Here is a 62,516-nt window from a genome sequence, read left to right as displayed (position 1 = left end):
TGCGTCACTTTGTGGGTGGGGTTATACGTTTGGTTTAATTTGTTTCCTTTTGTTATATAAATTTATACAGAGATTAAGGTTATCAAATAAGAACATAAATAATCTCTGGGCTCATGTTCGATTGAAAGAAATGAACGAAGAGGAGAGGAAAGGAATGGAAAGATGGAAGGAAAAAAAAGAAAAAAAAGTAACAAATGATCTTGATTTTATTGTTTGGCTTAAGACGTGATTCCTTTATTTATTTATTTCTTCCGAAGGGCTGAACTTGGAGTAAATATCTACGTGGGCTAAATTGTCAGTATCTTTTCTTTTAAAATATTGATTAGTTTTTAACGGTTTCCGCATCTTTGTAGACCGTAGTGGTGCAATCGTTTCAAGCAATTTGCGGTTTTTTTTTTTATTTGCTTGCAAATTTAGGGATCTTGTTACAGTGCTCGGCTGCTTTTTTTTTTTTTTTCCTTATCCTTTATTATTTTGATGAGTTATTAAAATTAAATTATATTTTTTGTCAATTTTATAAAATTTTAAATTAAGTATGCAGGGGCAAATATAGTCTTTTCGTACTAAATCTTTATATTTTATATAAAAACGTCAAAATTTTTTTTCAAATCTTGCATGTATCTACACGTTCCTTTGCCCTCTTTCCGCACCTCTCATTTCCTTTTCTTCAAATCAATCAGACCTTGTTTTAACCACTGTAGATCTGAATAGATTTTTAACACCCTATTTCATCTCTGGTATTTAAACAGTAAACTGTTGAAAAGGTAAAATGTACTTTTTTACAAATATATTAACTAATTTTAACTTGTAAATATCTAGTATAATTAATTTATATGTAATTGCATTTATATATCCTTCAACAACATATATATATATATATATATTTATAGGACTAACGTGATATAAAACAAGTAATAAGAGAGACTAGTTAATGTAAATATATAATATGTGTCTATTGACATTCTCTTGTGCAACATCTACATATTTTAAAATGTAAACTTATGGTTATGGATAACCGTAGGCATTTAGTTATACCTGAGTAAATTTTGAATTACTCCCTCATAAAATGACAATTTTCAAAATATCTTTTATCTATTTGTCAAAATATAAAGAAAAGATGAGGTGAATTGATGAAATTGTTTTTATTTTCTCTACAAAAATAGGGAATAAGTTGAGGTTTATAATAATTTAGAGATATTTTAACTATTATCATTTCATGAAAAAGGGTAATCCACAACTAACACTATAATTTATAGTTAAACCACAATGGTGGACTATTGTTTAGTATTATGCCATAGCTAGCGATCGTCGTTTAGCTCAAATATGAAGTTTAAATTGTGTATAAGCACTTGAAATTTTTTTTTCATATACATGAATCATAGTAAGTGATGAAACTTAATTTTTTTTGTTTGATGCACCAGTCGTTTTAATGGAAAATCCACTAAAAATCTTGTGTCTTATTTGTTTATTTCATGCTTTCTATTAACTTATTAATTTTTCTTTATATACTTAAGTATTCATGTTTTTTTAAGATAATAAAGTGGATAAAATCTGAATTAAATTTTAACTCTTCTTTTAAAATTTAAACTTGTTACTGGTGGTAAGCTAAAGTTACTTAAAAAGCACTCGATCATCCCTTTTGATAAAAAATAAAATAAAAATAAAATTCATTTATTCAAACTGCTTCCTTCAAACAGTAGGTACAACATATAATTACCAGTTATATCTCTGGTGCCAGGTGCTAGAATTATCACAGTTAAAACAAAAATTATAATCTTTTTACCTTTTAAACACCAAAAATGAGTAAACCCAACCAAGGTCACTCGAAAATGAAATTCTAAAGTGTGTGCTCTCCGAGATCATCATCGTTTGATTTGCAGTGAATGACCAGAGGATTATCGTTTGTACTGAATCCGTTGGTTGTAAATTGCTACGACAAGAGATAAAAGAAAGTGAACCCAAGAACTCATCAAGTCTCACAAAATTTGAGATCGAGATGAATCGAGTTATAGATATAGTCATGATATAAGTATATACAATAGCTTAATATGAATTGATTATTTCATGCATTAACCAGATTTTGGGAGTAATTAATGAGCATTTATGGTAACCAGGTCTGGAAATAATGAGCATTATGGTGATGGATATTAGAACGATTATAGGCATGAAAGATTGTGCTTGCATTAGTCATTAGAGTGGTTATCTTCTAAATATGGCAACAGTTTAATGATTTTATTTATTTATTTTTTAAAACTATGGATATGTTTACAACTGAGGTGTTGTATTATTATTAAGTGAAAATAAATCGACTAATGGCAAGGTTGATAAAAGCATAATGGAAATGCATGCCCCATGCCATCTTTGATATGATGGTGCTACAAAGTCATTAGGTTGACATCATGCGTTTGCATTCTATTATTGTTTGGTTGATAAAATAAATCTTTCCATTATTAGTGTCAACAAAAATATCCGAATTTTAAATAGGATTTGAGATCTCGTATCGAATGGTAGAAGATTCAATGCATATTTTTAAAAATCATTAAGAATTTAAGACTAAATTTTATCCTAACTAAAAAGTTAGGACCTATCAACTATCAAGCCTCCTGTCAGGGTCTTGTTTGTATTGAATTGTCTTCAGAAAATTTCTTTTTTTATTTAAAAAAAAAATTCCATAAAAAATGGCAATGATTTGACCCCAAAATATTCCGAAATTTTCACTTTGGCCCCAATAGGAACAAAGAAATATAATAGGATATTTTCTCAAAAAACAAAGCTAATCATTCAGCACTTTACGCGTTCTCGTGTTAATTAAGGAGATGTGTAAATTGCTATGACAATAGAAAGAACAAAGCTAATTACCCAAGAACAACTCGTGTTTCAAAATGGTACGATGGAATTCTCTTGAAAATAAAAAAAAAATTCCATAAAAAATGGCAATGATTTGACCCCAGGAAATTAATCTTGATTATTTGTTTCCAAATATGAAAGAATTATCAGTTGTTTTTTGTTCACCCTGGCAAAGGAAAGTGATTAATTAATTACATATTAGTCAGCAAGAAATTTATTTGGTATAAGTTTTCTGTATGTAACTAAAGGAAGATTGTTAATTTTTCCCCCACTATAATTAATATATATCATTTAACCCATGTTTTTATAATAGTCAATAACTACTTGACAGTATAAGTTTACAACATTACCTTTATTTTTAACTACTCTTTTATTTATATTTATTATAAATTAAATAAATCGCATGAATAGAAATTAAATTAAAAAAATAAGCATTAAAGTCAAGAAATATATATTTTGATATGAGAAAAAAATTAATAATAAATTTTTTTTCTCATACTTTTTAATTCTGTGAGTATTTTCTTATAATAAACATTTTATAATATTTTAAAATTAAATGTAAAAAGTACAAGCAAAATATTTTATTGAGGGATTGCCAATTTCCCCTCTACAGTAATCAACATATACAATTTCTCCCCCTGTTGTTTTTATAATGGTCAAAAATCCACTAACAGTATAAGTTTATAATATTACCTTTATTTTCAACTACTCTTTTGTTTATATTTATTATAAAATTAAATAAACTACATGAATAGAAACTAAATAAAAAAATTAAGTATTAAAAACAAGAAATATATGTTTTGATATGAGCAAAAAAACTAATAATAAATTTTTTTTCTTGTAATTATTTATTTTGTGAACATTTTCTTATAATTAACATTTTTGTATTATTTTAAAATTAAATGTAAAAAGTATAGGCAAAATATTTTATTATTTATATTATAATAAATTTTTATTTGTCATTCAAGTTTTCTTATAATAATTTTTTTATCATTTAAAAATAATTTTCTTATATATTTATTATAAAAAAATTTCAAAAAATAAATAAGTACAAGAAAAAAAATTTATTATTAATTTTTTTACTCATATCAAAACATATATTTCTTGTTTTTAATGCTTAATTTTTTTTTATTTAGTTTCTATTCATGTAATTTATTTAATTTATAATAAATATAAATAAGAGTAGTTGAAAATAAGAGTAATATTGTAAACTTATACTGTCAGAGGATTTTTAGCTATTATAAAGACAGCAGGGGGAAAATAGTATATGTTGATTACTGTAGAGGGAAAATTGACAATCTCCCATATCTTATTATTTATCTTATAATAATTTTTTATTTATCATTCAAGTTTTCTTAAAATAATTTTTTATCATTTTATAATAATTTTCTTATATATTTATTATAAGAAAATGTTTATAAAATTAAAAAAAGTACAAAAATATTTTTTTTTAAATTTTTTTCACATCAAAACATATACTTCTTATTTTTAATACATAAATTTTTTTATTTTAATTTCCATTCATATGATTTATTTAATCTATGACAAATATGAATAAAACTGTATTTAAAAATAAAGATAATATTGTAAACTTATACTGTTAGGAGGATTATTGATTATTATAAAAACAGTAAGGATAAATGGTATATATTAATTACAATAGGAGAGAAATTGGCAATTTTCCTATAACTAAAACCTTTTTAGTTTTTAGTATTGAGATTAGGTAGATGTAACTTTTAACTATAACACTAGACTCTGTTTGGTAATGAGATGCTCTAACTTTTAAATTGTAACTACTAAATAAAAATTAATAATATGTGGTAATTATAATTTTTAATCAATAATTTTGACAAAAATAGTAAAAATATTTATCATAAGTGTGTGGATAAAATTAATTTAACTATAACATTAGGTTTTGTTTGATAATGAGATGCTTTAGCTTTTAACCTGTAACTATTAAATAAAAGTTAACGATGTCTGATAAATATGATTTTTAATCAATAATTTTGACAAAATAACAAAAAAAGTAGAAATTTGTATCGTACATGTAGGATAAAATCAACTTAACTTCTAAGCCACAGTAACAAATATTTACCAAATACTCTAATACAGTAACTTTTAAAATATAACCACCAATCAAAATATCAAATAAGATTTAAAGTATTTGGTAAACACTTACTGCTATAAATTAAAAATTAAATTGATTGTTTCCCACACTTATACGATAAAAAAACTTAAAAATAACAAAAAAAGTAGAAATTTGTATCGTACATGTAGGATAAAATCAACTTAACTCCTAAGCCACAGTAACAAATATTTACCAAATACTCTAATACAGTAACTTTTAAAATATAACCACCAATCAAAATATCAAATAAGATTTAAAGTATTTGGTAAACACTTACTGCTGTAAATTAAAAATTAAATTGATTTTTTTCCACACTTATACGATAAAAAACTTAAAAATATTATTTAAAAGTTATATTTACTACCGATTATCAATTTTTATTTCATAATTACAATATTTTTTAATCTAAAGAGATGACAGATGTTAGACATCCTATGTAATTTCACTAGCAATTCAATCTAAAGTAATGTGATAGTACGGTCACATATAAATTTGTTAAGTTTATTAGTGAGGCAGCAACGAGTCTACTTATATCTACGTGCACAAGTAATTATTATATTCCTCAAAACAACAAAGCATCTAGTTAACACTCACGGTCATTTACAACAATGCATTTATAAACTTATGAACACTATATTATGAAGGATTTAGAAGTAATATCTAGCATCTAGCAAACTCAACATGACTTGTACTAACCCATTGGAAGAAGGGGCCCTGTGCCACCGCCTCTATGGGCATCAGGAACACTGGAGTAGCAGCAGAGGACGTTGGACATTTCCCAGCTCCAGTCCTGTTTCCTGGAGACAAGCATATGGGGCCAGCGGTTTATTCTAACATAGTGCTCCCTAATCTTTCCTTCACCAACAACACTAGTAATAATAGAGTAACAACATTCATGCCCGCCCCATACCTTGTCACCAGGATCTGCAGTTTGACTCCCATCTGTATGAAAGTACCGGTGCATGAGAGGGCTAGTACCCTTCCAGTAAGGGTCAAGATTACGCCAATACTCTGGTACCACCTGAAAGCAATACGACATTCTTCAGATGGATTGAGAAAAATATATCTTGGGAATTTTAGAATTAGTAGAAACTGATAAAGGTAATAGCATTCAACAAAATTATGAAATAGTAATCAGTCCAGGGAATAAATACATGAGCGAATGCATGAATTATGAGCAGCACATGACAAATAGGCAGATTATAATTCACAGAGTTTCCATTCCACAGAGTTATCAAAGATTTTATCACCTAGGCTACAAGTCGTCAGCCAAAATATTTAACCTATCCAATCGTTAACTTTTTCTATCTGCATATTTCAAGCTCATGCAAGTTCCAGTAATTTTGGCACCATGTCAATGGCCATTCTGAAATTAATAGGTTAGTCACCCGACCCTCTTCTTAAAATTGTATAAGAAGCACTGTATACATACCTTATTAAAATGAAACTCCCAAGCATGATCACAAAGGTCTTCTTTCGTGATACGAGTCTAAGAAAGTTATTTTAAAAAAAAAGTTAAAGAAAGAAAGCTTGGTGCACAGATGCATAACAAATGTGTTTGTTTGTGTGTTTTGGAGAGCAAGTGAATCAAATGAGAGACAGGAGTAACAAAAGGACATTGCTCAACACTCACACGTTTTCCATCCATGATAGACAACGAATATGCGGCCAGCTTTGGTAATCCCTGGACTAGAGCCAAACAAGGTATGTGTGCTTTCCCGAGCCACAGTTCCTCGCACTAAAATGGACAGGAAACTCAAGTAAATTATCCTTACTCTTAAATGTAGAAGTTGAAAAATTCAGAAACAGGTCTATACTGTCTTCCGGTTAATTTCAAATGATGCAGGGAAAATAATTGAAGCTGAACTATAACATACTTCAGAAGTCATGCTGTCAGAACAAAGAAAGCAACATTGGTTATAAGGCAATAGAAGCCCGCAAAGGCATTGCACCTCAGTTCTTAAATTCATAGAGCAAACTCACCGAATAATGCTCTTGGAGCAATATGGATCTCAAAAACAAGACACATAAAACACAGTTTGCTGGATAACTTGGGAACAAAGGCCAGAACAAGTTTTCAAAGTCATATCAATAATGAAATAAAAAGCTTAAATACACAAAACAAAATTCACTGAAAAGGAAAAGACCAGTAGTCATGTTCAAACCACAAAAAGGGCCAGGTCGCCAGCTAATAGAGTAACGTGGAACTAAAGCCAATAAGATATTCTCCGCTTCAATGTTCTCTCTTCTTTCGGGCCTTTTATTGGCGAGTTAGTTGGTAAGGGAAGCTGCAAACAATATTCTAAGTAATTTATTGCCTTATTCTCTCAAATCAAACACAAGAATGCACATCTTATGTAACTGCAACTCACCCAGTGATTCATAATATCCCCTCATTGGCCTCTCCTCTAAAAAGCATGGATTTCAACCAACAAATAAATACAATGTGGAAAAAAGAAAAAAAAAAACCCTAGCACATCATATATTTATTTATTTAGTTGTTATTGGGTGGGGGTCCAACCACAGGCAGAGCCAAAACTGGGAATACGAGGGGCCAAATTCACAGAGACTTCTAGGTGCTTAAGAAAAATGTTAATTCAGAGGTAAAATGTCAAACAGTTAAAATTACAAAGGACCAAACCACAAAATGTTATTTTGTGAGGTTAAATGCATTACATATACAAACATGATGCATTTTTTTTTCTTTTTTCTTTGTTTTAATATGTGAGCGGGATTCAAACCCAAAACTCTTTTACATCCTTAGAGTCCCACCGTGTCCCAACAAGACATATCCACTTAGATGGGAACCATAACATGCCTCTTTTTAAGTTTCCATCATTTGATACAATTGAATAGAACAAAATAATAATCATAGACTAAATAATACTAAATTTGGAAGCAGAAAAATCAAGAGGATTATTTGTATAAAATCTGAAGATTGCACAGACACTTTCCCATACATTCAACAATCCCATATGTTCTACAAAATTTGTAGCTATTTCCTTTCTCACTCACAATGTAATACAACCAATTTTGAATTACAATCAAAACCAAATGCATGGTCATTCAACAGACAGTAATTTGCAGAACGCAGTATGTTGGTTAAATAAATGTTGGTATGCTAAATTCGTGGTAATGATACCCATATGGTCATTCAAGAGAAGACAATTTAGTAGGAACCTAATTGAAACTTAAACGACAAAACTGATTGGATTACTATTAAGATTATTTCACACAGCAAACAAATACTTAACAAGCTTAATCAAGACTTTCTCAAAACACATGCCAAATTAGACAAACATTTACATTATATAACCATTGCAATTTTCCCACAACAAAAACCCATTTGTGAAATTAGAGCAACCCAATGATAAAAATTCTCCAAGGAAAGCACTAAATCAATACAAAATAAACTAATCCCAAGTTCAAATACAAATTACAAGCCAAAGGGTTAAAAAAAAAAGAAGAAATTTAACCTTGGCTGACCAAATCGAATCGCTGGAAGCGACACCGTGCCAAGCACGGGACACGAGGAGAGATAGTGCCACGCTGCGTGCGTCGAGGTTCTTAAGTATCATCAAAATTATGTCTCTACCGAAAACCTCAAGTGGGTCCTGCGATAAGTCTTCTTCTTCTTCGATTTTTTCTTTTCTCTTCTCTCGATTTCTCTTCTTCTTTCTCCTTTTCCTCTTATTCTTCTTCTTCACCTCAAGTAAAACGTCCCTGTTTTGCAGTTTTTCTTCCATTTCTTGCAGCTCCATTCAGTGATACTGAGACAGAGACAGCGAGAGAGTGACTGGAAGATGATGGGGAACAGAGCTCGTCCTTCTTCAGGTGTGCTCAGCAGCGGTGATGAATGTAGGCAACTCGACACGTCGTCTTGTAATTTTCCTTTTTCGGGATATTAACCATTGTTCTCCTTAGTTTTGGTAAAGTACAAATAAGAAAAACAATTTGTACCATTTTCATTTAAATCCCTGCCCTTGTGTCTTGTGAGTTGTGACAGAAATGCAATGAGAAAAACTTATATGGCGGACGCACCATCTCGGAAGATCTACCATTTGATAATATTATGAGTCATACTATGAAATTAATTAAACTATTAAATGATAAAATTTTGATTATTTTACATATTGATATTCTTGTGAAAAACTTGTGTTGAGTTGTCTCATCAGCTACTGAGTTTATAAGATATTTAAATGATAATTTGTTATACTGTAGAGTAATAAATTCTATAATAAAATTCAGTTATACTTTTAAATGTAATATATCTTACTTAATTTTTTTAACATTGCTGTGAATCCCACTATAAGACTTATATATTTTTTTTAAAAGAGATTTTTATTAATTTAAAGAAGAGAACAGATACATAACTTGTAGAGGGTAGGAACCCTTCCATACAACAGTTTCACATTTCTCTAAAACTAACTTAGCTAAAGAATATGCAATGGCATTACAAGATCTATGCGTATACACAAAACCAACATGATCGAAGTTTTCCTTTAACTTTTGAATTTCCGATACCACCCAAAAGATATCGAATATGTTGCCCTCCTTGTTATTTACTAAGTTGACTACTTCTTGCAAATCTGACTCCACAATTAAATCTTTCACAAGAGCTTCTTTCGCCACCTGCTGCTCCATTCCATAACTTCTGCCTTAGCATAAGAGACATCTCCATGGAATTTAGAAATTTTGATTGCAGTTGCTGTAACTTGCCCTGTTTCATCTCTAATGATAGCCCCCAGCCCAACAAGATTCTTGTCTAAGCTGGTAACTGCATTAGTGTTGACCTTAACAAATCATTCTTGAGGGGGATTCCACCCTTGTTGAGACATTCTCTGCTGATTTCTATGGCTTACAACAGTTGAAGGTTACACCCTCTTGTAGGCCTCCATCACAGCTTCAGCTTTAGCCACAATAATCTGGGGACTCTCCCGTTTACCTTTGAACAACAATTGGTTCCTTGCATTCCACTACACCCAGAGAATCGAGACAAAGAATTCTAAGTCAACTTTGCTTCTCATTCTTTTCATGCCATGCAAGAAGCTCAAAATATCCTACCCAGGGGCTCAATGAATATCATTATCAGAATGGAATAGCCTTCAAACTTTCTTGGCAACTTTTCATTCAACTAAAGCATGAACAACATTCTCTATCTCCATTTTACATACCTGGCAGGTAGACTCATGGAGTATCTTCCTATTCCACAAATTCTCAGCTGAAGAAAGTAAGTTTTTGGCTGCCCTCCAAAAAAAAATTCTCACTATAAGACTTATTACTCTCACCGCCTAATAGAACATTGTCTCATCATCTTAACATACAAAGGGCTAAGGTGGTGTAACAATCTCTCACAAGTCCTCAACATTCTCATAAGGACTTGTATGGAAATGCTTGCAGATTATGTCCTTACTCTTAATTTCATCAAAATATCATGATTATACGTAAGGATGGCAAATTGATGGAGCCGGATTTGACTTTTCCAGCCCATCCGCAAATCCATGTAAAGGAAAATATAAAGGCCGAGTTGAGCTTCCACAGATTTTTTAATTATTTTTTTAAATTATTATAAATTTGTAATAAATTAATAATAACATTCAATTAAAGACATTAACCATTTAAAATAAAATAATAAATAAAAAAGAAGTAAATAAAAATTTACAGATTTAATTTTTTAATATTGAGTTCTCTAATTTAAGAATCCTCTTAATTAATTAAAACTTAAGACATAATTTAACATTATATTTTATTTTTTAATCATCATTAATTTATGAATTAGGGTTTTAAATTTTCTTTTCATTTTTATTATTTTTATATTTTAATTTATAAGTTATATTAAAAAAAATAAAGGATCAAATCTCTTATAAATTTTTTTTTCTTAAACCCTTATAAAAAATCCTTGGACAGGCTCTCATGAAAAATGTTAGGCTGCCGAACCTAATTATACGCGCAACATTAATTTATAATGTAAAAATATATTACTAGGGCTAGAGGTGCTTGATCTAATATACATCAACTGTTTTTATTTTATTGACCACTTGAATCCTGAAATAATAAAAGCTAAATATTAATTTAAATTTTAACCACAACTTAACCTTTTTAGAAAATTAAAAAAATTATAATTTGGGTTCCAGAAAAATAAGAGTTAAAAAATATTAATTTAAACTTTGTCTGTACCCCAATTTTTTTTTAAAAAAAATAATAATAAAAATTACTCTGTAAATATGTTTCTGTTGAGGGAAGCAACCACATGGAGCATGCACGAGAGCTAAAAACTTATAAGTCCATTGCATATCCAAAAACACTTTCTAACTATTTTATTCCGCGAAATAACGAAGTACCAATTACCACTTATGACCTTTTACAACAAAGGACTTCCAATGAGAAGCCTTATTTTATTAAAAGGGAAAAAAAAAAGTCAATTGATAAAAGGCAGTAAACACTACATTGGAGTATGAGTCTCCTCCTGTCATTTACTTTAGTCAAGCTTTCTCATTGGAAAGTTATTCTATATCTATTTGGCGAACCCGGCAGCACTTCATTCTAGACACAGAAGCAGGGGTCCTGTACCACCAACCCTGTGGCCATCAGGGACACTGGAGTAGCAGTAGAGGATATTCGACATTTCCCAGCTCCAGTCCTTCTTCCTAGAGACAAGCATATGCAGCCAGCAGCGGTTTATTCTAACATAGTGCTCCCTAATCTTTCCTTCACCAACAACACTGGTAACTATAGAGTAACAGCATTCATGCCCGCCCCATACCTCGTCACCAGGATCTGCAGTTTGACTCCCATCTTCATGAAAGTAACGGTGCATTAGAGGGCTAGTACCCTTCCAGTAGGGGTCGAGATTAAGCCAATACTCTGGTACCACCTGAAGGCAAAATGGCATTCAAAGGCATTCATCCAATCAATTGATCATTTCAGTTTCCAACAAAATAGTTGAAAGCTGCAGAGTAAAGGAAAGGACACACAACAAATGCCTTGGATGCTTGGATGCATGCTAAGAAATGTTTGAATATAGGATTACCAGGATTATCATTTACTTGTGACTAGTCCAGGGAATAGTTACATGAGTGAGTGCCTAAATTATGAGCAATGCCTTACAAATAGGCAGATTATAATTGAATTTAAAAGAAAAAAGAAACAAACCTAAATTCAGGTACGAGGCAAAAAGATTGGGAAAAAAAAGGAATAGGAAAGGAAATGAACCCTGGGAGTCCAAAGGGTGTCGCTTGAAGCGACGCCGTTCCAAGCACGGGATACAAGGAGAGTCAGTGCTACGCTGCGTGCCTTTAGGTTTTGAAGTATCTTCAACATTATGTCTCCACCAAAAGCCTCCAGTGGGCCTGCAATAATTCTTCAGTTTCTTCTTCTTTGAGTTTTTCTTTTCTTTCCTCTCGCTTTCTCTCCTTTCTCAGTTTCATCTTCGTCTTCTTCTTCTTCGGTAAAACGACATCGTTTTTTTGTTCTTCTATTTCTCGCAGTTCCATTCTGTGTGTGTGTGGTAGTAGGCTAGTAGCTATTACTACAGAGCAAGCGAATGAAAGGAATAACCGGAAGCCGCGAAAAACGAGGCAATTGCAATAAATTCGCTCCAAATAACATCAAAATATAAAAATATGTTAATGCCAAAATGCCCAATTTAATTTTTTTTAAAATTATTTTCAGTATGTAAAAAATATACGATCGACAAATTTACTATTTTTTAAATATAATAAATTTTATGTGGCTCAAATTCATTCTCTCGTAGATATTATTGAACCACTGGCTTACAAGTTAAAAAGCTAATACTTTTTGACTTATTATTTTACTCGATTTTTTATATCACTTGATTTATTATTCAACTTTGTTATGAAGATTGATAATAAAGTTGAGAATATATATATATATTTTATTTAGGATATTTTTGCCCTTTTAGAGTATGATTATGTAAAATGAGACAGTCGGGGGTGTTATCGGTATTTTAAAAGAAATAAATATATATTTTAAAAAAAAAGCGGTGGGAGGTCACGTGGTTCAGGTACTGCTCTGTAATGATATAAGTAATAATGGTCCGATAATGCATTCTTGCCACGCCCAGCTCCAAAACAAAATCATCCTTCAATTGAAGGACGACAATCGGGGTTTTGACCTCTGACTCAAATACGTGGCAAGATACTGAGTGATTGCTTGGCAAAACAGCAAGTCGATGACTTGGTTATTTATTGTGATAATTTAGAGGTGGCAAAACCGATGACAAAGTGGTTTTCGTTGCCATGCGAAATTTAAAATATCATCAGAGTAATTTAGATATTCATTTAATAATTGTATTAAATATTAAAATTTTAAGTTTGATATGTAAAATAAACAATTGACACAACGTAACTCATTAATTAATAATTGTGTCATGACTTAATAATCTATTTAATTAATACTCATTTAACATGATTTATATCAATCATTTTTGCCCCTATTTGATAAAAATTTTACAATTTTTATATATCTAAATAATATTATATATCGGTATCATAAAAATATATATATCAATTGAAATATTACATATTTACACCATTTAAGTTTTAAATTCATCTAGAATAGCACATAAATGTTTATCCTTCGTAATAACCATTTCATTAATTGAGTAGATGGGCTAAGAATATAAACCTAACTCGAGAAGTCAAAAAATTGTGTTGAAATTTAAAAAGGGTACAACTTATTTAATAATTGTGTCAAATTTAATAATCTAAACATATTTTTTCGTGTTGTGTTCATGTTTGCTAAATCGATTGTATAAAATTTTGTTAGTTGTGTTTATAATATATTATAAATTTAAAGGAGATTTGCTTCCAATTTAATAATCTAAACCTATTTTTTCGTGTTGTGTTCATGTTTGCTAAATGGATTGTATAAAATTTTGTTAGCTGTGTTTATAATATATTATAAATTTAAAGGAGATTTGCTTCCAATACAAGAATTATAGAGTTCAGGTGTCTATTACATATGTGTCATGTAAGGCATTGTTGTGTCACATATGTGTCATGTAAGGCATCGTCCGAGGCAACGTAGCTAGACTCGTCATGTAAATATATTATTCTTTCTAGCAGATCTCTCTCGCCCCCCTCTTACTTGTATAAAAAACATTAATGTCATTAATACCAACGGGTGAATACAAATGTGCTAGAATTTTTTTCTTTTTTTTTCACAGGGATATAATTTCATTCCAACAACAACATAATGGTACAACAACTAGTCCATAACAAACTTGGAGATCAATCTATAGATAATCTGATAAGGAGATCACAATGCATCCGGGACTCTATTAAAGAGCATCTCCATTATCATGCATCCAACATGCTCAAGCTCTACTGGGAACATCTCTAATACCATGTCTATATCAAGTTTTCTAATGTTGATAAGTTACATTGCTGGTTGATATTTTTCCTAATAGGAGACCATGAATCATTTTCTAATGTTGATCAGTTACATTGTTGGTTGTATTTTGTAGGGGTGGGCACTAACCCGACCAACCCGTGAACCCGACCCAACCCGTATGAATTTTTGCGGGTTGGGTTGGGTTGATAAAATTTACGGGTCAGGTTTAGTTGTTAAATTTTCAACCTGCACTGTTTGCGGGTTGGGTCGGGTTGTAAATTTTTAACCCAACCCGACCCGTCAACCCGTATATATAAAAACATATTTAGCAACTTCTCTGAACCCTAAACTCAAATTCTCTTGTTTAAAGAACAACTGCTCATCTGCTCACGCATAGAACACAACAACATCACAACTCACAACGTTTCTTCAAAAGCTGCCCAAACTACACATCGTCACATGCTGAGGTTCTTTCTTCTTTCTATTTTACTAATTTATTATTGTTTTGAAACAAGTTGATCAATTTTTTATTGTTAAAATGTCTAGCTCATTTGATTTCATGATTTAGTGCTTTATAATATTTTTTTATTGATAAAAGTTGGTCAATTTTTGGTTGTTATGATGGTGTCAAGCTTAATCAACAATTGGATTAACATAAATAAAATAATTGTTATTATTATAATCTTAGGGAAAAGGCTTTTCGACAAACATCTCCTGGGCATTGTTCTGCAGAAATATTTTCAGTATTAACTAGTCATGCTCTCAAATTCACATATGTATTCTATCTCTGATAGATTTTTTTCATAAAATTATTTTAATCATATTTATTTATCATAGTATCCAAACATGGCTAAAGGTATTAAGAAAAGAGCTTTAAGCTTGCTGTGACCACTATTTGTTATTTTTTTTATTATTTGTTAATTATTAATAGGATAATGACAATATTCATGGCCTGGAATTTTTTCCTTGTAGATGGAAGCAAATTCATCCAGTAATCCAGGAGTTAATATCTCTACACCTTCAACAACTCAAAGTACAACTGATAGTGTTATTAATACACATGCAAGCAATGGAAAATGTGGAAAAGCGTCAAAAGTATGGGAACATTACACAAAAATTTGAGAATGATACAAAATGTAAGTGTAACTACTGTTCTAAAGTGTATGCGTATCATTCTAGATTTATTGGGACCCGTACTTTATGGAATCATTTGGCAGCATGCACAGCCTATGCTGATAGGAAAGTTGATTTAAAACAAAAAACCTTGGTGTTTGAGGATAACACAACTGGTGGTGGCAGTAATCTTGTGGCAATATCTTGTAGCAAAGAGGACCGTAGAATTGAGATGATAATTATTGATGAATTGCCCTTTAGTTTTGTTGAAAAAGAAGGGTTTCGGAAATTTATGAGCAAAGCTTGTCCAAAACTTGATCGGTTTTCTAGGAGAACTGTTGCTAGAGATGTGTATCAGTTGTACTTAAATGAGAAGAATAATTTGAAAAAAATGTTTGCTCGTAATAAGTATAGGGTTTGTATAACAACTGATTGTTGGACTTCGATACAAATTTTGAATTACATGGTTATTATAGCCCATTTTATTGATGATGAGTGGCAACTTCATAAAAGGATATTAAACTTTTGCCAGATTGATGATCATAAAGGAGATACAATTGGAAAATTGATTGAGTCTTGCTTACTTGAATGAGGTATTGATAAAGTGTTTACAATTACTGTTGATAATGCAAGTTCGAATGACTTGGTCATTTTTTATTTAAAAAAGAAGCTGAATAATTGGGGTGGGCTTATGTTGAATGGTGATTATCTTCATGTTAGATGTTGTGCACATATTATAAATTTGATTGTGACTGAGGGGTTGAAAGAGATGAATAATTATGTTTCTAGCATTCGCAATGCTGTGAAATATGTAAGATCATCACCGGCTAGATTAGTAAGGTTTAGAAAATGTGTTGAGCATGAAAAACTTGATTCTAAATGTATTGTTGTGATGGATGTTTCTACTAGGTGGAATTCCACCTATTTGATGTTAGAGAGTGCTCTTATATATCAAAAAGCTTTTGAACGATTGGAGGATGATGATGGATTTTATAGATCCTATTTTGAAGAGAAATAGGGTGGAAAAAAAGGATTGGGCCATCGGAACTTATAGATTGGGTGAATGCAAGTGTGTTGAATAATTTTTTGGAGAATTTCTATGAAATTACAAAAAAATTTAGTGCTTCTTTGTCTGTTACATCACATTTGTATTTTCATGAGATGCATTCTATAGAGTCAAATTTAAAAGGATTGGTACTAAGTGATGATTCTTATTTGAGTGCAATGGCCAAGAAGATGAAAGAGAAGTATGACAAATATTGGGGTTCCCTTAACACTCTAAATAAGTCGTTAATTGTTGCTGTTGTGCTTGATCTGCGTTATAAATTGAGTTTTGTGAAATTTTGTTTTGAGGAGTTGTATGATGAAAATGTTGTGTGTGAGCTCATAAAAGTGATTAAGGGCTTATTGTCTTCTTTGTATGACTTTTACACAAATAATAACCCTAGATGTGATAATGGTAGCCAAAACCAATCTGTTAATGCTGTCATTTTTCCATCCGAGTCAGAGAAAAAAAGTGATATTATTGATTATAGACTAGCCAATGTAGCAAAACTTTCAAAATGGAAAAAGAAACAGCTGGAAGAGAATGGTGTAGAGTTGAAAAATGAAGTGAACAAATATTTATTAGATAATTGTGAAAATTGCTTTGACGATTCATTTGATTTGTTGAACTGGTGGAAGGTAAATGGTGGGAAGTATAAAGTTTTGTCTAATGTAGCCAAAGACATTCTTGCAATCCCAATATCTACAGTTGCTTATGAGTCTGCATTCAGTACAGGAGGACGCATTCTTGATCCATTTCGAGCTTCTTTGAGTCCTAAAATGGTAGAGAGCTTGATATGTGGGCAAAATTGGCTTTGTTCTTCTCGTATTGCCGTAGAAGAGGATACATCTTCAATTGAAGATATGGCATTTTATGAATCAATTACATCAGGTAAATATTTATATTATGATTTTTATTTTTATTCTATTTATATTTTCCTTGTATTTATTTGTTATAACATATATGCCTAATATTTTTATTTTTATTGTTATATAGATTCAAGATTGACATCAGATTTTGATGTCAATTAATTTGGATTGATCTGGATTTTGATGTCATTGGACTGATCTTCATTACACTCCTGTTGGTTGGTGTTGAGCAATGGTTTTAGGAAACTCTCTTCCTATGCATGGAAGACTTATAAAATTTTTCACTTTTTGGACTTTAATGTTTTGTATTAAACAAGATTTTAAATTTATGTACTTTTTTTCATTAGTTATGTACTAATAATTTGATTGCTAAATTTTGAAATATTGGATTTGCTGTAAGAATTTTAGTATTTGTGTTTTTTTTTTAATTTTTTAATTAATTTATTTATTTTTATTTAGACCATAAAAATGAGCTTTTTCAAAAGTCCAACCCAATCAACCCAACCTGACCCAACCCACAACTGTGCGGGTTGGGTTGAAAAATTTAATGGGTTGGGTTGGGTTGGGTTGAATTTTTTCAACCCATTCTATATGTGGGTTGGGTCGGGTTGATTATCAACTCGACCCGTGCCCACCTCTAGTATTTTGAACCTAAATTATATGTATTTAATCATTCTTCTGGGAGTAAATTTATAATTTACCTAGCAAGAATAAAAATCCCTTAGCAACATCTGAATTGATTGTGTACATGTTAAAAAGATGTGTATAAATCATTATGTGATACTTTAGTATACTGATATTTTTTCCTAATATGTCGGCATGAGAAATCAATAATTCGTTTATCTGTACATTCGTCTAAATATTTGTGTAATTGTCTGTGATAGCTCACTATTATATCCTTATAACTTGAATAAATTAAAAGATACACACACACACACACACACGTAATCATTTTCAGGGGCGGACGCCTTCATTTGTTTTAATGCGAATATGCTCTTAAGTTGTGCGGTTTAATAACGTTATGCACTAACTTTATTGAACCACATGTTGACATATATGTTTCCATAATATTAATTTTGATGATAACAAACAAGATTAAGAATAATTAATCTTTTAAGCCCAAATTATTTAATATGCTTTTTAAATAAAATCATTATTTTTACATTATAAAGGTTTTATATTTAATGGAAAAATGATTTCATGAAATTGATTGTTTTTATTCTTTTTAAATAAATTATTATTTTCACATTATAAATGTTTCATATTTAATGGAAAAATGATTTTATGAAATTGGTTGTTTTTCAAAGTTTATGGTTTAATTGAAAGAATTTTGAAAACTTTGAAATAAACAAGTATTGCTTGAAATTTTGGTAAAGGACTTATTTGAAAAGTGTCATAGCACCTTTGGCAATATCATAATTTCAGAAAGTTTTGGTATAAACAAAGCATTATTTAGAAATTATGAAATTGGATCTATTTGTAAAGTTTCATAACGTTTTGGGTTGTAGTACAATTTTATAAAGTTTTGGGGTCAAACTGTAATTTCAAAAAATAGTGCACTGTGCAGGTTACTGTATCAAGCAGCTATCCGGATTTTGAAAACTGGAAATTCGGATACGGGCAGCAAGCGTCCAGAACGAAAACGGCTTACCGGATTCCAAATCCGACAAGCCGGTTAGGCAAAATTTTGAATTTTGCTTTAACGGTAACATAAATCCGGCTTACCGAATTCCATAAACGGCAAACCGGATACGCTTGGAATGTGAGTAACGACTAGTTTTTGAGCTCAAACTATAAGAACTCAAATCCAACTCATTTTGAAGCAATCCAAGCAAGCAAGAACAAGTGCGCACAACATATATTGAGCTTCAACTTCGTGAATCATCATTCATTAAATCATCTTTGTTCTTCAATTTGTATATCCACTCTTAAAGAGAGATTAATTGTTGTATTTTTCATTTCACATCAAATTGTGAGAGTACAAGTGTGAGAAACACTTGGGGTGAAGAGATTGGAGATATAATCTCTTGTTGTAAAGGTTCATTGACACCTTGAAGTCAATTGTAATCGTTTGAAGCCTTGGAAAGGCTTGGATAGTGAAATCCTCAAGCCCGGTGTGCTTGGAGGCATGGACGTAGGCGGGGATTGCCGAACCACGTAAAAATCCTTGAGTTTGCTTTCTCTTCCCTTGCTCTTTAATTATTGTACTTTGATTGAACTTATTGCTTTCAATTTTTATTAAGTCATTAGATTGCTTGTTGTGTGGATTTGCTAGGATAATTTTTAAAATTCTAATTCACCCCCCCTCTTGGGTTGCACACTTATATTTCACCACACTCGTACTAAAGAAGGATATATATATACATACACACACACACACACACACACACACACACACACACACACACAAAATTCATGCAAACTAATGTTTTTATTTAAGCAATTAACATTTTAACAATAAAGGCTCTTCACTCTTGTTTGGTAGTGTAATTGGATGGATGGTTTTGCTTCAATATTCTCTGTCTCGCTCTTTCGTTTATAGTTTTTACCAACTAATTGAGAGGAAACAAAAACTGTTTGCCTAACGGCCGAACATGTCCGTCGTATATATATTGGGATCAGTGTAAGTTACATAAGTATTAATGGCTGATCGTGTTTTTAACTACTTTTGTTTATTATTAACTTTTAATGAGAAATCTAATTACATTGATAATTTGAGAAAATTTCATATATTTTCTTTACATTTCAAAAGTGAAAAACTAAGTTAACACTGTTGGACCAAAAATATTATGGGTCGAACTAAAATTCAAATAAATATTGCCTAAACAAAGCCGAAGATGAGTTCTTAAGATGCAAAGAGAACACAACATTAAAATATGTGATTATTCATGTCTTTTAGTTTGATCGAGCTTTCTCATTGGATAGTTATTCTATATTTAGAAAGTATTTGGCAAACCCAGCGGTACTTCATTCTAGACGCATACAAGCAGGGGTCTTGTACCACCAACCCTGTGGCCATCAGGAACAGTGGAGTAGCAGACTCTCTTAATAATGTATAACAAGCACCATACTAAAATTACTGGGGAGATAGGCTCCCTGATGCGACTAACAATTAGAAGTGACATGTCTAGTAAGTAGTAATGAGAGAATCTAACTCACAATGAGTAGAGACTATAGAGTCTACGGTCAAACTTCCTTTTAAAAAAAAAATGAGTAATTTGCTTTTTCAGCCACTTTCCTTTTTTGTGGTCATAACTCATAAGGGTGACAATCACCGAATTCAAAGTGGCTTCCTCACAGCCAGCAACCATCCACTTGCCATTGGTTTAATGCGGGAGTGGAGTCGTGTCTTCTGAAAGTCAAAATAAAGTTAGAAGGAAACAAATTCTCAATGTGGGTTCTTAAATCAATTTTAAGACAACCACATGATTTTGTTGATGTGTTTATTTTAATAAATGTCATTAATGCATTTATTTTTTATATTTAAAAAAGAGGAATGAGAATTGTTAATAATATTTACTTGCTAAAAATACAAAGAAATATAAATAAATTTTGAGTGAGTTGCATAAATTTGAGAATGAGTAGGAATTTCATTTGGATAGAAGAGGTGGGAATAAGAATGGAGAAATGAGAATAAAGAGTAAAAATTATTTATCTTTATTGAAAATTAAAACTTTCTTTTTACTCCATTTTGGTAACTTACAACCATCTATTTTGATTTTAAGATAAAATAAACACATCAAATTTGAAATACTGTTGATTTCGATCTCGATTCTTGTAGTTGAAGTAGACAATTTATTCTTCTACATTTTGATTCCAACCCATAATAACTCTTGCCTGTTAGGATTCATAGTTAATAAATGCACTATTAATATACTGTCAAAGAGACTCTGTTTTTTAGTTTCAATCTAATTCATCTCAAATCTCTCACATATTGAATATCTTGTTGCTTGTTGAAATTTATTAAAGATATTTTAAAAAGAATTTTCGGACAAAACTAGCTGCCATCTATATAAATATATTAAAATTCTTTTTCTAATTAGTGCTTCTTAAAAAGAATCTACCTTAGCCAACACAAATCATTTTTTTCCCCTCAACCTCCCATAGGATTTGAATTCGGGGAATCAATAAAACAAAATTAGTTAAAAATCACTCAATGAAGTCTTTGAGGTAGTTTAATCTTAGATAAACTTTAAGGACTTAATTATCAATTATCCTATTAAAATTAGTATATATAAGTAGATGGCAAAGGCAAACCAAATCAGGTACAGTTGATGCTATATGTGATAGATTAAATGGTTTATAGAAGTGAGTCCTTTGTGATATATAGCATACAATCTAATTCATTTGAATTTGAAACCATATATTTAGTAGTTTATTTTAGAGTAATTAATTTCAATTAAAAATAACTGTTGTAATATTATCTCAAAACGTCACCTAAATTTTAATTTTAATTGATCAAATCTCACGACTAAGGTCGAGAAATATAGCGACTTCACCTAAAGTTTATTGGTAAATACAGGCTTGCCGCTTTATCATGGTCCAAAAATCGCCTTTTGGGCCATGGAGCGGCTCATGCGCTTGCTTTGCACAATCTTTAGGAATCCAAAGTCGATTTTGTTTTTGGTTTACAGTTACACATATTTCCATGAATTCAGCAGAGAGCAGACGATTAGGCTAACTCGGGGTTGGGATTCCTTTCTGTTCAGTGGTGGGGCCAAAAAGGAATGGAAAATGGGCTGAGCTTGGACAAGTCCAGGCTCAAGCCTAAGCTCATAAAAACCCTATCAAGCTTGGACGGGCTGAACAGAACTTGGCCCATCATGTGCCGGAGCTTCTGAAGCCTCAACCATTTCGTTTGTTAGTTTTCAATGGTTGCAATAATTCCTCCAAAGTAACGCCCCCCCCCTTTTGGTCTTTCTCGGTCTTAATTCAACTCATTTGGTGACGTAGGATTTGACTTTAAAATGATGTGTCATTATCTCTATTAAATGGTAAATTTTAATTTACTTATATAAATACTCATTTTCTTAGCCCATTAGGGCAACCTTTGAGTCCTAATTATTATTGGACCCGGTTTCCTTCTAATTAAATTGGATAGGAGTAAATTTCTTCTTCATTAATATAAGTAGAGCAAACATCCCTATAGTATTATATGAGGGTAGAAATTCAAACTATGTCATACTAGACTTATTAAGAATAGTTTTGATAAATTTTTTATTGTAAATATTAATAAAATTCCGATGACAATATATTAACCTATTAAAACAAACATATTATATATATATATATATATATAGACACCACCCTTAAACACGCATCATAAATTTTCTTTAATCATGTCTAATTAAAAATTTCTAATGACGCATTATACAAAGAGATAAATTTTTTCAATTTTTTTTGACAAAGTGATCAAGATTTTATTCCATCAACATAAAAAAGTACAAACAATTTGAAATATTAAATTTGATTTTGACTTCCTCTCACCAATTCAATCTAATTATTAACAGCAAAGTAGACAGTTTCTCAAATTTGATTTTCATTAAAACATCAGTGATCAATGTACAATTAAAATAATGATTCATTATTAGCAAAGATTGAGTAAATTAGTTAATGTTTATGTTAAAATGAAAATCAATCATTTTATTGATAAACAAAGATGGTGACTCACTATAATCAATTACTTTTGTCCTACTTATTTAATAGACAATCTGACGATCCAAATCACAAGCAAGAAAAAGCTCAAGCCAATTAAACAAGTGATAATAGCAAGGCCTAAAGAAGGTACTAACATTGCATACGTTCCCGTAACGAATGCAATCACCATTGCTCCCATGGAAAATATGGTGAACCAAACGGAAGCGAGGAGCAGATCCTCATTGAAATCTTTAGTTTCTTCAATTATAAAAGACATCAAGAAGTGAGTAAAGACGGCAGAAAGAGAAAAGACCATGGCAATGGAATCTGCTACTATAAATGCTTGAAAAGCTGTATTTCTCCTCAGGATTGCAGTTCCATTTTCGCTTCTATAACCGCCAGGAATGGTGAAAGCTGCTGCGAAGGCTACTGTTGCTATGAGTGCAGCCACTACCAAATGCGATGCTCTCGTATCCTTGTAATTTTCTTCAGTAACATACTTTTGCACTGCACGGTCTTCTGATTCTCTTATGCATATAACACCGTCTGAATATTGTCCTCTGCCAACATCTTTGGATAATTTTTGGATTTCTTCCTGTAATTAATTTACATTTGAATATTAATTAATTGCGTAAAAAAATTAAATTTAATAATTTAGTTGAAAGAACAAATTAAATAATTACCTTGAGCTCAGGATAGCCATAATTAAAAATGTGGCTGACACTAACAATTTGTTTGTTGACAGCGTCATAGTTGGCTTGAGTCTTCCTAACCAAATCGACATCGAATTCATTTGGTCGGATTGCGGCAAGCACATGGAGAGGAGTGTTTCCCTTGGCATCCCCCTCATTAATAAGACTCCTCGCTAACGGATTATTTTCAAGAAGATTTGTCAGTTTTTCAACACGAAAACTAACAACAGCATAATGGAGAAAATTCCATCCCCTGTTATCGACCAGCTCGTAACATTCTGGATTTTTGGAAATAATTGCTTCAACTATTCGGGCATCCCCTTTGCCCGCTGCCAAATGAAGAGCTGTCATCTTTCGATCTTTGTCAGCAATGTTCGAAGCGGATTGATCAGTTTCTAATAGCAAATTTACCGTCCCGTAATTTCCATAATATGCAGCGTAATGAATTGGAGTCCACCCGTATTGGTCTGTTTCTTTGATCAGATTCTTCTTTATCTCAAGTAATTTTGATAATGCAGCATCAACTAAGAATACAGAAGATAAATCAAATAATAATGAAAATTTTTAATAAAAGTAAATATTCAGAAACGGCATAAATTTGAGGGGCTATTTATGTTGGAGATATGAGGAAAAAAAATAGTTTTTTTTTTTTAAATTCCAAATCAGCCAGAGGTCTAGAACAACAACGCCAACACCAATCACACGATGAGTGATGAATAATGGCTTCAGATCGGTAACTTTGTTATTTAACAAAATAAAAACTTGCAATCATTTCCCTGAGTTTGCATCTAGAAATAACAATTTTTGAAGAATTCACTAAGACACGTTTGAAGCACTATTGTAAAGACCAATTTGTTAAATCTAATTATCCTAAAACCAACTTTCCCTATCTTAGTTATCCAAAAGACCAATTTTCAGTACATTTACAATTCTAAAGACTAGTTTTTTTTTGGAAGATTTCACAGTAGAAAAATTAATTCCTTCAGAACAATGCTTAACTTCCTTATAAATTAAGGTTATTTTTATCATTAATCAGAAAATTAATTCTCATAAGGGTACTTGAGTCATTAATTGGATTAAGTGAGTTGTGAGGGAGAGAAGGTGCACGATCGGGTTAGAAGAGAAAGGAAATGGCTTGGGTCAACCCGTTAACGAAGCCTGAATCGCTGCTTCTGATTCCGACCACATCTCCGGCGATGGAGGGTATCGACCGAACTCCTAGACGACGCCGGTCATTCCCCCATCATCATTGTTGCCGGAAAACGGCCAATGACCACCCCACGAACCCGTGTTAAGTCACGGGACGACTCAAATCGGCGAGTTTTCACCGGATTTCGGCCATGTCGTCACCTGGGATTTGTCCTTGATGGCAGTCACTTCAATTTCTGGCCATCAAACAGTGGCCGATTTGTCGCCGATCAGCCGTTGAAGTTTATATGTGAGCCATAGTTAGATTGATGGTCAGAAATTGAGTTATCCATTGTAAAAAGATATCTAAATTTATATGTGAACCGTAGTTAGATTCACCTTTAAAATTCGGGGTAGGTCGTTCCATGCACTCAAGGATAACAATTTAAAATAGTAAAAGAAAATAAATTGGTGAAGAAAGATGAGATAGCAGTAAAGAACATTATTTAAAACAATAGAACTATCAAACCCACCTTAAAGGCTTCACATGTATCAAAACTATATAACTTTTTCCTAACTCAAATTTGAACTCGTCATCTACTTTTTTTTTATTTAATTTAAATTAGTCAGTATGAGTCTCACAATTTGATTCAATCATAAATATAATTGCATTATTCACTTCTAATTTGTAAGCAATTCAACCAAACAATTAATTGAAAATAAATTCAACTGCTCTTACTTCTCCTCAATGTGGGATATTATAATATTTTAAAATACTAATTTATATCTGACAATTTATCCTGATTAAATTTATGGCAATTAATAATTTATTAATGAATTAAAAGGGTGTATTTACTTGAACATTATGGAAAGAATCTATTAATAGAAAGATATCAATATTGAAATTCCTACTGAAAGGGTATAATTAAACTTACCGGCATAAGATCTCATTGCTGCAGCATGTAAAGCCGTCTTTCCGTTGGGGCCTTCATGAGACACTGATGTCCTGTTTTCCAATAAGGCAAGCACCATATTAGAAGACCGAGACTCAGCAGCCATGTAGAGTGGCGTTTTGCCGTAATTATTTGCAGAATATGGATAATCAGGGTCTTCTTTCGTCAGTATTTCCACCACATCGACGTTTTGGTGACACACTGCCTCGTGGAGTGCTGTATTCTTCTCATTATTTGTCATCCTAATCATCTGCCTGGTAGCTCCTACCCTGCTCTCTAGCTCTTCATTTTCATGTTTAGGTAATTTTGCTCTTTCGACAAGAACCCTCACTATATCAGAATGGCCGAACTTTGCCGCAACGTGAAGTGGAGTATCGCCTTTGGCATTAACTTGTAGTAGCAGCGATGGGCATTTCTCAAGTATTTCTTCTACGAACTTCGTTGACACGTTTTCTCTTTCTTCGAATTTGATGTTGATATGCAGGATTGTGTTTTTGGTCTTTGCTGTTAACAAGCTCTCAATTACCTCTCCTGCCATATCTTTGAACGGTTCCGAATTGCCCGCAGCTGCAGCTTTGAAAAAATTTGGGTCCATTTGCTGCTTAATTTCACCATTGCTGTCCAATAATGGAGCTTCCTCAATCTCAATGGAAACAGGATTCATGTTGGCGAAGTTGATCTATTAGATAAGGGTACCCAGTATCTCGGAGGTACTCATAGATCTTCTTCTAAACCTGATATGTATGTATATATGACTTGAAAAGTGTAGTATTTTTCACACGTTTTAAATTCTAGCTTTTTGACAGGGTAACGACACCGAAACAATACGGGTCGGGCCCATCTGGTTCCGGGCCAAGCCAAATTAATATGGGGATTTGCTCAAATCCAATGAGAGGTAACCAGGTGGAAGAAGTGGTTGTGGGAGCATTAAATGGAGAGAGATTGCAGAAGATCGATTGCAGCAAGATAGCAGGTGAAACAGAGATGAAGCAGATGCATAGAGAAGAGAGCATTGTGGAGGGAAAAATGAAAGGAAAAAAGCCAAGAATCAACATTTTTCACCTTGATTTCTTCCTCATGCTCTCTTAGTTAAATAAATAAATAAATTGAGATTAGTCATTCTCGTTGGCAAACTATTCAATTTCTCAACTGTGGTTGCTTGTATGTTTAATTAATAAATTAATTAAACTGTGGCGCAATATTTTTAAGAACTCAGACAAAAACATATATATACCAATTAATTATTAAAGTTGACCATGGTTTCTTCTTTTGTTTTGTCCTTAACATTGAAAAAGTCTGCATAGCCATATCCTCAATCTTTAAATACTGCAGCCTTCCTTATCACGTTTCCATCGGATTCCATATACAGTTCTGCTCTTTTTGTTTGTTGGGTAAAGAATCAAGTGACTCTTAAGTGACTGCAAACAATAAAATAATAGGGGAATCCTCTATAAGTACAATTGATAGTTCATTAATACTACAAAAGAAAAGTGATTCAACGTTGCCTCTTAGCCTTGTTGTTACTTATTAAATCACTTCTTAAAATGATACTATATGGAATGTGTCATTCATATACTAATTATTGACATTTTTACGTTTTATTAGACAGAAAAATATCTAAGGATATGTTTGGTGCATTGTATTATGGGGTATTAAAATTCTGTTCACATTAAATTAACACTAAGGTTATGTTTGGAAGAACATGAGAATGAGTTAAAGGGGGTGCGGTAATGTAGCAACTGCCGCATTAGCTTGCTTTTTTTTTTTCTCTCTTGCTTTTGCTTTTACTTTTGCTTTTGCTTAATAATAATAATAATAATAATAACAACAACTTTTTAATTTAATACAATATTATATAATATTTTTATTTTTACATTATAATTATTAATATAAATTAATAAATATATAATTTATTATAACTAATAATAATATAAAAGATTAATACAATTTAAATATGTTAATATAATATAAAATATTAATATAATGTAATATTTAATTTAAATTAATTACAAAAAAATCAATGCAGTATATAATAACACCAAACATTGTACAACATTGTTATAATACAGTGCTAGTACAATGCAACATAATATAATACACCAGTATTTTTTTTTTTTTTATATGAAACAGGATCTTTCATTTCTCAAAATCAGTGATTACAGACAAAATACTTTCTGGAATGTTTTCCAGCCATGAGAATACAGAATCTTGCTTTAAGTCTAATTTGGCTAATGAGTGGGCTGCACTGTTACCACTTCTCAAAACATGCTGCAATTTGCTCTACTGCATTATCAATAAAATGGCTTGAATCTCGGAGATTAACCAAAATATCTCTTTCCGAGTGCCCTTTCTATTTAAAACCAAATCCACTACTTCCTGGGAATCTGTTTCAACAATCAAGGGCAAACAACCATCTTGCTCTGCAATTTCTAAACCAAACTTTGTGGCTTCAGCTTCTGCGAAAGCAATGCTTTCATGGAACTCTGCTGGCTTCATAGCTACTGCTGTACACTTTCCTTCAGAATTTCTAACCACCACCCCTAAGCCTTCTTTGTTTTGATCATCCATTATAGTTGCGTCCACATTTACTTTAAACCAACCTGGAGCTGGAGGTCTCCATTGTTGATTCTTTGTCCATTTCTCTCCTCTTGCATGTATGATTGCGGCTGCTTGACGTTTTTGTAGGATTGGACTATTGCTTCTGCTCTTGCTACTGATATTTGGGGGTCTTCCTTCTTGTTTTTTAGGATTTGAAAATTCCTTGAGTGCCAAGGAACCCAACATAATGCCATTATCATCTCCATATCAACTTTGCTCTTCTTTTTTGCCAATTCCACCATTAAATTCAGCACATCTTTGCTTTCACACTGACTGATCTCCTCTCCATATTCTGTGAGCCTCCATACTTTTTAGGCATAATTGAAAATAGCATGATAGGGTGTCTCTTCAGTTCTTCTACATCTTTGACACGAGGGACTTTGAATCACCTTTTTCCTCCACAAGTTAACTGCTGTTGGCATAAGATTTCTTGCTGCTCTTACATGAAAATTTTTATCTTTGCTGGCAACTCTGAAGCCCATATGATGTTCCATGGAATTTGCTTCTTCTCTGAACTGTTTGGTTGATCAGGAAATTTCAGATTCAAGGCCACTTAATACCCACTCTTGACTAAGTATTCTCCTCGCTTATTGAAATGCCATAGCAGCTTATCAGGTTTGGGGGTTCTTGGCAGGGGGATATTCAAGATCTGTTGAGCATCTTCTTTCATGAAGTTCTTCTGAATTAATACCTCTTTCCACTTATTTTCCCCATCAATTAACTCTGATACTCTGGATTCCAGAGGGAGCTTTGGTGGAGAGAATGGCTTGAATGTTGAAGGTTTGGCAACCAGCAACTGTGATAAATCTGGGCACTTTTTCCATCTCCTATTCTCCACCTCAGCCCTTTGTGAATGATCTGCCTTCCCCACAAAATACTTCTCCATATGAAGGATGGTTTTGATCCTAATTTCACCTTTAAGAATTCCACAAAATAGAAGCAATAATTCTATGAATGGGACAAGTAGTATAATTTTGCTTTGGACCTTTTTTTTTTTTTATCTTTTGAAGATAGGGGATTTACAACCACTCTTTTGGAATTTTCTGATGAACAAAAGATCAATAGACTAACAATGGAGTGATATTTTATTAATAATAATTATATTTATAATTGTAACAATTTATTCATTTAAAATATGAATGAGCATAGAAAGTTGTATAAAGGTTTTCAAAAAAAAAAAAGAGAAAGAAATATCTCATTAATTTATCAAAATCACTAAGTTCATCTAGCAGTCAAAATTAGAATGATAAAAAATCTTTTTATAATAAAAATTCTAAATTTATTTGTTATTGTTTATAGCAGTTGTGGTACATATATTAATTAAAATTTATTATGATCGTAATTTTCAGTATTTCACGAATCCCCCTATCTGTTTCTTTTCTTTTATCATGCGTTTTGGTTATTTTCTAGGGAGATAGGCCTCCTGATGCTACTCACAGTTACAAGTCACATGTCTAGTGACAAGAGAATCTAATTCACAATTAGTAGAGACTAGAGAGTCATAACTCATAAGGGTGATAGTCACCGAATCCAAAGTGGCTTCCTCACAGCCAGCAACCATCCACTTGCCATTGGTTGAATGCCAGAGTGGAGTCGTGTCTTTTGAAAGTCAAAATAAAGTTAGCAGATGTGGGTTCTTAGATCAATTTTAGGACAACCACATGGTTTTGTCGATGCAATAAATGTCATTAATGTGTTTATTTTTGGATTTAGAAAAAAAATGAGGAATGAGAATTATATATTAATAAAATTTATTTGCTAAAAATTTTAAAAAATATAAATAAATTTTGAGTGAGTCATAAATTTGGGAATGAGTAGGAATTTCATTTAGATGGCAGAAGAAGAATGGAGAAATGAGAATAAAGAGTAAAAATTATTTATCTTTATTGAAAATTAAAACTTTCTTTTTACTCCATTTTGATAACTTACAATCATCTATTCTAGTTTTAAAACAAAATAAACATACTAAGTTTGGAATTTTGTTGATTTCGATCTCGATTCTTATAATTGAAGTAAACAATTTATTATTCTACATTTTGATTCCAATTCATTATGATTCTTGCCTATTATGAATCATAGTTAATAAACGCACTATTAATATATTGTCAAAGAGACTCTTTTTTTTTTTAGTTTCATTCTAATTCATCTCAAATCTCTCTCATATTGAATACTTTGTTAAAATTTATTAAAGATATTTCAAAAAGAATTTATCGACAAATCTAGCTGCCATCTACATAAATATATTAATTTTTGTTTCTAATTAGTGCTTCTTAAAAAGAATCTACCTCAACCAACCCAAATCAATTTTTTCTCCCTCAACCTACCATAGGATTTGAATTTGGGTAATTAATAAAGTAAAATTATTTAAAAATCACTCGGCTAAATTTTTTAGGTAGTTTAATCTTAGATAAACATTAAGAACTTAGTTATCAATTATCCTATTAAAATTTAGCTGTATAAGCAGGTGGCAAAGGCAAACCAAATCAAGTACAATTGACGTTACATGTGATAGATTAAATGGTTTACAAAAGTGAGTCCTTTGTTATATATATCATACAACCTAATTCATTTGAATTTGCGAACATTGAATTTGAAAGCATATCTTTGGTAGTTTATTTTAGAGTAATTAATTTCAATTAAAAATAACTGTTGTAATATTATCTCGAGACGTCACCTAAAGCATAATTTTAATTTATCAAATCTCACGAATAAGGTCGAGAGATAAAGAGACTTTGCCTAAAGTATAATGGTAAGTATTGGCATTTTACCTCGTCCGCTTTATCATGGTCCAAAAATCGCCTTTTGGGCCGTGGAGCCGCTCATGTGCTTGTTTCGCACAATCTTTAGGAATCCAAAGTCGATTTTGTTTTTGGTTTACACATGTTTCCATGGAATTCAGCAGAGGGCAGATGATTAGGCTAATTAGGAGTTGGGATTCCTTTCTGTTCAGTGGTTGGACCAAAAAGGGATGGAAAATGGGCTGAGCTTGGACAAGTCCAGGCTCAAGCCTAAGTTCATAAAAGCACTTTCAAGTTTGGACGGGCTGAACAGAACCTGGTCCATCATATGCCTGAGCTTCTGAAGCCTCAACCATTTCATTTGTTAGTTTTCGATAGTTGCAATAATTCCTCCAAAGTAACGTCCCTTCCTTAAGTGCACAAAGAGATAAATTTTAATAGAAATTTCTTTACTCATGTCTAATTGAAGATTTATCATGACATATTATACAAAGAGATAAATTTTCTCAAATTTTTTTTAACAAAATAATCAATATTTTATTCCATCAAGAGAGTACAAACAATTTAAAATATTAAATTTAATTTTAACTTCCTCTCACCAATTCAATCTAATCATTGACAGTAAAACAGACCGGCCTGAATCTCAAATTTAATTTTCATTAAAGTATCCGTGATTGATGCACAATTAAAATAATGATTGCTTTTTAACAAAGATTGAGTAAATTAATTAATGTTTATGTTAAATGAAAATCAATCATTTTATTGATAAACAAAGATGGTGACTCGCTACAATCAATTACTTTTGTCCTACTAATTTAAAAGACAATCTGATTATTTCTGATGAGCGAAATCGCAGGAAAGAAAAAGCTCAGGCCAATTAAAGAAGTGATAATAGCAAGGCCTAAAGAAGGGGCTAACATTGCATATGTGCCCGTAACAAATGCAATCACCATTGCTCCCATGGACAATAAGGTGAACCAAATGGAAGCGTGGAACAAATCCTCATTGAAATCTTTAGTTTCTTCAGTTACATAAGACAACCAGAAGTGAGTAACGACGGCAGAAAGAGAAAAGGCCATGGCAATGGAATCTGCTACCATAAATAATTGAAAAGCTTTATTTCTCCTCAGGATTGCAGTTCCATTTTCGCTTCTATAACCGCCAGGAATGGTGAAAGCTGCTGCGAAGGCTACTGTTGCTATGAGTGCAGCCACTACCAAATGTGATGCTCTTGTATCCTTGTAATTTTCTTTAGTAACACACTTTTGCACTACTCTTCTAACACCTTTTGAATATTGTCCTCTGCCAACATCTTTGGATAATTTTTGGATTTCTTTCTGTAATTAATTTATATTTGAATATTAATTAATATCGTAAAAAAATAAAATTTAATAATTAGTTGAAAGAACAAATTAAATAATTACCTTGAGCTCAGGATAGCCATAATCTAAAATGTGTCTAACACTAACATTTTGTTTGTTGACAGCGTCATAGTTGGTTTGAGTCTTCCTAACCAAATCGACATCGAATTCTTTTGGACGGACAGCAGCAAGCACATGGAGAGGAGTGTTTCCCTTGGCATCCCCCTCATCTATAAGACTCCTCGCTAACGGATTATTTTCAAGAAGATTTCTTAGTTGTCCAACATGAAAACTAACCATAGCATAATGGAGAAAATTCCATCCCCTGTTATCGACCAGCTCGTAACATTCTGGATTGACGGAAAGAATTTCTTTAACTATTTTGGCATGCCCTTGGCCCGCTGCCAAATGAAGAGCTGTCATCTTTCGATCTTTGTCAGCAATGTTCGAAGCGGATTGATCGGTTTCTAATAGCAATTTTATCGTCCAGTAATTTCCATGATATGCAGCGTAATGAATTGGAGTCCACCCATATTGATCTGTTTCTTTGATCAGATTCTTCTTTTCCTCAAGTAATTTTTGGAATGCAGCATTAGCTGAGAATACAGAAGATAAATCAATTAATAATGAAAACTTTTAATAAAAGTAAATATTCATAAATGACCTATATTTGGGGGGCTATTTATGTTGGAAATATGAGGAAAATAAAATAGTTTTTTTAAATTCCAAATCAGCCAGAAGTCTAGAGCAACAACACCAACACCAATCACACGATGAGTAATGAATAATGGCTTTAGATCGGTAACTTTGTTATTTAACAAAATAAGAACTTGCAATCATTTCCCTGATTTTGCATATAGAAATAACAATTTTTGCAAAATTCATTGAGACATGTTTGAAGCACTATCCTAAAGACTAATTCGGTGAATCTAATTATCCTAAAACCAACTTTCCCTATCTTAGTTATCATCCAAAAGACCAATTTTCACTGTATTTACAGTTCTAAAGATTAATTTTTTAGGAGCATTTCGCAGTAAAAAAATTAATTCCTTCATAACAGCACTTAATTTCTTCATAAATTAAGAGTATTTTTGTCATTATTCAGAAAATTAATTCTCCTAAGGGTATTTAGTCATTAACTGGATTAAGAGTTAAGTGAGAGAGACAACGTGCGCGATCGGGTCAGAGGAGAGAGAAACGGGTCAGGTCAACCCGTTCACGAAACTTGAATCGGTGCTTCCGATTCCGGCCACATCTCCGGCAATGGAGGGTATCAACCGAACTCCCAGACGATGCCAGTCATTCCCCCATCATCATTGTTGCTGTTAACAGCCTATGACCACCCCACAAACCCGTGTTAAGTCACGGAGGACGACGACTCAAATCGGCGAGTTTTCACAGGATTTCGGTCATGTCGTCACCTGGGATTTGTCCTTTATGGCAGTCACTTCAATTTTTGACCATCAAACAGTGGCCGATTTGTTGCCGATCAGCCGTTGAAGTTTATATGTTAACCGTAGTTAGATTCACCTTTGAAATTCGGGTAGGTCGTTACATGCACTCAAGGATAACAATTTAGAATCGTAAAAGAAAATAAATTGGTGAAGAAAGATGAGATAGCAGTAAAGAACATTATTTAAAACAATAGAACTATCAAACCCACCTTAAAGGCTTCAAATGTATCAAAACTACATAACTTTTTCCTAACTCAAATTTGAACTCGTTATCTACTTTTTTTTTTATATTTAATTTAAATTAGTCAGTATGAGTCTCACAATTTGATTCAATCATAAATAAAATTGAATTATTCACATCTAATTTGTAAGCAATTCAACCAAGTAATTAATTGAAACTAAATTCAACTGCTCTTACTTCTCCTCAATGTGGGATATTATAGTATTTTAAAATACTAATTTATATCTGACAATTTATCATGATTAAATTTATGACAATTAATAATTTATTAATGAATTAAAAGGGTGTATTTACTTGAACATTATGGAAAGAATCTATTAATAGAAAGATATCAATATTGAAATTCCTACTGAAAGGGTACTAAATTTACCGAAAGGAAATTCCATTGCTGCAGCATGTAAAGCCGTCTTTCCGTTGGGGCCTTCGTGAGACACTGATGTGCTGTTTTCCAATAAGGCAAGCACCATATTAGAACACCGAGACTCAGCAGCCATGTAGAGTGGCGTTTTGCCGTAATTATTTGCAGAATATGGATAATCAGGGTCTTCTTTCGTCAGTATTTCCACCACATCGACGTTTTGGTGACACACCGCCTCGTGGAGTGCTGTATTCTTCTCATTATTTGTCATCCTAATCATCTGCCTGGCAGCTCCTACCCCGCTCTCTAGCTCTTCATTTTCATGTTGAGGTAATTTTGCTCTTTCAACAAGAACCCTTACTATATCAGAATGGCCGAATTTTGCAGCAACGTTAAGTGGAGTATTGCCTTTGGCATTAACTTGTAGTAGCAGCGATGGGCATTTCTCAAGTATTTCTGCTACGAACTTCGTTGACACGTTTTCTCTTTCTTGGGATATGATACTGATATGCAGGATTGTGTTTTTGGTCTTTGCTGTTAACAAGCTCTCAATTACCTCTCTTGCCATATCTTTGAAGGGCTCCGAATTGCCCGCAGCTGCAACTTTGAACAAAATTGGGTCTATTTGCGACTGACTGATCTCGCCATTGTTGTCCAATAATGAAGCTTCCTCAATCTCAATGGAAACAGGATTCATTTTGGCGAAGTTGATCTATTAGATAAGGGTACCCAGTATCTCGGAGGTACTCATAGATCTTCCTCTAAACCTTACATGTATGTATATATGACTTGAAAAGTGTAGTATTTTTCACGTCTTAAATTCTTGCTTTTTTGACAGGGTAACGACACCGAAAAAATACGGGTCGGGCCAATCGGGATGAGAGTGGAGGCTGTTCCGGGCCAAGCCAAATTAATATGGGGATTTGCTCAAATCTAATGAGAGGTAGCCAGGTGGAAGAAGTAGGTGTGGGAGCATTAAGGTAGCATTTATTTTTTGAATTGGATTGTGAATCCTAGGAGTGTGAATCTTAGGATTGAGAGTGTGGAGTAAGAGTGAGAGTAGGTTGTTTATTTACACTGGAATGAAAATATGGAATAGAGATCAGAATCTAATTTATGTATTTACTTTGTCTTGGATTAGGAGTAAATAGTTTCAAATTATAATTTTATCCTTATTTAAAGAATTATAGTTTTTAATTACAAAACTAATAAAAAATATATTTAATGAATAATATTTATTTTATTATATTTGTAAATTTATTATAATTATTATTATTCTTAATTATGAACAATAAATTATTAATTTTAATATAAAATGAAACCTTATTTTATTTTATTTAATATAATTATATTAAATTTATTATTATATAAAATAATAATGTAATATTATTTAGTACAAAATTAATATTTTCTTAGAATAAACTATTTATTATTATTAATATTAAATAAATATAGTACTATTATTTTTAAAATAAATATAATAATATTATATTTATTAATTCTCTATTAATATAATAATATTATTTTAAAATAATTTTAACTTAGAATCAATACAAATTATTATTTAATTAAATATAATATTATTATTCAAATAAATATAATAATATTATTCAAATAAATATAATATTATTTAATTTATTTTATTAATTATAAAATATTAAATTAAATTAAAAAAATAAAAGGGTAAAAAAGGGAGAGGTAGGAGTGGATTCCCACTCCTACTTCCACTCCCCACTAAAAAAATGAGTGGGGCTCTACTCCCTTCCTATTTTAAGGAAATAAACGCTGGAGTGGGAGGAATTCACACTCCTCACTCTCACTCCAGCAAATAAACACAGCCTAAATAGAGAGAGATTGCAGAAGATCGATTGCAGAAGATCGATTGCAGCAAGATAGCAGGTGCAACAGAGATGAAGCAGATGCATAGAGAAGAGAGAGCATTGTGGAGGGAAAAATGAAAGGAAAAAAGCGGGAAAACAAGTTGATAGCAGCACAGGAAATTATGGGCTCAATGGGCCGAGTAGAAAATATTGAAGAAAGAAACAAAGAGGGCCAACAACAGGGAAGTATTATCGGAAAAGAAAAAGAGACAAACAGACAGTTAAAAGTATCGACATTAATTCTCACTATTTTTAACCTTGATTTCTTCCTCATGCTCTTTTAGTTAAACAAATGAATAAATTGAGATTAGTCATTCTCTTTGGCAAACTATTCAATTTCTCAACTGTGGGTGCTTGTATGTTTAATTAATAATTAATTAAACTGCGGCGCAATATTTTTAAGAACTCAGACACAAAAACATATACCAATTAATTATTAAAGTTTACCATGATTTCTTCTTTTGTATTGTCCTTCATATTGAAAAAGTCTGCAGAGCCATATCCTCAATCTTTAAATACTGCAGCCTTCCTTATCACGTTTCCATCGGATTCCATATACAGTTCTGCTCTTTTTGTTTGTTGGGTAAAGAATCAAGTGACTCTTAAGTGATTGCAAACAATAAAATAATAGGGGAATCCTCTATGAGTACAATTGATAGTTCATTAATTCTACAAAAGAAAAGTGATTCAACGTTGCCTCTTAGCCCTCTTGTTACTTGTTAAATCACTTCCTAAAATGATACTATATGGAATGTGTATGTGTCATTCATGTACTAATTATAGACGTTTATACGTTTTGTATGATAGAAAAACATCTAAGTGATTTAAAATCACTTAATTAATTAACTATTATTTATGTATATGGAAATTCTTACCTTAATTTAACATATGTTCTTTATTCTTCCACCAACCTTTAATTGATTCACACTATTGGTAGGCAAGCATAATAACTACAGGGTACATGTAAAAAACATGCAATAATAACTTTTGAAATGCAATGATGATTTTTAAAATAGACATAATAATTGCCACCACCCCCACTTCATTTATTTTCTTCCTACCAACACCTACTACTCTTTTTCATTTATTTTCCTCTCCACTTCATTTATTTTCTTCCTACGGACATCTACTACTCCTTTTCATTTATTTTCCTCTCCACTTCATTTATTTTCTTCCTACCGACACCTACTATTCTTTTTCATTTATTTTCCTCCCACCAGATAATTACTACACTTCTTTATTTATTTTTCCTTTGACTTTCTTTTATAATTATTACAATAGCTTATGTATTTATATTATCGTAAAATAGACAATAAATAATGAATGAAAATCTTTCTTTCTTCCCTTTAGCTTTTTAATACGAGCATCACAATGGATCCAGTGGGACAATCTTATTATGCAATTCCCATCCGACAACTTCAAAGTTTTACAATTGTTTAGTTTGTGCAAAATATATTTTACACATTCAGCTGTGTCAAGTCCACTGACGCCTCTAGTTCAAAGTTACATCTCTTCCCATATCCTTAAAAGGTTCAGTATTTTAACTGCAGCTTTGAAATCAGGGTCCATTTGATATGATTCAATATAGTTTCGTTAAAAGCTTCAATCAGTCAGATCAATGTTACCAATTAGCAAACACAATGGTGTTGAACAACGACTTGAAAGCAGTAACTTTATTATTTAAGGGTTGCATCTAAATGCTACGAGTTTACGTGGAGGCGAATAGAGTTTTTGTGCATCTATCTGTTGACTTTTTGCTGACCTGGATAATTTTTTAATTAATGTTTACTTACTCTTTTAATTTGTAAGAGAAATGTTAAATCAATCGTGGGGTGAGAGACCGCTGAGAAGAACAAAGGCAAAACGTTGTAGTGTTTTCAATGGAAAAAAAAATAAAAATTATTAACTCAATCCCCACGGCCAAGAGTATTTACTAGCTCAACTCGCCCGGCATGGGCCAAAATACAACCCTTGAAAATTGGAACTCCAAGATAAACAAAAGGAAAAGAGCCTTCCGAGAAACCTAGGATATCAGCGACAATATTTTTTCGAGAAGCAGCTGCCTTGACCAGAAAAAAATGTTAGATCTTCTTTTTCTCCAGTTAATTTTTTTAATATAACAACTAAGACAGAAAGATAAGTCGCACAATTATGAAACGTATTCATATTAATAAATATACAGAATGACACAAATTTGTTGGGCCATTTACGTTGGAAATATGAGGCAAAATAACTTTTTGAAGGATCAGCTCAGCCGGAACAACAACACCCATAAAAAACTCAACGGTGATGGACAATAGCTTGACAACAATATTCTTTGTTATTTAAAAAAGAAAGTTACAATCATAACCTTGTGGCTGCAGCCGGAAACCAAATAGTTGCTTCCTACAACTAAGAATTTGTTATCCGACCAACGAATACGAACTCAGAGAAAATTCCTCAAGGGGGGTGCAAAGCATTGTCCTAAAGGGTAATTTTCACTATACTACAACATTGGACGCTGTCATATCTTTGTAATCATATTTAGGATCGTCAAGATAATCTTTTGACCAGGCAGGGTTAGATTATAAATTTATGAATTTATTGTATATGTCTGTGTGAACGTAACAAAAAAAATATTCAAAAGATATTGCAACATCGAGAAACTTGCTCCAAAGAAAGTAATTAAAAAGATAGATTACTATTTTTAATTTTGAATTTTAAAGGTTCCAAAAAAGAATAACTTAACTATAAATATTATTTTAATAAAGATTGATTTAAGGACATACTTGAGAAAAAAAGTTTTTTTTTTTTTTTTGAAACTGGAAACTTCATTAAAAGGCAAAGATTACAGAGAAGTAAATAACCAAGGAGGTGGAACATGACTCCACTCCTCAAAGCCTGACAAAGAACCCCCTACCCGAGCGGTAACATGGGCGGCAGTGTTCGCAGACCTTCGAATAAAAGAGAACTCAATATCTCCTATAGACTTAGCTAAAGCTAGACAATCATCAAGAATAAGACCATACCCATTCGGACAAGAATAGCTTGCTGTGAGAGCTTTAAAAACCTGAATGCAGTCCATTTCTACTACAACACAAGACAAATGCCGCTTCTTAATCCAGCTGAGGATCTCACGCACACCAAGCGCTTCAGCATCCCTTGCACCAAAACCATAAAATTTTAAGGCATGTTGAATATTTATTCGGACTAGCCCTGTCAAGTAAACACAGCACGTGCCACTGCATTTGGATCTGATCTTAGCAATATAGCACTGTTCTTATGAATGTGGCACTGTCTGGATATTGTCCTCTGCCAACATCTTTGGGCAACTTTTGGATTTCCTCCTGTAATTTGAATTTGAATATGAATTAATTGCATAAACTGAAAAAAAAAAAAAAAGAGTAGGACTATTAGCACCCCTCCAAATAGCTCTTAAAATCCCTTTAATTATTTTACGATTTTAACATTTATTAAAATTACATAATATGTAAATTTTTAAGAAAATCTCCACTCAAAAATCAAATAATTTTTTTCCTTATAAAATCTAACATTTTAGTAATTAAAAAAGTTGCTTTTTCCTTTAATTTTCGAGTAAAGAATTTACCACCGATAGCTACTATGGAGAGAATAAAAACCTATTGTTTTTTCTTTAAATAGGAGCGACCCTATTATTAAAATGAGGTTTAATAATAAAAATTAGAGAATGTGGTTTATACAATAAGTTTTAATTAAGGGTATTTTTGTTATTAATGGAGGTGTTCAAAGACTTATTTAATTTTTTAAAAACATTTTAATGGGGTTAATTAAGAAAAGGGGTGTTAAGAGATATTTAGAGGGGTGCTAATAGTACCACTCAAAAAAAGAAAAAAAATGAAAAAGAAAGCTGGATTATAAGTTGAAAGAATTAACAAATTAATTACCTTAGAGCGTAGGATAGCCATATTTCAAAAGGTGTCTAACACTAACATTTTGCTTGTTAACAGTGCGATCGTTGGCTTGAGTCTTCCTAATGATATAGAGTTCTCCTTGGCATCCCCCTCATTTATAAGACTCCTCGCTAACAGATTTTTTAGGAAAGTTTTTAAATCATTAAAAAAAAAAAAAATTGACCATTGCATAATGAAAAAAATTCCATCCCCTGTTATCGACCAGTTCATAACATTTTGCTGCAAGAGAAAGAATTCTTTCATTTGCTCTAGCATGCCCTCGGCCCGCTGCCAAATGAAGAGCTGTCATCTTTTGATCTTTGTCAAAAATGTTTGAAGCAGTTGGATCAATATCTAATAGCACATATATCTGTTGATATTGATTATGATATGCAGCGTAATGAATTGGAGTCCACAAATATTGGTCTGTTTCTTTGATCAGACTCTTCCTTTTTTCAAATAATTTTTGAATCGCACGATAATCCATTTCTGAGTGTACAAAGCCAAAAGATAAATAAAATTATAATTCAAATTCAATTTTTATCCACCACCACCCTCTAGGATTTGAATTTAGTGACCAACTAAATATAATTATTTGAAAATCATTATGGCAGAAAATAATAATTATTATTTCCATCATTTTAATACAATTGAATAGAACAAAAGGGTAAAAGCTCGTTTAGTCCCTATATTTTGAAGTTAGTGTCCGTTTAGTCCCTATATTTTTAAAAATACCTCAAATCATCCCTACCACTAAATTATTGACACTTTCGCCATTATCTTTTGTTCCTTTTAACTTATTTTTATAATATTGCCCTATTATAATAATTTTTTAGACATTATTAAAAAGAAAAAAATAACCCTATTATAATAATTTTTTTAGACATTATTAAAAAGAAAAAAATAAATTACCAGTTTAACACCAAAAAATAAAATAAAATAAAATATATATATTAATTTTTGTGGAACACACTCTTGAGTTAAAATATTAATTTTTCTAAAAAAATTGATAATGTAATTTTTTACGATATTAATTTTTTAGACATACGTGAGCTTCCACAAAAATTAATATATACCTTTTTTGTTTTTATTTTATTTTTGAGTTTAATTTGATAATTTAATTTTTTTTATTAATATCCAAAAAAGAAATATTATTGTAAAAATGTAATATTGTAAAAATAAGTTAAAAATAATAAAAAATAATGGCATAAGTGTCAATATTTAGTAGCAGGGACGTTTTGAGGTGTTTTTAAAAATACAGGGACTAAATGGACACTAACCTCATAATATAGGGACTAAACAGACTTTTACCCAGAACAAAATAATAATTATAGACTAAAAAATACTAAATTTGGAAGCAGAAAAATCAAGAGGATTACTTGTATAAAATCTGAAGATTGCACAGACAGTTTCCCATACATTCAACAATCCCATATGTTCTACGAAATTTGTAGCTATTTACCTTCTCACTCACAATGTAATACTACCCATTCTGAATTACAATCCAAACCAAATGCATGGTCATTCAACAGACAATAATTTACAGAACGTAGTATGTTGGTATGCTGAATTCGTGGTAATGATACCCATGTGGTCATTCAAGAGCAGACAATTTAGTAGGAACCTAATTGAAATTTAAACTACAAAACTGATTGGATTCCTATTATGATTATTTCACACAGCAAACAAATACTTAACAAGCTTAATCAAGACTTTCTCAAAACACATGCCAAATTAGACAAACATTTACATTATATAACCATTGCAATTTTCCCAAAACAAAAACCCATTTGTGAAATTAGAGCAACCCAATGATCAAAATTCTCCAAGGAAAGCACTAAATCAATACAAAATAAACTAATCCCAAGTTCAAATACAAATTACAAGCCAAAGGGTTAAAAAAGAAAGAAGAAATTTAACCTTGGCTGACCAAATCGAATCGCTGGAAGCGACACCGTGCCAAGCACGGGGCACGAGGAGAGATAGTGCCACGCTGCGTGCGTCGAGGTTCTTAAGTATCATCAACATTATGTCTCTACCCAAAACCTCAAGTGGGTCCTGCAATAATTCAACTTCTTCTTCTTCTTCTTCTTCTTCGATTTTTTATTTTCTGTTCTCTCGCTTTCTCTTCTTCTTTCTCCTTTTCTTCTTCTTCTTCTTCTTCACCTCAAGTAAAACGTCCCCGTTTTGCAGTTTTTCTTCCATTTCTTGCAGCTCCATTCAGTGATACTGAGACAGAGACAGCGAGAGAGTGACTGGAAGATGATGGGGAACAGAGCTCGTCCTTCTTCAGGTGTGCTCAGCAGCGATGATGAATGTAGGCAACTCGACACGTCGTCTTGTAATTTTCCTTTTTCGGGATATTAACCATTGTTCTCCTTAGTTTTGGTAAAGTACAAATAAGAAAAACAATTTGCTCCATTTGCATTTGAATCCCTGTCCTAGTGTCTTGTGTATGAAGAGAAAAACTTATATGGGTGGACGCACCACCTCAGTAAGAAGATTTATCATTTAATAATATTATATGTTCTACTATGAAATTGATTGAATTATCAAGTGATAAAATTCTGATTATTTCACATATTCACATTCTCGAGAAAAACTTGTATGAAGTTGTGTCATAAATTACTAAATTTATGAGATATCTAAATAATATTTTGTTATATGGTAAAGTAATAAATTTTATAATAAAATCTAGTTATACTTTTAAATTTAATATATCTTATTTTAACACCACTATGAATCACACTATAAGACTTATTACTCCACCGCATAATAAAACATTATCTCATCATCTTAACATACAAAGGGCTAAGGTGGTGATACAGTCTCTCGCAAGTCCTCAACATTCTCATAAGGACCTGTATGAAAATGCTTGCAGATTATGTCCTTGTTCTTAATTTCATCAAAATATAATGATTACACGTAGGGATGGCAAATTGATAGACCGGATTTCACTTTTCTAGCCCATGCGCAAATCCATGTTAAGGAAAATATAAAGGCCTAGTTGAGCTTCCATAGATTTTTTAATTATTTTTTAAATTATTATAAATTGGTAATAAATTAATAATAACATTCAATTGAAGAAATTAACCATTTAAAATAAAATAATAAATCAAAAAATGAAGTAAAAAAATTTTACAAATTTAAATTTTTAATACTAAATTCTCTAATTTAAGAATCCTTTTAATTAATTAAAGCTTAAGACAAAGTTTAATATTATAATTTTATATTTTTTAATCATCATTACTTTATGAATTAAGGATTTAAATTTTCTTTTCTTTTTTTTATATTTTAATTGATAAGTTATATTAAAAAAATAGAAGATAAAATCTGATATAAACTTTTTTTTTCTCTTAAACTCTAATAAAAAACTCTTGTGCAGTTCTCATGAAAAAGGCTAGATTGCCGAACTTAATTATACGTACAACATTAATTTATAATGTAAAAATATATTACTAGGGCTAGAGGTGCTTGATCTAATATATATCAACTGATCTTATTTTATTGACCACTTGAATTCTAAAATAATTAAAATAAATATTAATTTAAATTTTAACCACAACTTAACATTTTTAGAAAATTAAAAAAAATGAAAAAAAATCTATAATTTGGGTTCCGGAAAAATAAGAGTTAAAAAATATTAATTTAAACTTTGTCTGCACCCCAATTTTTTTAAAAAATAAAAAGATCAAAAAAATACTCTATAAATATGTTTCTGTTGAGGAAAGCAACCACATGGATCATGCACAAGAGCTAAAAAACTTATCAGTAAAGTCCATTGCATATCCAAAAACACTTTCTAACTATTTTATTCCGCAAAATAAGGAAGTACCAATTACCACTTATGACCTTTTACAACAAAGGACTTCCGATGAGAAGCCTCATTTTATTAAAAGGGAAAACGAAAAGTCAATTGATAAACGGCAGTAAACACTACATTGGAGTATGTGTTTCTTCCTGTCTTTTACTTTAGTCAAGCTTTCTCATTGGAAAGTTATTCTATATCTATTTGGCGAACCCGGCAGCACTTCATTCTAGTCTCTAAACACATAGAAGCAGGGGTCCTGTACCACCAACCCTGTGGCCATCAGGAACACTGGAGTAGCAGTAGAGGATATTTGACATTTCCCAGCTCCAGTCCTTCTTCCTAGAGACAAGCATATGCGGCCAGCAGCGGTTTATTCTAACATAGTGCTCCCTAATCTTTCCTTCACCAACAACACTGGTAACTATAGAGTAACAGCATTCATGCCCGCCCCATACTTCGTCACCAGGATCTGCAGTTTGACTCCCATCTTCATGAAAGTAACGGTGCATTAGAGGGCTAGTACCCTTCCAGTAGGGATCGAGATTAAGCCAATACTCTGGTACCACCTGAAGGAAAAATGGCATTCAAAGGCAGTCATCCGATCAATTGATCATTTCAGTTTCCAACAAAATAGTAGAAAGCTGCAGAGTAAAGGAAAGGACACACTACGAATGCCTTGGATGCTTGGATGCATGCTAAGAAATGTTTGAATATAGGATTACCAGGATTATCATTTACTTGTGACCAGTCCAGGGAATAGTTACATGAGTGAGTGCCTGAATTATGAGCAATGCCTTACAAATAGGCAGATTATAATTCATGAGTTTCGTTCCTCATGGGCCGAAATTTCATTACCAAGGCTACACATGATCAAACTTTTAAAGCGTCAAAACATTAATGTTTTATATGTTCACATTTCAAACTCATGCAAGTTCTAGTAATTTTGGCACCACGTCAAGGCCAGACTGAAATCAAGAGGCGAGTCACCACTCACCAGACCTTACTAATAATTAATAACATATGAGAAGCACTGCAATAAAATTACATACCTTGTTAAAATGAAACTCCCAAACATGATCACAAAGGTCTTCTGTCATGATACGAGTCTAAGAAAATTTAAAAAAAAAAGAACAGAATAGTTGGTGATAGCTTGCTCAAACGTGCATATGGAAAGTGACTGATTCAAAAGAGAGACAGGAGAACAAAGGGAGATTGATCAGCACTCACACGTTTGCCATCTGTGACAGACAACGAATATGCGGCCAGCTTTGGTAACCCCTGGACTACAGCTGAACGAGGTATGTGCGCTTTCCCCAACCACAGTTCCTCGCACTAAAATAGACAGGAAACTCAAGTAAATTATCCTTACTCAGTTACTCTTCAAAGTAGAAGCATGACCCATTAAGTTACCTGGAGAACTGAAAAAAATAAAAAAAAGGTAGATATTCTCTTCCGGTTAGGTTTCAAATAAAGCAGAGAAAATAATTGAAGTTAAGTTAAAAAAAAAAAAAATTCTTCACATCATGCAATCAGAACGAATAAGCAACTTAGGCCATAAGGCAGTAAAAACGGCATTCACAATTCAGTTTGGTTTTATATAAAAATATACCTCAATCCTTTAAATAAACCAATAATTTAGCCAAGGTCTAGTTTCAATGATAAGAAAGGGCTTCCTAGGGCCCAGGATTTTAAAAAATAAAATATACCAACAATATACCCCAACTAAGTCACTTTACATAGATATACCCTTAAGGGGTGAACAAAGACAAATAGATACTAGACAAAAATATTCAGCTTAAATCAAGAATACTCAGACGAATTCAAGTTGGTCAAGAAAGCCAAGTCGAGTAGTAAATTGAGTCAAATAATAAGTTGAGTATTCATATAATGCTCCTGGCGGACAAGAAATCCTGCAAGCTGGATTTAGATCCAGTACTGAGCTTAGCTGTGCTCATCTCTTCATAATCATCTACCACACATGCATGGATAGCAATTTAAGGTGAAGATTTAATTAATTTTATATTCTTATCTTTCTAAAAGATTAACAAAAACCCCAGCTCAGCGCTGAATACAAATTCCTGTAAACTAGGAACATAAAACTCGATGATGACATGAAAAGCTTAAATTCAAATTCAATTGTATTCATGATATGATTATTTCAAACAACCAAAAATACTTAAAACAAAAACCCAATTGTGAAACTAAAAAAACCCAATTCTCATGTTCTCCGAAGAAAGCACTAAATTAATTAATTAAATTTAAAAAAAAAAGAAACAAACCTAAATTCAGGTACGAGGCAAAAAGATTGGGGAAAAAAAAGAAAGAATAGGAAAGGAAATGAACCTTGGGAGTCCAAAGCGTGTCGCTTGAAGCAACGCCGTTCCAAGCACGGGATACAAGGAGAGTCAGTGCTACGCTGTGTGCTTTTAGGTTTTGAAGTATCTTCAACATTATGTCTCTACCAAAAGCCTCCAGTGGGTCCTGCAATAATTCTTCAGTTTCTTCTTCTTTGAGTTTTTCTTTTCTTTCCTCTCGATTTCTCTTCTTTCTCAGTTTCATCTTCGTCTTCTTCTTCTTCGGTAAAACGACATCGTTTTCCTGTTCTTCTCTTTCTCGCAGTTCCATTCTGTGTGGTAGACTGGTAGTAGCTATTACTACAGAGTAAGCGAATGAAAGGAATGACCAGAAACCGCGAAAAAGGAGGTAATTGCAATAACTCCAAAAAAAATCAAAATATAAAAATATGTAGAAATATACGACCGACAAATTTACTATTTTTTAAATATAATAAAATTTACGTGGCTCAAACTCATTCTCTCGTAGATATTATTGAACTACAGGCCTACAAGTTAAAAAGCTAATTTTTTTTACTTATTATTTTACTCGATTTTTTATATCACTTGATTTATTATTCAACTTTTTATGAAGATTGAAAATAAAGTTGAGAATATTTTTTTATTTAGGATATTTTGGCCTTTTTAGAGTATGATTATGTAAAATGAGACAGTCGGGGGGTGTTATCGGTATTTTACAAGGAATAAATATATATTTTTTAAAAAAATGCGGTGAGAGGTCACGTGGTTTAGGTACTGCTCTGCAATGATGATATGGTGCGTTTGGCACACTGTATTATATTATGCTGTATTGCATTATTTTAATGTAGGTGTATTGTATTATACTGTATTGCATTAACATTGTATTATAATAATGTTGTATAGTATTTGTCATTACACTGTATTGTATTAATTTTTAGTTATACTATGTTTGGTGCTGCATTGTATTGTATTAATTTTTTAGTAATTAATTTTGATCACTTATTTTAAAAAATAATATTTATTAATACTTAGAAAAATACTAAATATCAAAATTTTTAAAATTGAGAAATTTAACATTATTTTTTAATATAACTTTTTAATATCATAATTCTTCATAAAAAAATTTTTAATATCATAATTTTTTTTTTGGTTCTTTTCTAAATTTAATGGCTCTAGAATAGCTCCGTTCTGTAATTCTGTTTTGCCTCAATACTTCCTTTCAAGAACTAAAGTAAATTCATAAGATTTCATCTTAATGATTTTCAAGTTCCTTTTTCAATATTAATTTCTCTACCATTACTTGATGTTTATTACTATTAATTTGCAAATCCAGAATCGAAAGTACTAGTTGTCAAGAATAATTGCAAATTTTATAAGCCATCTATTTCATTCCAAAAATCACCATTCAGGAGACAATAACACTTCATCTTGTGCTTTGGTATTGCATTACTGAAGTACAATCCTGCGAGATTTTATTTATTTTTTTTTTTGGTTTACACATGAAGGCTGAAGCTACATTTGCCAAAAATCCACCCACAAAAATACTTTAGCCAAACAATTAGGATAATTTTTTCTTAATGTAAAGTCAACTACGGATTGGAAATACTTCTACATGTAGTAATAATTTTTAGGCCACAATTAGTGAAGCAAAGCACCAAATTCTTATTCTTTTAGACAATTCATCAAACAATTGTCGGGCATAAATCTATAAACTCATCCATTCACAACATAAAGTAACAAAATCTCAATCAAAGCCTCACAATAACATAATCAAACAAAATACCAATTTAATTTAAAGGCAACAAGAAGACTCCATTCTATTTTCTTAACTGAAGATATATTAGAAACTAAATAAATCACAAAAACAACAAATGATCCTTTTCTTTAAAAGAAAAATAATCAAACCAAGCACAAAAAAAGCACGCATGATCTAACATACTAACACAAAGATAAGACCCTCACAGTTTCAAAAATGACGAAGGCACGACGGCATGATGAAGGCAGTGGAGCATGGTGGTGGAGTGTCGCGAAGGCATGCCGCGCAGTGGTCTCGCACATCGCGGAGGTAGATCGCGAAGGCAATGGAGCTGGTGGTGTCACGGTGGTATCGTGAGACAGTGGCGGTATAAAGGCAGATCACATGGAGCTGGTGGTGTTTGAGGCACTGGTGGTGTGGAGTTGAGATTTGTGGAGTGGATGTGTGGAGGTGCAGGCAAGGCACTACACAGAGAAGGAGAACGAAAATGAAAGCGAATTTTTTTTTTGTCTCAAACAATTACAAACCCGCGTAAACCCAACTCTCACACGGGTTTATTTTATGCGGGTTTGACCGCATTACAAGCTTCTTTTGACCACATTACAATACAGTGAGGAGTAGTCACCAAATATGATATTCTAAGACTTTAATGCTATGAGGAGTTCTAATACTATATAATGAGGGCTGCCAAACACGCCCATAGTTAATAATGGTCCGATAGTGCATTCTTGCCACGCCGAGTTCCAAAACAAAATCATCCTTCAATTGAAGGACAAAAATTGGGCGTTTTGGACTCTGACTCGAATACGTGGCAAGATACTGAGTGATTGCTTGGCAAAACAGCAAGTCCATGACTTGGATGTTTGTGGCAGAACTAGGGATGCCAAATATTTGATTATGGATGGATAATATCTATCCAAATACAAATTTATAATTATCTATATTAAATATATTTATATTTATATTCAGTATTTAATATTGGATATGGATATGAATTTTATCCATATAGTTATGAAGATCCATAGATATCCATCGATATTTTATTTTTATTATATAAAATAATTAAAATTCTAATATCAAATTTGGCTATTAAACTATTTATATTAGTAATAATATATATATATATATATATATATATATATATATATATATATATATATATATATAATAAAATGGCGGTCCGGTGGCCGATGACGGCGGTTCGGTTGTTGGTGACGACGGTCTGGCGAAGTCCGGGCAATTTCCGGCGAGGTCCGGCGACCTTCTGGCGAGGTCGCCGGACCGCGGCTTTCCGATGGAGATCCATTTATAATATTAAATCAATAAAATAAAATAATAATTATTAATGGTATTAAATAAGTTAAAAAATTAAAAGGTAATTTTGGAAATTTTAGTTTATAATATAAGAGGAATTTAAATTTTTCACTAGTTAATATAAGAGAAAATTAGATTTTGTTGTTTTTTTTTTATTTTAGTTTAATAATATAAATTTTTTTAACTTTAAATGGATAAATTAATTGGATTTTGGATATCCATTAAATATCCATACCCATCCAATATCTAATTGGATATTTTTAAAAATATTCATATCTATATCCAATAAGATTTTAGATGGATATTATCCAATCCAATTGAATTGGATATATGGATATCCAATTTGAATGGACCAATTTGCCATCCCTAGGCAGAACTGATGACAAAGTGGTTTTCGTTGCCATGTGAAATTTAGAGTGATTTAGATATTTATTTAATAATTGTGTTAAAATATTAAAATTTTAAGTTTGATATGAAACATAACAATTGACACAATGTAACTCATTAATTAATAATTGTGTCGCGACATACCTAATAATCCATTTAATTAATACTCATTTAACATGATTTATATCAATTATTTTTGCTCCTATTTAATAAAAATTTTACAATTTTTATATATCTAAATAATATTATATATTGATATCATAAAAAATATACATATATATTGAAATATTACATATTTACACCATTCAAGTTTTAAATCCATCTAGAATTTTATGAAATGAAACACCACATAAATGTTTATCCTTCATAAGTAATTGTTTCGTTAACTGAGTAGATAGGCCAAGAATATAGGATTATGATTCTTTCTAGATCTAATCTCCTCCTGAGCACAAATATATGTGAGTGATTGGTAGTTAATAAATAAAAAAAAGTAAAAAAATTAAATCATACCCATACACTATCACTATCATACCCATACACTATCACTTAAAGACAGATGACACAAGATTTTTAAAAGCTCATGAGAGCTCAGATTAGGAAAGGATCTTTATCCCAAGAATATAAAGCTAATTCAAGAAGCCAAAAAATTGTGTTGAAAAGAGTACGGCCTATTTAATTATCGTGTCAAATTTAATAATTTAAATCTACTTTTTCGTTCATGTTTGCTAAATGGATTATATCAAATTTTGTTAGTTCTATTTATTGTATATTAGATATTTAAATAAGATCTGCTTCCAAAACGAGAATTATAAAGTTCAGGTGTCTATTACATATGCGTCATGTAAGGCACCGTTCGACGCAACGTAGCTAGACCCGTCATGTAAATATATTAATCTTTCTAGCAGATCTCTCTTCTCCCCCTCTTACTTGTATAAAAAGAATTAATGTCGTTAATACTAATGGGTGAATACACATGTGCCAAAAAAAATTTCTTTCTTTTTTCACAGAGATATAATTTCATTCCAACAACAACATAATAGTATAACAGCTAGTCCATAACAGACTTGGAGATCAATCTATAGATAATCTGATATAATAAATAGTTGAACAAACTTTTTACTTTCGCATTTCACACTAACGAATAAGGAGAACACAATGCATCAGAGACTCTATTAAAGAGCATCTCTTAATCATGCATCCAACAGACTCAATCTCTATCGGGAACATCTCTAATACCATGTCTAGATCAAGTAGTATGTATACTTTCAGGTTTATGTGTTTTTTTTTTTCCACCCTATGTGGTGGTTGTGTTCATTTGGTTGTGTTTCGTGTTGCTGATGTATTCATCTTTCAGATTTTATACCTAGACCGGTAAGATTTGGCAAATAGGTGACCATGAATCATTTTCTAATGTGGATATGTTACATTGCTAGTTGTATTTTGAACCTAAATTGAATGCATTTAATTAGTCTTCTGGGAGTAAATTTATGATTTACCTAGCAAGAACAAAAATTCCCTGGCGACATCTGAATTGATCGTGTACATATTAAAAGGATGTGTATAAATCATTACATGATATTTTAGTCTACTGATATTTTTCCTAGCACGTCGGTATGAGAAATCAATTATTCGTTTATCTGTTGACTGCAATGGATTTATCTGTACATTCGTCTAAATATTTGTGTAATTGTCTGTCATAGCTCACTATTATATCCTTATAAGTTGAATAAATTAAAAGATACATCTGGACACACACACACATATATATGTAATCATTTTCAGGTGTGGATGCCATTTGTTTTAATGCGAACACGCTCTTAAGATGTGCAGTTTCATAACGTTATGCACAACTTTATTAAACCACACCCGTACTAGAGAGATTATATATATGAGTGTGTGTAATATATATACGTATACATAAAGTTCAAGCAAACTAAGGTTTTTAGTTAAGTAATTCACATTTTAACAATAAATGCTCTTCACTTTTGTTTGCTGGTGTAATTGGATGGATGGTTTTGCTTCAATATTCTCTGTCTCGCTCTTTTGTTTATAGTTTTTATCAACTAATTGAGAGGAAACAAAAACTATTTGCCTAACAGTCGAACATGTCCGCCGAATATATACTGGGATCTGTGTAAGTTACACAAGCATTAACAGCTGATCGTGTTTTTAATTACTTTTGTTTATTAACAACTTTTAATGAGAAATCTAATTGCACTGATAATTTGAGTAAATTTCATATATTTTCTTTATAACAAGCGCTATACTAAAATTACATACCTTATTAAAATGAAACTCCCAAACATGATCACAAAGGTTTTCTTTCGTGATACGAGTCTACCAGAATCATAAAAATGAAGAATAGAATAGTTAGTGAAAGCTTGTGCGCACGTGCATATGAAGAATGAGCGAATCAAAAGAGAGATGGGGAGAAGCACTCACACGTTTGCCATCCATTACAGACAACGAATATGCGGCCAGCTTTGGTAACCCCCGGGTTAGAGCTAAACGAGGTATGTGCGCTTTCCCAAATCATAGTTCCTTGCACTTAAATGGACAGGAAATTCAAGTAAATTATCCTTACTCGGTTACTCTTCAAAGTAGAAGCATGACCCACCGAGTTACCTCGAGAACTGAAAAATAAAATCCAGGTAGATATTCTCTTCCAGTTGTGTTTCAAATAAAGCTGAGAAAATAATTGACGTTAAATAAATAAATTAAAAAAAAAACTTCACGAATCATGCAGCCAGAATAAATAAGCAACTTAGGCCGCAAGGCAGTAGAATCCTGCATTGGCATTCACAATTCAGTTTGTATATAAAATATACCAATATACCAAGGGCATAGCCAAGGTCTAGTTGCAGTGGTAAGAGCGGCGTGAGCCCTATTTTAAAAAATAAAATATACAACAATATACCCCAACTAGCCCACTTTACATAAATATACCCTTGAGAGGTGAGCAAAGGCAAAAAGATCCTACACAAAAAATACTCAGCTTTAAGTCGAGAACACTCATCTTCATTATGACTTTCAAACCATTTATGTTGGTCAAGAAAGTCAAGTTGAGTAGTAAATTGAGTCAAGTAATAAGTCGAGAATTCATATAATGCCCCTTGTGGACAAGAAACCGTGTAAAGTAGGCACATAAAGCTCAATTATAACATGAAAAGCTTAAACTGACATGAAAATCCAATTGTATTCATAATATGATTATTTCAAACAGCAACCAAAAATAGTTAAAACAAAAACCCAGTAGTGATATTAGATTTACCCAATTCTCATATTCTCCAATCTCCATGGGAAGAACTAAATTTATTAACTAAAAAAAAAGAAAAGGACACAAACCTTGGAAGTCCAAAGTGTGTCGCTGCAAGCGACGCCGTTCTAAGCACGAGATACAAGAAGTGATAGTGCCGCGCTGCGTGCGTTTAGGCTTTTAAGTATCTTCAACATTATGTCTCTACCAAAAACATCGAGAGGGTCCTGCAATAATTCTTCAGCTTCTTCTTTGAGTTTTTCTTTTCTTTTCTCTCGCTTTCTGTTCTTTCTCGTTTTCATCTTTGTCTTCCTCTCCGGTAAAACGACATCGTTTTCCCGTTCTTCTATTTCTCGCAGTTCCATTTTTCGTGGTAGCTATACTACTGGACGAGTGAATGAAAAGAAGAAGTGGGAGCCGCGAAAAGAGGTCATTGCTATAAATATGCTCCATACAACATCAAAATATTAAAAAATATGTTAATACTAAAATGCCGCTATTTAATTTTTTTAAATTGTTTACGATAACCTAAAAATATACGATTTGAAGTTTGGAAAATTTTACGATGTTATGATTAAAATTACGGTATTATTATCATGATAAATATAAATTTTGTAAATTATATATAAAAATTATTAAATAAAAGATAAAATTAGTATATATTATATATGAGTGGTAAATTAGTGTTTTGAAATTACAAACAAAACAAATACTTATAAAATAACATAAAACTTTGATATTGATATTAAACTTTCATTAAATAAAATTAGTTTATTTATTTAATTTAATTAAACAAAGAACAAAGTGAGTCATCAATTTAAAAAAAAATTGTAATTGAAAACAATTAGAATAAGTTTTATTGAATTGGTTTAACTATAAATTCTATATTCATTCTATGACATTCATAATTTTTTTTTAATTTTTCATCATAGTATTGTTTACTACAGAGGTTAATTAAACAAAATATTTTTCTTGAATGCATTAAGTCAAAACAAAATAAAAAGATATTCTGATATTACTAGATATATATAATATATCAATAAAATTGTATCTAATTTTATGTTTTATACATATTTTATGTAATTTTAAATTTTGCTTCTTACTTGTATTTAAAGGTCATCTGTGGTTGCTATCAAGAATATTTAAAATGATGTAAAATCACCTTATCCTACAAGCAACTTTGAAAAATATGAAAAAAAAAAATAGTTTTTCAAAATCTAATTTTAAAAATAAGTTTTATCCTTAATCATCATATGTATTACATAAACCCAAAACTATCATTATTCAATTTAGAAAAAATAAATCAATAAAAAGTAATCATTATTATAATGAGATTGTATTTTACATTTTTAATTTTTTTAATAATTCTTATATTAATTTACATGTTTTACCTTGCATTTACAAGTCCTATATTTTATTTATATAATTTATTTTTTATTTTACACTTAATGTTGATTCATAAGTTTTATTTTATATTTATAAGTTTTTGTTTTGTTTACCAATAACACTCTAATTTACCACTTGTATATTAACTGACTTGTTTTACATTCCATTTACAAGTCTTATATTTTATTTACTTAATTGATGTTTTATTTTAAACTTATTGTTGATTTACAAGTTTTTATATTATATTTATAAGTTTTTGTTTTGTTTACCATTGATACACTAATTTACTACTCATATATTAATTTTCTTATTCTACCCTCCATTTATAAGTCTTATATTCTATTTACATAATCTATATTTTATTTTACAATTAATTTTGATTTTTAATTTTTATTTAAATTTACATGTCTTATGTTTATTTACATAATTTAACGTTTAAATATGGTATCGATGTTGTGATTTTAATCACGGCATTATAGAAAGACCTAATTAGATAAAATTCTCGATATAGATACTCGTAGTACATTCTAAAGGCCTACTAAACATTAAGTTTGAAAATTTATTCCATTAATACGTGGGGAGAAATCTATTGTTATTTAAATAGAATAAATTTTATAAGACTTAAACTCATTCTTTCACAAGCACTATTGAGTTATAAGCCTACAAACCAAAATTCGATTTATTATTCAACTTTGTTATGTAAATTGAAAATAAAGTGGAGAATTTTTTTATTTAGAATATTTTTACCTTTTTAGAGTATAATTATGTAAAATGAGTTAGTAGGGGGTGATCTTGGTAGTATACTAGTATGAAAGGAATTGAATAAATTTTTTCAAAAAAAGGAAATCCGGAGCCGCTGGCAGGTCACGTGCTTCAGTTGTGCTAAGTACTAAGTGGTGATGACTGATGGTATCATTAACTAGTTTTTTACAAAAGAAATCGAGCCCATACTGATCTGATAACACTTTCTTGCCACGTCGAGCTCCCAAAAGAAATCACCATTTAATTGACGAACCACAGACGGCCAGTTGGGTTCTGTTTCATATACGTGGCAGAATCCTAAGTAATTGCTTGGAATAATTAACATATAGATTTCTGTACGGGCAGTTAAATGGCAAGTTGTTGACTTGGTTGTTTATATTTAGAGGTGGCGAAATCGGTGAGCGGATTATTATCTAGTTGTGTCAAATTTAAATCGGTTCAAACATTATTTATTTAATAATTACGTTAAAATATTAAATATGAAATAAAAATAAAAATAAATGAGTGACACGACATCATCCATTAAATAATTGGGCAATTGTGTCACAATATCTAATAACCTTATTAATATTTATTTACACAATATATATAAAAGATTTCACACTTATTTGACAAAAATTCAATTTTTATATATTGATATTATGAAAATATATAAGTCTACTAAAATATTACATATTTATACTACTCATGTTGTAATTCCATTTATAATTTCATAAAATAAAATACCATATAAATGTTCATCCTTCACAAAATCATTATTTAATTAACTGGGTAAATGAGTCAAGAATTTAAACTTAACCCAATAGAGAAAAAAATTATGTTGACATATTTAATAATTATGTTAAATTTAATTATTGAAACCTATTTTTTTCATAATGTGTGTTTATGTATGTTCAGTATATTTCATTAAATTTTATCAGTTCAATTTATAATATATTAGATATTTAAATAAGATTTACTTCCAAAAAAAATAATTAAAGTTTAGGCGTTTGTTTCATATGCGTTCATGTAAAGCCCCGGCCGATGCAACGTAGCTGGACTCGTCATGTAAATATATACCACCAAATCTTTATTTTTTTTCCTTTCTGATACAAAGCATTACTTTCGTTAATTCAACAAGTGAATACAAATGATCTCGATTTTTATTTTTTGTTGGACAAAGGAAATATAATTTCATTCCAACATAATATAATAATACAACAGCTAATCCGTAACAAGTTGAAGATCAATCTATAGATAATCTATTATAATAAATAATTGAGCCTTGAGGATCAATTTATAGATAGTCAGTTACAATAAATAACGGAACAAACCATTTACTTTCACAGTTCATGTTGACGAAGAGGGAGAACACAATGCACCTCAAACACAATTAAAATGCATATCCATAATACATCATGCATCCAACATGCTTGAGCTCTACCCAGAACATCCTTAATACTATGTCTAAATCAGGTTGTAGCCTCTTAACTCAACTAGAAAGAATGCTCAATGATCAGCCTTAATATCGTGTTTTTATACAGCTCCTGGTCATAACTAATTTACCACATGCTGGCCCACACGATGCCACCTCATCAGCAACTATCTTAACAGAATGCAACTAACTCGACGGCTTCACATATCTCCACCTTAGTTCATTCTGTAAATTTAAAACTTCACTTATATCTTCAGCAACTACTAGCTTGATTCACAAACTATCAACACCAATCAAGTTCAGAGAGTTTCTAAACTTGACTACGGGAACTGCTTTAGTTAAAACATCAGCTGGATTTGTTAAAGTAGGAACCTTGACAACATTAACCACACCATTAGCAATCTCATCCATGATAAAATGCAGCCTAACATCAATGTGTTTTGTCCTTTCATGATACTTGGGATTCTTGCTGAGCTGAATTGCACTGGAGCTGTCACAGCCAATACAAACTGAATCCTGTTTCAATCCATACTCAGACACTAGTCCACTCAGCCACTTTGCTTCTTTTACTGCTTCTGTCAATGCAATGTACTCAGCTTCAGTTGTGGACAAAGCAACAACTGACTGGAGAGATGCTTTCTAACTTACTGCCCCTCCATTCAAAATGAAAACATACCCTGTAATAGACCTTCTCTTATCTATATCAGCAGCAAAATCTGAGTCTACAAACCCTGATACTTGGCATACTTTAGCTTCAGAACTTCCAAACAAAATTCCATGATTAGATGTACCACTTAGATACCTTAATAACCACTTGACAGCATTCCAGTGTTCTCTACCTGGATTCCCCATAAACCTGCTAACAACTCCTACTCCATGAGCTATATCAGGCCTTATACAAACCATGGAGTACATAATGCTGCCAACTGCACTAGAATAAGGCATTGTCTTCATATGTTCAATATCTCTATCCTCTTCTGGTTCTTGGAGCTTTGAAAGTCTGAAGTGTGCTGACAATGGTACTGATACAGGTTTTGCATGACTCATTTTAAATCTGTTAAGAACCCTTTTAACATATAAAACTTGAGTAAGGAACAAAGTTCTTGAATTTCTGTCCCTCACAATCTGCATCCCAAGAATTCTTGTAGTAGTCCCCAGGTCTTTCATTTCAAAAACTGAATTCAATTCCAACTTTAGCTTTTCTATCTCCTCTCTTCTTTTACATGCAATAAGCATGTCATCAACATAGAGGATGAGGTAAAGGCCATCTCCAGAAGGTAAGGTTTTAAAATACACACAGCTATCATATTGACTTTTGCAGAATTCATGGCTGATCATGAACTCATCAAACCTCAAATACCACTGCCTGGGAGACTGTTTCAGTCTATACAAGCTCTTCTTCAGCAAGCATACCATATCTTTAGTCCCCTCTTCAACAAACCCCTCTGGTTGTTCCATGAGAATTTTTTCTTCTAAACTCCCATGCAAGAAGGCAGTTTTCACATCCATTTGATCCAATTCCAAGTCATTGAATGCTGTTATTGCCAAAAGAACTCTTATGGAACTATATTTAACAACAGGGGAGAATACCTCATTAAAGTCCACTCCATGCTTCTGTGTGAACCCCTTAGCCACAATTCTTGCCTTATGTCTAGGAAGCTCTCCATCAGCAGTCCCTTTTTTAATTTTATAGATCCATTTGCATCCTACCAGCTTCTTGACAAAAATCCATGTGTTATTTTTCTTGAGTGAGATGATTTCTTCATTCATAGCACCCAACCATTTTTTTCTATCTTTACTGCTCATGGCTTGTTTGTAGTTTGTAGGCTCTTCACCAATAACTTCTTCAGCTACTGCTAGGGCATAAGAGACCATATCAGCTATGCCATACCTTTTTGGTAGCTTAATGACTCTCATCTGTCTGTCTCTTGTCAGTTGATAATCATCCAATTTCAAGTTGTTGTGTACTCTCTGATTAGTTCTGGAATCCTTCTCTGTGACCTCAGATTCCTCACTGGTCTCCACCTTCTGGTTGTTGTCTTCCTCATTTCTATCCAAATCAGTTGCTGTAAGCTCAGTTTCTACCTTTTGATGCAGCATTGATTCTTTATCAAACACAAAATCTCGGCTTATAAGGGTTCTAAATGGTTTTCTATTAATGCACCAAATTTTAAACCCTTTAACACCCTCTGGATACCCAATGAAGTAACCCTTTATGGCCTTTAGTTCTAACTTTCCTTGGTTAATGTGAGCATAAGCAAGGCAGCCAAAGATTCTGAGATTGCTGAGGTCTGGTGGCTTTCCTGACCAAACTTCCTGAGGAGTCTTGAACTGCAGGGCAGATGAAGGGCTCCTATTGACCAAGTAAGCTGCTGTAGTGACAGCTTCTGCCCAGAAATGTTTGGACATATTTGCATTGAACAACATGCACCTCACATTTTCAACTAGGGTCCTGTTCATCCTTTCTGCCAACCCATTTTGCTGAGGTGTATGCCTTACAGTTTTGTGCCTTGCTATCCCCTTCTGCCCAGATACTCATTTGAGTAATATTCTAACCCATTGTCTGTTCTTAACCTTTTCACTCTCCTCTCTGTCTGGTTTTCCATTAGAGTTAGCCAGTCCTTAAACTTCTCTAGTGCTTTAGTACATAAACCCAGACTTTTCTAGAAAAGTCATCTATAAATGTAATGAAGTATCTGGCACCACCATGAGATAAAACCTGAGAGGGTCCCCATAAATCTGAATGGATATAATCCATGGTGTTTTTGGTTTCTTGCTTTCCTGGATTAAATCTTTACCTAGTTGCTTTGCCAAACACACACTTTTCACATAGTGGTAGTGGTGAGATTTGATAAGTACCTAGCAATCCTTGTTTACTAAGCTCCCTTAAACCTTTTTCACTCATGTGAGCTAACTTCATGTGCCATAGTCTGGTTTTATCACCACTTACACTGTTAACCCCAGGTAACACTATTGAGCATTAAGAATGTACAGTCCATTTCTTCTACAACCTTTCATTAAGACTGTATCCTTTTTAATGATCTGTAGTTCTCCATTTTCAGCCTTTATACTACAGCCCAATTGGTCTATCATCCCTAAGGATATAAGGTTTCTTTTAAGCTTTGGAACATATTTGACTTGTTCTAAGCTTATGACTCTACCATCATGCATTTTAATGCTAACTGATCTTATACTAGCAACCTTACAAGCAAGATTATTCCCAAGTAAAACTCTTCCACCATCAACCTTTTCAAAGGTTACAAAGAAATCCTTTTGGGGACACATATGGAAAGAACACCCTGAGTCAAGTATCCACTCACCAGAAAACTTCTTATTTGCAGCAATGAGAACATCTGCATCCTCTGACTCTCATTCATCTATTGACACGATATCAACTTTCCCACTTGTCTCCTTTTGTAGTTTCTCTAGCTTCTTTTTCTCAAAACAGTCTTTTATATAATGTCCCTCCTTTTGGCAGAAGTAACATTTTCTTTTCTTCTTCATCTTATCAGTCTTCTCTTTCTGATTTTTGTTTTTCTTATCGTTGTACATCTTCTTTTCTGTCTTTGCTTTGGCAACTAATCCATCCCCAGTGATCTGATCTTTGTCATCTGCTCTTTTCTTCAAGTCTTTAGATTCAAGAGCATTCTTGACATCTTTTAAGGTGAGGGTTTGCCTACCATAGAGTAGAGTATCCACGAAGTGTTCATAAGAATTTAGTAAGGAGCTTAAGAAGATGAGAGCCATATCTTCATCTTCAAGCATGACATTAACATTTTCAAGATCGAGTATGAGCTTGTTGAACTCATCAACATGGTCTCTTATAGCTATCCCCTCTTTCATTGAGAATGTGTAAAGCTTCATTTTCATGTACAACCTCTTAGCCAGAGATTTCTTTAAGAAAAGCTCTTCCAATTTTGCCCATAACCCAGATGCTGACTTCTCTTTTGCTACTTCTCTCAGTACCTCATCAGACAGGTGAAGGATGATCGTACTGTGGGCTTTATTGTTTAAGGTCCTCAAGTCTCCACATGAACTTGAAGAGCCTTCCTCCCTCTCTTTCTTGGACTTCTGTTCTTCCTCACCATCAAGGGCACTGTCTAAGCCCTGTTGAATCAAGATGGCCCTCATTTTTAGACTCCATAGGTAGAAGTCGTTTTCTCCATTGAATTTCTCAAGGTTAAATCTAGTGGTTCCCATCCTTGAAGATCAAGAACAGAGTGCTTCGTAGCTCTGATACCAATTTGTTAAGAAAAGAAGATAACAACACTTATCTAACAACCAAGATTCACAAAGACAAACCAAGAACAGAGGAAGAAACAAAAACAAATGATAAACAATGAAGAAGAATTTACGTGGTTCGGTACCAGAGTACCTACATCTATGGCTGAAGAAAACCCAAGCTGGGCGTGAAACTTTATTGTGTATAGTTGATTACATTGGACTACAGATTACAGAGAACAAATCCCCTTCTACTAAGAACTCAACTCTTAGTAATAGCCTCTTAACTCAACTAGAAAGAATGCTCAATGATCAGCCTTAATATCGTGTTTTTATACAGCTCCTAGTCATAACTAATTTACCACATGCTGGCCCATACGATGCCACCTCATCAGCAACTATCTTAACAGAATACAACTAACTCAACAGCTTCACATATACAATAAATGGATTAAAAGTGAAGGTTTTGTGTGTGTGTGTGTTCACATTTTAGCAATGAAGGTTCTTGTTCTGTTGGTGTAATTAGATGGATGGTTTTGCTTAAGTGTTCCGTCTCTCTCTTTCGTTTATAGTTTTCACCAATTAATTGAGAGAAAACAAATATTGTTTGCTAAATGGTTGAGTAAATCAACTATATATAACTAGGATCTGTTAAGTTACTTGGGTATTAACGACTAATTATGTTTTTAATTACTTTTGTTTATTAATAACTTTTAACAAAAAATCTAATTGCATTGATAATTTGAGTAAATGTCAAATATTTTCTTTACATTCAAAAGTGAAAAACTTTTAACAAAAAATCTAAATTTTCTCACTTTAAACTTTTATCTCTCTAAAAATTTTATGACTAACCTGATTGTCGAAGGGTTTACGCCACTAAAGTCGGCCCTTTGACTGTTTTTCTTATGTTTATAGCACATTATCTAATTAAGGTTATCCCGTCACCTAAGAAAATAGATACCTCTTACTCTTAGGAAAAAATCCAAATGAGTGCAATTGAACTCAGAAAATAAAAGGCACAACATGAGAAGCCCACATCAAGAGTTCAACAAAGTTTGATCTAATAAAGAGAAAGTTCATGAAATTACCATTTAATAAACTGGGACAAATTTTACGAGCAAATTGGCGTCGTTTATGAGGACTTCTAACTAAAAGTCTTGGAACTCTACTGAGAGAATGGATGTGAGCTATGAGCATTATGACATTGTGTTCGAATATGGTGAGTTCTAGGGTTGAGGAAGCCCATTCTCAAGGAAGAAGACCATTGATGGATTCATCATTTGAAGCCATGGTACTCGTTCATCCTTATCCCAATCCACATCATGATGGCCAGCTACATGGGCAAGCTTGATTCCAAAGTAAAGTGGATTGATTAGCTTAGAACTTTGATAGAATGTTTTATCAATTCCAAGCTCAAGTTGAGGAAAGGTAGAACTCAAGCGATCCTAGTGACGATGAAGTTGTGACGATGAACTTGATTCGGGCTCCTCTAGAGCAAGGTATATGGAAGGCTTGGAAGAAAGTGACCTTAGACACAAAGATCTTGGAGGATAGGCGCTAGAGATGTCTTTCTCTCTCTAGGTTTTATCT

At 32.0% G+C, this 62,516-nt stretch overlaps 5 protein-coding genes and 1 long non-coding RNA gene across 12 annotated transcripts; 1 reads left to right on the top strand and 5 right to left on the bottom strand.

The window, feature by feature from the left end:
• Window positions 1–1,855: 1,855 nt before the first annotated feature.
• Window positions 1,856–8,847, bottom strand: LOC18031367. 3 transcript variants are annotated; one of them, XM_024191562.1, is made up of 5 exons: window positions 8,452–8,847; window positions 6,609–6,713; window positions 6,408–6,464; window positions 5,672–5,996; window positions 1,856–1,930 (listed from the first exon to the last, which is right to left on the bottom strand). In XM_024191562.1, the coding sequence occupies exons 1-5, from the start codon at window positions 8,734–8,736 to the stop codon at window positions 1,896–1,898; spliced, it is 807 nt and encodes a 268-aa protein (XP_024047330.1). In that variant the 5' UTR covers window positions 8,737–8,847; the 3' UTR covers window positions 1,856–1,895. The 3 variants fall into 3 exon arrangements, with proteins under 3 accessions (XP_024047330.1, XP_024047334.1, XP_006420509.1); XM_006420446.2 differs by lacking the exon at window positions 1,856–1,930 and having other exon boundaries at window positions 5,490–5,772; window positions 5,886–5,996; window positions 8,452–8,840; XM_024191566.1 differs by lacking the exon at window positions 6,408–6,464 and having other exon boundaries at window positions 8,452–8,842.
• Window positions 8,844–17,260, top strand: LOC112101143. Its single transcript, XR_002907233.1, has 3 exons — window positions 8,844–8,931; window positions 13,879–13,880; window positions 17,250–17,260. It is a non-coding gene; the product is annotated as an uncharacterized LOC112101143 (long non-coding RNA).
• Window positions 11,446–12,314, bottom strand: LOC18032994. 2 transcript variants are annotated; one of them, XM_024191574.1, is made up of 2 exons: window positions 12,188–12,314; window positions 11,446–11,849 (listed from the first exon to the last, which is right to left on the bottom strand). In XM_024191574.1, the coding sequence occupies exons 1-2, from the start codon at window positions 12,293–12,295 to the stop codon at window positions 11,514–11,516; spliced, it is 444 nt and encodes a 147-aa protein (XP_024047342.1). In that variant the 5' UTR covers window positions 12,296–12,314; the 3' UTR covers window positions 11,446–11,513. The 2 variants fall into 2 exon arrangements, with proteins under 2 accessions (XP_024047342.1, XP_024047345.1); XM_024191577.1 differs by lacking the exon at window positions 12,188–12,314 and adding an exon at window positions 12,006–12,079.
• A 5,780-nt stretch (window positions 17,261–23,040) lies between the features above and the next one.
• On the bottom strand, window positions 23,041–26,497 carry LOC18032537 (serine/threonine-protein phosphatase 6 regulatory ankyrin repeat subunit B). Its single transcript, XM_006420440.2, has 3 exons — window positions 25,749–26,497; window positions 23,677–24,209; window positions 23,041–23,588 (listed from the first exon to the last, which is right to left on the bottom strand). Exons 1-3 carry the CDS (start codon window positions 26,428–26,430, stop codon window positions 23,052–23,054), a joined length of 1,752 nt encoding a protein of 583 aa, XP_006420503.1. The 5' UTR covers window positions 26,431–26,497; the 3' UTR covers window positions 23,041–23,051.
• A 5,385-nt stretch (window positions 26,498–31,882) lies between these two features.
• On the bottom strand, window positions 31,883–35,396 carry LOC18032242 (serine/threonine-protein phosphatase 6 regulatory ankyrin repeat subunit B). The gene is made up of 3 exons (XM_006420439.2): window positions 34,529–35,396; window positions 32,527–33,059; window positions 31,883–32,439 (listed from the first exon to the last, which is right to left on the bottom strand). Exons 1-3 carry the CDS (start codon window positions 35,211–35,213, stop codon window positions 31,918–31,920), a joined length of 1,740 nt encoding a protein of 579 aa, XP_006420502.2. The 5' UTR covers window positions 35,214–35,396; the 3' UTR covers window positions 31,883–31,917.
• Window positions 35,397–44,105: 8,709 nt separating this feature from the next.
• Window positions 44,106–48,809, bottom strand: LOC18032267. Of its 4 annotated transcripts, none has more exons than XM_024191551.1 (5): window positions 48,393–48,806; window positions 46,459–46,753; window positions 45,343–45,447; window positions 45,165–45,221; window positions 44,106–44,681 (listed from the first exon to the last, which is right to left on the bottom strand). In XM_024191551.1, the coding sequence occupies exons 1-5, from the start codon at window positions 48,464–48,466 to the stop codon at window positions 44,349–44,351; spliced, it is 864 nt and encodes a 287-aa protein (XP_024047319.1). In that variant the 5' UTR covers window positions 48,467–48,806; the 3' UTR covers window positions 44,106–44,348. The 4 variants fall into 4 exon arrangements, 3 of the variants coding, with proteins under 3 accessions (XP_024047319.1, XP_006420500.1, XP_024047322.1); XM_006420437.2 differs by having other exon boundaries at window positions 46,459–46,769; window positions 48,393–48,453; XR_002907230.1 differs by having other exon boundaries at window positions 44,106–45,221; window positions 45,343–45,533; window positions 46,459–46,769; window positions 48,393–48,809.
• Window positions 48,810–62,516: the final 13,707 nt, after the last annotated feature.

Source organism: Citrus clementina, unplaced genomic scaffold (genome assembly GCF_000493195.1).
Source record: "Citrus clementina cultivar Clemenules unplaced genomic scaffold, Citrus_clementina_v1.0 scaffold_9, whole genome shotgun sequence".
NCBI classification, from domain to species: Eukaryota; Viridiplantae; Streptophyta; class Magnoliopsida; order Sapindales; family Rutaceae; genus Citrus; species Citrus x clementina.
The sequence above is the reverse complement of the archived record's forward strand: the minus strand, read 5'-3'. Positions and strand labels throughout refer to the sequence as shown.

Excerpts from the sequence above, each read along its gene's own strand:
- LOC18032267 (XM_024191551.1), bottom strand. The coding sequence starts at position 48,466 with ATGCCTTCGCGACACTCCACCACCATGCTCCACTGCCTTCATCATGCC. Across the intron at positions 45,448-46,458 it reads ACACGCTTTGGACTCCCAAG|TGCGAGGAACTGTGGTTGGG; the intron begins GTTCATTTCCTT and ends TGTCTATTTTAG. Across the intron at positions 45,222-45,342 it reads CTGTCACAGATGGCAAACGT|ACTCGTATCATGACAGAAGA; the intron begins GTGAGTGCTGAT and ends AAATTTTCTTAG.
- LOC18032537 (XM_006420440.2), bottom strand. The coding sequence starts at position 26,430 with ATGAATCCTGTTTCCATTGAGATTGAGGAAGCTCCATTATTGGACAGC. Across the intron at positions 24,210-25,748 it reads AGCAATGAGATCTTATGCCG|TTGATGCTGCATTATCAAAA; the intron begins GTAAGTTTAATT and ends CTGTATTCTTAG. Across the intron at positions 23,589-23,676 it reads ATGGCTATCCTGAGCTCAAG|GAAGAAATCCAAAAATTATC; the intron begins GTAATTATTTAA and ends AATTAATTACAG.
- LOC18032994 (XM_024191574.1), bottom strand. The coding sequence starts at position 12,295 with ATGTTGAAGATACTTCAAAACCTAAAGGCACGCAGCGTAGCACTGACT. Across the intron at positions 11,850-12,187 it reads ACACCCTTTGGACTCCCAGG|GTGGTACCAGAGTATTGGCT; the intron begins GTTCATTTCCTT and ends TTTTGCCTTCAG.
- LOC18031367 (XM_024191562.1), bottom strand. The coding sequence starts at position 8,736 with ATGGAGCTGCAAGAAATGGAAGAAAAACTGCAAAACAGGGACGTTTTA. Across the intron at positions 6,465-6,608 it reads CTATCATGGATGGAAAACGT|ACTCGTATCACGAAAGAAGA; the intron begins GTGAGTGTTGAG and ends TAACTTTCTTAG. Across the intron at positions 1,931-5,671 it reads AGGGCCCCTTCTTCCAATGG|CAATTTACAACCAACGGATT; the intron begins GTTAGTACAAGT and ends CTCTTGTCGTAG.
- LOC18032242 (XM_006420439.2), bottom strand. The coding sequence starts at position 35,213 with ATGAATCCTGTTTCCATTGAGATTGAGGAAGCTTCATTATTGGACAAC. Across the intron at positions 33,060-34,528 it reads AGCAATGGAATTTCCTTTCG|CTAATGCTGCATTCCAAAAA; the intron begins GTAAATTTAGTA and ends CTGTATTCTCAG. Across the intron at positions 32,440-32,526 it reads ATGGCTATCCTGAGCTCAAG|AAAGAAATCCAAAAATTATC; the intron begins GTAATTATTTAA and ends AATTAATTACAG.